The 72,089-nt window shown below is 41.1% G+C and overlaps 1 protein-coding gene across 1 annotated transcript; it reads left to right on the plus strand.

Moving 5' to 3' along the window:
• Positions 1 to 70,530: 70,530 nt before the first annotated feature.
• LOC149162832 (uncharacterized) lies at positions 70,531 to 72,049 on the plus strand. The gene has a single exon (XM_089435807.1). The coding sequence runs from the start codon at positions 71,040 to 71,042 to the stop codon at positions 71,856 to 71,858; it is 819 nt and encodes a 272-aa protein (XP_089291933.1). The 5' UTR covers positions 70,531 to 71,039; the 3' UTR covers positions 71,859 to 72,049.
• The last annotated feature ends 40 nt before the right edge of the window (positions 72,050 to 72,089 follow it).

The following is a 72,089-nucleotide window of genomic DNA, read 5'->3' on the forward strand; positions in this document are numbered from 1 at the left end:
GGTTTAGAAAATATTAGGAGACGAGAAAGAAATATGCACCAAACCTGTGTGGAAGGAAACAATCTAAGCATCAAATGTACTACTTTTTATCTTCAATGATTTTTTATATGTCACGATTCTTCTCAAATTTATGCCTTACTGCATTTCCTTTGCAACATATGATGCAATTGATAGTTAATTTACAATCAATCTTTCCATAATTAGAGCATTTATATTTTGTAATTAAAATTGTAATAGTGTAACTAATCTACAATCAATCTTATTGTAGTTAGAGCATTTAAATTTGGTCTGATATGAAGCAAAAATAAAAATGCAAATAATTAGAAGAAAAATACAAATAATTAGGAGAATAGTTGACCAATTGCACCTTACTCAAACCCCAAGTAGTTTTCTCAACATATAAAGAGATAATTTTTTTACATCAACTTGATAACACCATGTAAGATAAGTAAGCATAGATGTTTTAAGCAAGATAATAGTCTACATAATACACTATACAAATCTAGAAACTTTAAGAAAAATAAGAAAAATGAGAATAGTCCAGAATCATTTATAATTTGTAGTATAAGAGTACAGGTTAATAATGTATCTATTTAACATATAAATATAGCTTACATTGCTAAAAGGAAGCCTTTGCATGAGTGGAAATATTGTTTTTATGAAATTTACCAATAACCATTGCCATTGAAATTACTTGACTCTTAGCCTTCATAAATATGACTCTTGGCCTTCTTGACCATCTATCCTATATGGTTTCTATTCTTACATGATTTCATCTTCGTCTTAAAATGGATGTTGGGGATATCATTTTAAAACACTATATTCAATATTACAATTAGAAACAATGTGCTTATGCTTTATTCTTTTTGACAATGGCCTAGATTATCTTGCCTTATACATTACATTTTAATAAGTTGTAGGTTGATGTTAAGCATATAAAACCATTTATTAATCCTTCAATTTTGAGTTATTACATTTCTAATTTTTATATTAGATGAAAGAATCTTTCATTGTGCCCTTTGTGTCCCATATAAATGCCAAAGAGACTAAGTCTGAGGATCATCTCATCATGTATCTATAGTAGATTCATTATAGAAGAGGTTTCCTACTTGATTAGATTGTATTCATTCATTTTTTATAATTTTTAAGAAATCTCTCCTATTACATTTGGTATTAAAACCTATAATCATAGTGTTTTTCTACTATGGTCCTAGTGTTTTTTTCTTTCAATAAGATACTGTGGAATTTTTTCTATAGTTTCTTTTGGGAACCTTATAGAAATTTTTTGATGAGATTGAGGAGAAATAATGAAGTATACATGGTCAAAATTTCAAGATGTGGTTCACTATTAGAGAAATTCAATTTACACAAAGTTCAACCACCGAGATGCTCTCCTAATTAAGATTTTACAGGTACATAACTTACAATTTGGCATAATATTTCATTGGAAGATTGATTTCTAGGCTATTGAAAATTGAGATAAAGAGGAGTACTATTATTATTTTCTCATATGGTAAAAGTTTCTATAGGAAATACTAATTTTCTAATAAAAAAATCAAACATGATATATGAATAAAGTGAATACTTATAATATACGATTTTGTAATTAAGGAGAAAATTTGATGAAATGAGCCACAGTCAATTGAAACAAGTGGATTTGTTGTGTTCTCAATCAAAAGGAAATTGAAAACAAGTTTAATGAAAATAAATAACACATGCAAAATAAGAGGAACGAAATGTAAAAGAATATGGATAAACAGATGGATGAAATGGAAAAGAAGATGGAAAAATACAAATTCTTATATCATGGAGGCTTTTGAAAAGGGATATGGAAATCCATGGAAATCATTAAAATAATAAGAAATAATGTGTTGAGACTCAATTATAGATGGGGGGTATTTTATCACAATTGGACAACACAAACATTGAATCACAAAATCATGATCATTTACTACTCCATGATTCCCAACATCAAAGGATAAAATCAACAACAAAAAAATATCTCATTTTGAAGATTGATATGAAGAAGCTTGATGGAAAACATCCTATAACATGGATATTCTCGATGGAGGAATTCTTTGATTGCACCAAGTTTCATCGTTACAAAATATCACTATTGTGTCATTATATTTAGAGCAAGATCAAATTGTTTAGTCTTAATGGCTTTGTGAAAGGAAAAGGGACTCTATTGTATATTGGTCCACTTTTATGGAGCAATAGATAACACATCATGGGGATATTAAGAGAAATACATTCTTTAGTCAATTGTTAAATCTTTTGCAAACGGGTCAAACTACAAAGCACATTGAAAAATTCCAAAAGTTGAGTCTTAGGGTGAACAAAATTCCAAACGAAAATTTGTTAAACCTCTTCATGAGAGTTTTAAAGAAAATGGTCCAACATGAGGTGCATCTATTTCAACATAAACCCCAAGAGCGTGCTTATATTTTGGCAATGAAACTTGAAAGTGGAAATATGGCTATTAGAAGAGTGACCACAAACAACTATAGAGAACACCATGCTCCTCTCCTAACCTCTCCAATGGAAAAGGTTGACACCTCAACAAATGATGAAAGAAGATAAGTTGACTATGTTTCAATTATTATAGTAATTATAGTAAGGGATGATAAGAAAAAATTAGTATACATAGAACTTGAAGAGGAGAAACATCAAGAATTAGAACCATCATAAGATATAGAAGTAGAGAAGACTACAACAATATCTTATCGTGCATTTATCGAATATGGTACTCCACAAACCCTCAAGATAGAAGGATACAACAAAAAGAGAAAGGTAAAAATGTTGATTTCTTTAGGTAATACTCATAACTTCATCAATTACAATTTGAAAAAACTTCTTAATTGGTAGACGGAGGTACCATAAATTGTTCAAGGAAGTGAGATAGTATAATATAAGATCCCCATATTCCACCCCTAGTTATTGTAATATTGATTGTGATTGTAATGTTAGCGTGGAATGACATGACGAGTTTGACCTCTAATTAAACATATGATTATTATTATTAATTAATTAATTAACATAACTAAAGGTTGGATAGCCTTATGTATCCTTGGTCAGAGGGAAGCTAGTTGCATGCTTATTTTTCTTGAAGCCATGACCCCTAAGAGTTTAATTCAAACACAAACTTATTGGTGGCGTGTTGGTAGGTTACACCTGTTGCTGTTGCATGCTTGTTAGGTACCTATTATGTGTTTTGGATAGGCCCATACTCACCCAAGGAGGGAGAAAGTGGCAAGCCACCACCTGACACCTAATAATGACATGATTGGATAAAGGAAATCATGGACATTTCATATCAGGACATGAATGAAATGAAAGGGACACGCTCAAGGGAGGACATGAAGGGACTCAAGGAAAAAGAAAAGAAAGGTAGCTTAAAAAGGATAGCGAGAGGATTAGCAAAAGGGATATTTTCTTTGGGAGACAATTTTCAGACTTATTTTGAGTCTTAGCTTGCTGACTCATACTAGTTCTATTCTCTAACAAAATACATTCAAGGCAGGTGTTGACCGGCAAGCATAGTGGTGGTGCCTGATATAATTGACTAGGGTAGAGTTGGACTTGATTATCGAGTTGTAACCTATAATTGGTGCTTAGTGACCTTGATCTTTTTCTTTGTGACTCTGGGCATTAATTCCCCTTACCTTGTTTGACACCCTGTTGTTAAGCGCGTGTTGATGGTGTGAAGTTCAGTAAATGAGTGAACCACTGGTGTAAAATTCTCTAGTGTAAGCAATTCCTCAAACCTTGGATCCATATTTTGGGTGATCAACTGTAAGAATGGTTGAAGTGTCATTGGCCTAAGGTTGGGAGGTGAGTGGAAATCCATCCTTCATTTTCCAACTATCAAAAACCATTCAAATAAGTATCCTTGGATTATGCATGATAGCCTATAGATTGTAATACATCGTATTGGAATTTATGACCAATGATTAATCCTGTGTCATTTATATAAGGATGCATGATTCATTATTAAATCAAGATTGACCAACTAACTTGGGTATCTACAGATATTATGAGTTACTTGAGTTATTTGGATGCAATATTTATATTCTTATGTAGGATGCATGATATGATCCTAACTGGTGATCTGATATCAGTCACGACTGACCTGTGACCTCACGCATTTCTATGGTCTATATATGTTTATAAGTTTCGGTAGCTCACTATCATAATAATAATGGTGGGATACCTCATTAAGAGTGTAACTTGTATGTTGAGTGCATGGAATAACTTTTTCTCAAGAAGTTGTTGAGACCTTTGTATGATATTGGTGTATGTGTTGTTATAGATGCCTGCATAGTGATGCTTAAACTTATAGATATATGTGTTTTATGATATTCTCATGGATTACATAGCTACTTGCATGAATATGCATGGTGGCATAATATGCCACAACTAAATACTTATGGTATAAGGTTTCTTCAATCTACCATGTTCCCAATATCATGTCTCATTACCTTGTTGAACGTTGCAGACTATATTTCAGAGGAGGAGGTAGTTAGGTGCATGGATAGTTGAGGTTCCATTGATGGTGCTAGAATGTTCCACTAATAGTAGGGGGTCACCCAAGTGTGAATTCTCAATTGGACCTCACTTCGTTTTGGATAGGAGCCCCATCTAGTTTGTGGGCCCTACTACCACCATCTGAGTGTGTTACTCTTGGTTTTCAAATGTAGAAAAGTAAATGTGAGACCAAGTGTAAAATGCCTAAAGAATGAGGAATAGATCAAGTCTCCATTGATGGCTAGGAAAACATGATACAAGGAAGTAACAACAAAATAATAATAAAGGGCATGTCTTAAGAAATAATTAGATAGGTAAGAATGATTAAGACATACACAAGTAGGAAAATGCTAGAAACAAACTGCAAATTAGTTCACAATTAATTACTAACATTTACATGGAACAAAGAGAAGTGATCCAAAGTAAACATACAAGTCACATGAAACCAATATGTGAACACACACATGCATACATGATCCAGGTGGCTCCAGGAACACACATTGGACAAGGAGGGCTTATGGAAGCTCGAAAATCAAAGGGTTTGTATTATTCTTGAACTAGGTTCATGTTAAAGATATCTTCATCATGATCGTGGTGGTGTGAACGGTTCGTCAATCCGAGTTTGGATGAGGAAGATAGAGGCAGTCAAAGTTTTCTTGACTTTTGCTCACTGCGCAGGCTTAAGGAGGCAGGAATTTGGACAAAATCCGGCCACTGGATTCCGCCCAACCTGCGCCAAATTCCAGGAAAATTTGTGGCCTGTTTAATTTGTCACCTTTGGTCATTTTTCGAATTTTCAAAAATGACCAATTATTGTTTAATTAAAACAAAAAAAATATAATTTGGGGTGGTTGGCCACCAACCCTGCCACCCCCCTATCCAATACATTAAAAAATATTAATTATGGGCCGACGAGCCATGATCCCCGCCAGCCCTCCCTCAACCACCAAACAAAATAATATTTAATTAAGGTGTGGGTGGCCATGACCCCGCCACCCCTGGAGCCCTCATACACCAAACTCCATTAATGGTGGAGCATGGGTTGTCAACACTGCCGCCCCTCCACACACTTTACACACATGCTGTAGAGTTTTGCGGAGCAGGCCATGAGACTCGCGGACCCGCCCCCATTTCAAATATATAAAAAAAGAAACAGTTATGTCCTATAAAAAGGAGGGGCAGGATTTGATTCCCCGACCCCTCCTCAACGAAATTTTAAATTAACCATTGCGCCAACTAAACCCACATGGGAATATTTGCTCTGGAATTTATATAAACCTATCCTTTTGTCAGTGTGCCCGGGTAGCATGGAGGAACTAGGAGAGGGCATGGAAAACGAGGCAGATTTTTTTTTTTTTAATTAATTTATTGCAGGTGGAACCATGACTGAGCGAAATTTCCAGGAGGGTGAAATTTTTGCTGTGTCCAAATTGGACAAACTTTATGTCGATCTTACATCTCTCAGTGACACAAATTCGATGGCGCAGTCAATTCCCTGATCTGAGCAGCAGATTTGTAGAGGACCCGAAGGAGGGAATCTTTCAGGAATCTAGGGGAATCTAAAAGATTCCTTGAGCCCCAGATTCTCACTTTCTCAGAATTCAGAAATTTGACAGTCGATTTTGCACTATTCAACACCACAAATCTGATGGTGTGTTCATATTTTCTATTTTCTCATTTCATTTTTCGGCCACTTTTCTAAGTGGAGTGCATGTGTTAGCGTTCATGTGCAAGAAGCCATTTGCATGAGATTCGACGTAGCGAGATTGATGGCACGAACAACTTCGGCAGTTTAACATCCTCTTCTTCAGATGGCCTAGATGTGAGGTATATGCAGTGTGTTAATGTACTTCTTTTTGCGATGCATTGCCCTGCACATATCCCTGTTTGATGTTTGATGTGGCATCTTATTTTCTTACTTGTTTCATGATTCTTGCTTGATGTGACGTGGAATCATTTGTAGGATGTACTTGTTGTCATGATTCGTCATGGTGTGTTTTGAGATCCCTTTGTTGTATGTTGATGGGATACTCATGTGTCAACATGTATGTTTGCATTGAGACCCCTTTTATGCCATGTTGGCGGGATGCTCATGATCATCATGCATGAGTTAATGTCATACTGATAGGAGTCATTTTTTTACTGAGAGTTCCTGTAGCGGAACATCTCTTGGAGCCACTCCTACATGAGGGCATTTTCCTTGTATGATAGTGACATCACCTCTGATGTACATCATCATTATCGACAACACTTAATGCAGCAACCTACACCATCTTGACATCAGGGCCCGGAGACGTAGTCCCCAGGGAAATTTTTTAGAACCACCCTAAATTTATATGTATAATAAATGGGCGAATCCCCATGATACATAGGAAAAATGGGAGGTTATTTTATCAATAATATAATATGTATATATAATTTTTTTGGCGAATCTCTGATTGGATTATATTATCTTGTAAAGTCATGGCGAATCTATCACTGAATTATAAAATCTTGTAAGATCTTGGCAAAGCTTTCACTGAATAATAAAAAGTGAAGTCTTGGCGAATGTTTTGTTAAAGTATGAAACCATATATGATAATAGGAAAACATATTCATTAAATTGTAATATACTAACATACATGTTTGGAAAAAAGAAACATAATTTTCTCTTCCTATAAACAATGTTATAAGTTTCAGTGGCCTTGTTTGTCAAGGTTCTCACTGTACACTCTTTCATATCCTTCTATTAGTTTTGATAATATTCCACAACAAAGTTCTTGTAGGTATTGATCTTGACCACTAGTTCTGTCAAGGTAGGAGAGATTAATCTTTTCTCTACCACTTTTGTCAAGCTATCAAATTTCTTTCTTATTCCATAGAGTCCAACTACGAGATAAAAAAATATATATATTTTGTACCACTTTTTTCAAGCTATCAAATTTCTTTATTATTCCATATACTCCAACCGCGAGATAAAAAAAAAAAAACACATGTTGTTTACCCCAACATGCGAACAAGTAGCAAGCCCCAACTATATAATATAAGAAAGTAGTAGGTATCCCAAAGGCCTGAAGGAGATTTAATGGAAAGAAGTGACTGTTGTCAGAAGCCTTCCAATCAATATATTAATATATACATATAGATTTATTATTATTTTAATTGGAAATCTTCAATTAAATAATAAAATTTAATTACGTCTCTCCTAATCTAAATTGCTTATTAGCATAATTCACTATCTTCATACATCTTGCATTTTTTAACAACGTTGTAACATGTGGATTAATTTCCTTTTTGGTGCACAATCTCCACCTTTTAGGACAATATGGTGCATTGGCCCAACCCCATATGGTGCACTGGCCCAAGCCCTACAAATAATTACGACAAATTAAGAAAAACAGAGAAGATGAAAGGTTGTACAAACCAACAAATTTTTCAAGCACTGGCCCAACACCGACAGATCATTACGACAAATTAAGAATAACAGAGAAGATGAAAGGTTTTACAAACCAGCATATTTTTCAAAAAACTAATCCAACATCAGTACCTTAACTTTTTCATGAAGATATCATATTGAAAACGTTTGAAAAATGGTGGGAAATCTGGGCACTAACTATCTCTCTTCTATGAGGGTGATGCAAAAAGAGTGATAAGATTTCACTGTTTTGAATTTTTTTTTTTGTTAAATTAGAAAAACCAATATTAATGGAGATATTGATATTTTTTAATAAATTTTGTGAAGTGACTAAATGTAGCTTTAACCATTCACCTTAAGATGTTTTTTATAATATAATTTCCTAAGTCTATTTAATATCTTCATTATCATAAAAACCAACCTATATCCATCTTAACTCCACTTCTACCACTCTTGGAGGGATGAAATCTATTTATCCCTCTCAGCACTTGGTAGACCCAGAATTAAGATGGATCTAAGCTGATAGAATTTCCCCTTTAAATAGTCTATGCTCACATGAATACCATGATATTACCATGGGTCAATACCATGGGTTATCATAAACCTGGAGCTTAAAAACTACTATTAGTAATTTATAAAAATTAATAAAATTAATAATTGATTTTTATTTTATTTTTTTATTTTAACCAAATTAAAATGTTTAAGTGACATTAAATTACAAGATCCATTTTTACCCTTGATCTACCAAGCCTGAGGATCAAATATTTTTTCACTCTATGCTAGTTTGCATATCACGATATTTGATCCCTCCCGGGGCTTAGTAGATCCAGAGTAAAGATGGATCTATGCTGGTTTAATTCCCCCCTTTAAATAGCCTACATTCCATGTGAATACCATGGGTCAATACCATGTGCCATATTTTTTTTTATTAATACTAATATTAGGGTTAATAATGGGTTAATAATGTTTTTTTTGCATGGTATTAATAATAATTTGGCCCATGGTATTTAGCCCATAGGCTTCACCTAAATATAACCCAGTTTTTTAGTGTTCTTAAATATAACGTGACTTCTGGAGTAAATATAATAATTTTTTTTATTTATTTACCATACCTCTCGTTTATTTATATTTTTATTAATTTACCATACCTCTTTTATAAATATTGTATTTGCCCCATAGGATTCACTTAAATAAAACCTCTTTTTTGAGTCTTCTTAAATAGAAAGAGGGTTATGGACTAAATATAAAAAGAGGTTTTATTTATTTACCATACCTCTAGTTTATTTATATTTATATTTATTTACCATACCTTCGGAGTAAGTATAAAAAGAGGTTTTATTTATTTACCATACTCCACTTTATTTATATTTTTATTTATTTACACGTAAATATAAGGTGACTTATGGAGTAAATATAAAAAAATGTTTTCCATTATTCTTTATATGATTATGACTAAACAGATGCAAACTTGGAATATGGCAAGAACATTATTCAATCTTTAAATAAACATGAAAATAAGAGACTTGAATTTTTAAATAAAATGAATTATTCTTTTGTGACCATTTGTTCCAAAAAATAAGGTCATTTTCTCGAAATTAACCCCAATACCATGAAATACGGGAAAATGAAAGAAAAAAACCTTTTTTACACCGAATGTGGAGGGTGAAATAACTATCATAAATACCTATTCTTGAAAATTAGGGCGAATGGAAGGTTGTAACTCCTAATTTCAAGGGCTAAATTTACTTTTTTTACTCTCTCCCTTAAAATAAGGTGGGCTAACCTCCATACCTAATTTTTTTATAAAATAAATTTGAGGTGATTTGTAACAATGTACTATGATACAAAATATTCGCCCAATAAAAATATGAAACCCTTTAATTTCACCCAAGGGCAAAAATTCGCCCCTTAAATTTTCCATGGTAGTCCCTCCTAGACGAACTCCATTACCAACGGCTTATGTTTTCATGTGTTGATGATTGTCATGTTCCTTCTTCTTTACAACATGCACATGTATTCATTTATGTTCTTTTAAAAGATGCAATTTAATACATCATGAAAGTAAAAGGTCTTGGAAGGGTCCTTTGTCACACCCGGACCTGGATCAAGTGCTATCAGAGCGGTCTTTGCATGGATGTGAATTGCAAGTGTGAACAATGGAAAATCTAGCGACAGAGGATGAAAAACCGATGTACGAGACCATGCTCAAATTTCAAAAAGAGTGGAAATAATGTATGAAACTCTACAGAAAGAGACAAAGGAAAAGGAGCGATTGCAGCTTTAGTTGCAAGCCACATAAGAGGCCCTAGAAGAACTAAAGCACAACAACCAAAGTCTTCAAACAGAGAACATTGAATTGAAGATGAGTCTACATGACAAGGAAGAGGAGAAACAAAGTTTGCTACGATAGTTGCAAGCAAAGGACGAGGCCTTGGAAAAGTTGTAGCGTGACCCGTGTGAGGTAAAAAAGTAGTTCTTTGAATTCATGTATGTGTCCTGATGATGATTTCACTGTTTTTGAAAATCATACCACAGGAATTGGCTCCAAACTATTGAAGAGAATGGGGTATGAAGGAAAAGTCTTGGGCGTTAATGGCCAAGGCATTGTCAACCCCATCAAAGTATAAGAATTGCCCTGTTAGGCAGGACTTGGGTGTGTCAGAAAGGAAGTTGGGGAATGACCTGAGACAGCTAGCGAACCACCAACAACAGATGATGAACAACCCTCATCAGTTCTTTCCAAATCGATAGAGGAGGTAAAAAATGTTGATTTCCTTTCATTTTTGTCTTAACATAGTATGATTTTTGTGGGAGATTTGGAGATCCCAATTACAGGGACAAACATGAGGCTCCTTACCAAGATGAGGCATGTGGAGGAAACAGAACTTGGTGTTAAAAACCAAGGCATAATTCAACCATTGGAGGTTGTGCAGAGACCTTAATTTGTAGGCTTGAGATACACTGAGGGAGAATGCTTGAAGGTGTGAGGTTCTTCCAAGACATCGCCGAAATTGTCAAGGAAAGAGAATGATGGGAACACATCCCCATCATCCCATGGCAGTTCCCATTGTAGGGAGAGAGCTGAGGCAAGGTCTTATCACCATAATGACACCAGAGACAGAAAGGAAAGGTATAACCACTCTCGATATGCGAATGTTCATTTCAGTTATAATCATGTTTTTAATGATGGACATAAATCAAGACATCGAAAAACATGTACCTTTTGTGGATTACATAACCATACATTTTCTAAGTGTTGGAAAAGAATGGCAGCACACAAAAGAATGAGGCATGAAAGACCCTCTCAACAGCAGGTAGAGAAACATGTTAAGTAGGTCTGGATGAAGAAGATCTATTGCAGTCATTGCGACAGAAGTGGCCATCGAAGAGCCACATGTTGGAGGCTCCATCCAAAGCAATGCTTTAAAGACAAAGTGTCAGTGCATGAACCAGGTGAAACAATTGTTCGACAAGAAACACCACCACAGGGGGATGACCCATTCACAGTGATAAGTGAAAAATGGTTTCTAGATATGTTAGCATTTCATGGTCGTGCTTTTGTAAATCATTTGTTGCATTTTAAAATGTAAAAATGATGATGTGTTTTCCATCACTTGTTAAGCAACAATGATGTCTGGTCTTATGTTGAGTTGCATGATAAATTGTGAAAGTGATGTTGTGTTTCCATCGCTTGTCAAAGCAAAACAATAGTGTTTGGCCTTATCTTTGTAAATCATGTGTTGCAGTGATGATGTGTTTTCCATCACTTGTTGAAGCAACAATGATATGTTGGTCTTGTTTTCGTAGTCGGGGTATTGCGTCCATCTTGTTGTAAACTTGACCATCGAGTATGTGTTATAAACTCGTGGCAAGTGTGGGATGCTTGGGTCATTAGCTGGTCATGAAGGGAAGCATGTAATTTTCAAAATAATGTACTACAGGTTGCAGAGATTGCAAGTGTTGGCTTATCGCTTAAGGCTCCGAAGAACAAAGGTGAAGGAGATGGAAGCGAGACCTTTCAGGACACTTGTGGTGCAGACAAGGTACAAAGAAGTTGTAGATTATTTTTCATGCTTTTGGAGGACCAAAAGCTCCTTAGTGTGGAGGATTGATCTAGGTGGCTCCAGGAACACACACAGGACAAAGAGGGCTTATGGAAGCTCGAAAATTAAAGTTTTTGGATTATGCTCGAACTAGGTTCATGTTAAATATCTCATCTTCGTGATCATGATGGTGTGAACAGTTCATCAATCTGAGTCCGGATGAGGAAGATAGAGGCAGTCAAAGTTTGGCTGACTTTTTCTAACTAGGCAGGCTTAAGGAGGTAGCAATTTGGACAAAATCCGAACACTGGATTCCGGCCAACCTGAGCCAGATTCTGGGTGAATTTGTGGCCTACTTAATTTGTCTCTTTCCATCATTTTTTGAATTTTCAAAAATGACCAATTATTGTTTAATTAAAACAAAAAAAATATAATTTGGGGTGGCGGGCCACCAACCCCGCCACCCCCCTATCCAATACATTAAAAAATATTAATTATGGGTCGACAAGCAATGAACCCCACTGGCCCTCCCTAAACCACCAAAAAACATAATATTTAATTAAGGGGTGGGCGGCCATGGCCCCGCCACCCCTAGAGCCCTCATATACCAAACTCCATTAATGGTGGAGCGCACGCTGTTAATCCCACCACCCCTCCACACCCTTTGCACACATGTTGCGAAGTTTTGGGGAGCGGGCCACCAGACTGGAGGACCCACCCCCATTTCAAATTAAGAAAAAAAGCAGTTATGTCCTATAAAAAGGAGAGGTAGGATTTGATCCCCTGACCCCTCCTCAACGAAATTTTAAATTAACCACTGCGCCAACTAAACCCACGTGGGAATATCTTCCTGGGAATTTATATAAACCCATTCTTTTGTTAGTGTGTCCAGGAAGCATGGAGGAACCAGGAGCGGGGATGGAAAATGAGGCATAATTTTTTTTTAATTAATTTATTGCGGGTGGAACCATGATTGAGTGAAATTTCCAAGAGGGTGAAATTTTTGCAGTGTCCCAATTAGACAAAATTTATGTCGATCTTACACCTCTCGGCAACACGAATCCGATGGATCAGTCAGTTTCCTGATATGAGTAGCAGATTTGTAGAGGACCCAGAGGAGGGAATCTTTGAGGAATCTAGGGGGAATCTAAAAGATTCCTTGAGCCCCAGATTCTCACTTTCTCAGAATTCAGAAATTTGACAGTCGATTTTACACTATTAGATGCCATAAATCTAATGGTATGTTTGTATTTTCTATTTTCTTATTTCATTTTTCGACCACTTTTCTAAGTGGAGTATAGGTGTAAGCATTCATGTGCGAGTAGCCATTTCCATGAGATTCAACGCAACAAGATTGATGGCACGAACAACTTCAACAATTTGACATCCTCTTATTCAGATGGCTTGGATGTGAGGTATATGCAGTGTGTTCATGTACTTCTTTTTGCAATGCATTGTGCTGCACAGATCCCTGTTTGATGTTTGATGTGGGATCTTGTTTTCTTACTTGTTTCATGATTCTTGCTTGATGTGACACAGAATCATTTGTGGGATGTACCTATTGTCATGATTCGTCATGTTGTGTTTTGAGATCCCTTTTTTGTATGTTTTTTTGGGATACTCATGTGTTGCCATGTATGTTTGCATTGAGATCCCTTTTATGCTTTGTTGGTGAGATGCTCATGATCGTCATGCATGAGTTAATGTCATACTAATAGGAGTCCTTTTTTTACTGAGAGTTCCTGTAGTGGAACATCTCTTGGAGCCACTCCTATGTGAGGGAATTTTTCTTGTATGATAGCGACGTCACCTCTTGTGTACATCATCACTATTGAAAACACTTAATGTAGTAGCCTACACCATCTGGAGATCGGGGGCTGGAGATGTAGTCCCTCCTAGACGAACTCCGTTATCAATGGCGTATGTTTTCATGTGTTGATGATTGTCATGTTCCTTCTTCTTTACAACATGCACATGTATTCATTTATGTTCTTTTAAAAAATGCAATTTAACACATCATGAAAGTAAAAGGTCTTGGAAGGGTCCTTTGTCACACCTGGACCTGGATCAATACATGATTAGAATACCAGTTAGCTAATACAACCAACAGAGGAATGCATGGGAGTCATTGCATGAGCTGAATGGCTTCTCATTAAATCTTGATAAATTAATGCACATGTGCTACAAACCTTTAAAAATCCAATAGTGGAATGAGACTAGTTCATAATCACATCTAAAAAACAGAATCGTAACCTCACAATCACTACACCTATCATCTAGCAAGAGTAGAAGAGCTCAAAGCCTAATGCTATACTTATGATAAGTATTCAAGTTCTAAAAAGACCTCATGTGAATGAGGCATGAGGGTTCTATTGAAATATGTTGTCATTGATAGCAACATGGTGATGAAAAAAAGTGTTCATTGCAATCAATTGGTGGAACAAGTGTCAAACAAGGTCTCAGGGAGCATAATTAAGGAGCAACATGGCAGCAGAAAAGCGCAGAGGATTTGGAGCCAATTATGGAGTAGAAGATTATCTCATGAGAAGATGGAAAGAACTTAGATGGATAGAGGTCTGAAATATATTTCTAGTGATATGAAAAAGTTTGAAAATGGCCTCCTAGTTTGAAAGATAGAACCAATCAAAGCTCAATGAACACAAGTCAAAATTAGCAGAGTTAGAAGGAGTGACGAGGAGCTTTCGCACATAACCAAGTTTGGCACTTTACTAAAGTGTAGAGGAAAATGTTGGCGGTGTTAGGTTCCTATACCAATAGGAGTCATAATTTTGAATGACTAAGGTTAAGCCTTGTAATATTGTACATACCTTTGCTTTCTGCAAATGTTTTCCATGTTATAAAAATTAAAAAATTGTAAAGAGGGTATGTCCTAACCTCTGCAGCTAACAGTCTCCTCTGTTACACGATACCTCACCAAGCCCTCCTTCCAATGCCCCAAAACCAACCTCTGCAGTAACAGTCTCCTCTGTTACACGATACCTCACCAAGCCCTCCGCACTCGGTCTTTTGGCATCCTTCTGGTTCTCTTCTATGGAACCAATTGAGCACACCTTGCTCTAGGTTGCTGCAAATCTTCTCACCTTCCGTTGCCGCTCTCTGCACGACCGGAAGACCATAAACTCTCCAGTCTTCAACAACTGTACCTCTGCTCCTTCTATTTGCACTCTTCTCCCTTCTCGTAGGAAATCCTTTCCCCGCTCTGATACCACTTGATGAAAAGAAATCTTGGGGTAAGCCCAAAATCTCCTTTCATGTATAAATTTCGATCCTGGACCTGTGGGTTATGGCCACCAAGTCCCGTCGGAAGCGTTTTAAAACTGTAAACCTTTTCATTTTTTATTTACGTGGATCTACATTAAAACCAAGCTCTCCATATATAAAAAAAAATACATGGGAAACTATATAAAATTCCGATGCTCCTATCTGACTGATCCTTCACTATAATCACTTCGCAAATCGGAAGTCAGCAAAGGCGCTTTCAGTTTTCCGTGTGCATCGCAATTCCGATGCGATGTAAGTCTTCCATGCTCCAATCTGATTCAATTACAATCAATTCACTCTAAACAAACAAATATATAACAACTCACATCCGATCCTTTGTCATTGTAATGCAACTGGAATGGTTCTCCATTCTGATCAATTCCAATTTGCTTCAAAATCAATCTTCCTTTGCGCAGCACGCTGCCTTCAACAAACAATCGTATATCACAGATACGCGATAATTAGATCCTCATCGGTCCTGAAGTGACCGATGTCAATTAACAAATTCCCAACACAGAATTTAAATCGTAATTTTAAACTGCAAAAACCAGTAACACGACATACAGAAAATTGATAATATATGTATTTCTGATTATATACAAACACACAATATAACTAAGGCATTGCAGCCTTAGTCGCTCAATCCACACCGACTACATTGTATTCTCTCTCGAGCCCCCCTATACAAACGTGCTTATAAAGTATTTACAGAGGCGTGAATCTGTTACGATCCACAAAAATCTCTCCCGAAATCACTCAACAAACTCCATTAATAATATGAATTTTAACGAAAATATGGTTTTTGTGGCCACGTCAACTTCGCTCCTCTTCGGATTCTTCTTTGATTACGGAGGGGTTAGATGCTCCTGCATCAATTCTATTAAATAAACCTTGATATTAACCCTTTTCCTGTAAATAAACTAACTCCCTATATAAAATACCTTGACCCTTAGTTTTAATAAAAACTAATACAAACTACCCGTTATACTTATATAACATTACTTAGTTTACCTAATCCTTATAAACTTAAGTTAATCCCACATCGGCCTCACACGACTCCCTAATCCCTCATTAAGCTCAACCCGATCACTTTAAATCTGCGATTATTCCCTAAACTAATCCCAAACCGCCATGATTAAACCCCTGGGCCCCCTTCAAATCCTTGTTCATTTCCTCCGTGCAGCTTTTCTGCCCGACTACTGTCCGATCACAATCCCGCAGATCCAACAGCCCAAAGCTATATTGGCCACGCCCGATAGACTACCTTTACCCACTCGATAAGACTATTTTCTCCCGACCCACGATGGCTACATGTCAAGCCTTAAAGCACATTGGGTGACCCCTCCTAAAAACTGCCCACACCTCTAAAGTAGTGTGACAACCTTCAAAACCACCTCCCCATTGTTCCAATAAACCACTTATCCTCTGAAATATGAATTATCACGCCATTTTTGAAAATTTGCCTGTTAAAGTTTTAAACCCCGAAAACCCATGTTTTCTCGCCTTTCGCCAGTTTTACAGTGTAAACCCATAAAACCCTCATCGCCACCTTGAACCTTTGCGATGTGATTTCACCTACAATTATGTCCAAAAGGCTGCCCCGAGACCTTTTCCAGGCATCCCATTGCAAATAAGGCTATCAATCACCTTCCATAGCAGACCAGAGCTTTCTTAATTATTGTTGGATTTTACAGAGAATCAATCGAAAGCCAGAGCTTGGATAAATAGTTCTGATACTAGTCAAAGAACCTGTTTACTCCAAGACTCAGACCAGAAACCTGTTAAAAGCATAAATTCAGAAGAAGAAGACCAGTTACACAAGGAACAAAAGATGAAGACCAATACACACAGAGCCGAGAAGAGGACAACTAGACAGAGAAGTGACAGTTCAAAACAAAGTATCCAGACCAGAGATGCAGTGAGAAGACAAACAAACAAAACACACTGAGACTTGATTGATATCCACTTCCAATTGCTGAGACACATAAAAACAAAGTAATTTACTATTAAAACACATAGTAAAAGGTATATTGTAATAGTAAAAAGGAAGAAACACAGAAAGGATAAAGACAGGTCATCAGGGTGAAAGAGTATAAGTGACAAAGAGTATCAGATGAAAGACAGAAGTAACTAAAGCCTCCAACATAAATGATTCAAACAACAAGAGCATAGAGAGCTAAAACAAACCATAACAGCCAACAATACCATAATAAAAGGGACAGCATGAGAGCAGTTCATTAGTTGCCTCTATCTTCCCGCGAGAAGATATTTGTAACTCCTAGATTAAGTCTCAAGTCAGTTTGAGATATTTGTCATAACACCTTAGTATAAATACTTCACAAATTGAAGTATGTAGAGTGGATTCTTAGAGATTTCTATAGACTTCCAGATCAAAAGACTGTAAAAGCTATTGGAGCATTGACTGAGCCAGCAAGTTGGATTGGTGAATAAAGACAAGGTATTTCAAAGGATTCATGTGCAGAGTGAAGTGTAGACAAGTATTTTCTTACGTTGTTGTTATCTCTTAAATGTTTTCATATTGTTGATCTAAATCTGAATGCCATAACTGGAAGTGTTATATCATAATTTGTTTAATTACACTATGCTATAACAGTTAGGCAAATATATGTTTTCTACAGATAATCTAAGTTAAGGAATTATTAATTGCTTTTTACTTTAGGTTGTTTCTTTTAATCTATAGCAAAGGATTCTTAATTGCCCTTTTTTTCTGATTAGCCGCCTGTTCTTCGTTTCAATCTCGGTTTGACAATTCTTAATTGCTCTCTCACCCTGGTTAAAACCTTTTCCATCCCTCTAGCCTAAATACCTCCACTCTACTCTGTTATCTTGCCCTTTGAACATTCCCTTTAGTGAGTTGATCTAGTTCTGCTGCCCTTCTTTTGACTCCATATGCCCAATGGTCTAGAGACATCATTCTATCCATCTGTTTCAAGAACCCCACCACCCAATCTTTCAATACAAATTAAAAACCCCCTGAAACTTAAGAACTAGCCTAAAATCCCAGCAAAACAAAACTAAATCATATAGAGAGAGCCCTCTCTGGAGTTAGGTTGGCTAGAGCCTAAGCCTAAAAGTTGGTTTGTGGTTACCTCAGTCATTTTCTTTCTTCTAATAACTTCTAGAGAAAATTCTGAGTGATAATAGGTGGAGCCTCTACATAAAGCTCTGGGCTGACTTAGAGAGACAACAAAAAAATGCGAAGTAGTCCCATTCGTCACAGGTGGAGCCCACCCAGTGGTAATAATCCTAATGAGTTCACCCCGAATGTTGGAAAATATCCTGCAAAGGAAAGCGTCGAGATGCATTGAGTGGGTGGAACCCACCCGATAATGGTAGCCTAGAAGTTTGTTTAGGGCACACATGAATAAGCGACAAGAGGAAAGTGTCGAGCTACATGGCATCTTTCCGAAAACACCATAGACAGAGGTCTTGGTGGTCATGGGGAGTGGTTTCTCACATAGTTGATCACGTAGATCAATGGTGAAGACCCACCTTGGGATCACTCCACCCATAACCACAAACTGCATAGAAGTGGAGTCGAGGGAAAGAGTTATAGAACCCCGATGGTTTTTCACTTTAACAAAGGAATTCAATGCAAATCAAGGCCTTGTGGACCCTTTCTCTCTCCTTTCCAGAAGGAATAGGTGGTAGCGTATTATTGGCTTACAGGAGATGATGTGGGTTGATGACACATGGCGTTCATTTTTTGGCATTTTCAAGTACCTAAAGGGGTTGATTCTAAGTGACACATGTCACCTATCACATGTTGACGCATAGCACAAGTGAAATTATTGTGATGTCATCCTGGTGGATACAACCCAGAAGATTTAAAAAATAGCATAAGAGGTGTTTTCAGGCGAGGGGTGCCAAGACACGTTGGCAGTTGGCAGGTTGGCACTGATAGCAGCGACATCCAATTAAAAAGGTGTTGGGAGGACACACATGATAGATCATCTTGTAGGCTTTAGCCTGGCAAGATTTTTAAATGAACTTAGTGGAAGTGCCAATCAATAAGAACTAAGCCACATAGGCACACAATAGTAAAAAATTGAAGCACAAATGGGTGGCCCCCACTTGACATATTGGCCTGACAAAGAAATCTCGAAAGATTTGCAGAAGGCGCAAAGAGTATGCACAAGGAGATAGGGAGCTGTGGAGCACTGGAAAGGTATGTTTTTGACAAACAATTTAGTGACTTTTCAGTAACAATTGTAACCCTTTCTGCATAATGAACTTAAAGAGATAAATCATTTTAGTAGAATGTGTGAGAATTAGTATGAAAAGCTTAATCGCTGATAATTGTTATTTTTCCATGCAGAAAAGGGTGGAAACGAAGGGCTACTGTTTGAGAGGAAAAGGCAAAGGAAGAGAAACTGCTGTCCCTTTGGAAGGGAACCGGATGCGAACGAGATCAAGCGGATCGAAGCAGAACGACCTGGGAAAGAAAGAAGAATTATCAATTCGGCGGAGCAGGGAAAGGAAAATCAAGGATTAACGGCTTGGCGAATCCCTCAGGATCTTTGATCCTGAGGGATCGTTGTTTTGCTTATTTTTGCTACCTAGATACCTCCGCCATTACTCTTATAAAAAGGGACAGTAGTGTTAAGCAAGGACCACCTTTTCATATATGTAAATTTAAGTTTCAGATTGAACTTTGATCATCGAGTCTCTCTAAGACTTGTGTTGCTGTACTTTTGTTGATGCATTAATATCAAAGACTTGGTGCTTTATTTCATCTCTGCGTTTGGAGTAGTCTAAGGCGGTGTACCGTTGGAAGCTAAGGGCCCGGCTCCGAAGGACACTTGCTTTTGTATCATTATAATTTGGTTTTTGTGTGGTTTGTTTATCTTTATAGTTTGGCAATCTGACGTGTCTTTCATATGCTATTCCATGCGCTGTTACGATTAATTCATTAATGGTTTCTTTCGAGAAATTTATGTAGTGACTCTGTACTGTATGAGTGAATCTTTTCAGAGTTGATTGCATGTTCACTATTTAAGCCAACTGTTTCTGTTACAGAGCCTTCATATTGAATATTGCTGTATTGGATTCATTTGAAATCTCAATTATTGGGATCCGGAAGTAATATTATTCTATTTGGAAACATAGTCATATTTTCTTGAATCATCAGATTGCTATAATAAGTGTGTTGTGTATATACGTTTGATGAATGTTGTTCCATAATTCATTTGTGAATACTGTTCCATAAAGTAAAATTCATTAGAGTTGCTTTTGAAGATTGTTATTTGATTGCAGAATGTGAGTTTAGTTCAATAGAGCAAATTTAGTTCTCACTCGCGAGATCTAGTTTATTGAATTGCCATTTTATTTATTGCTGTTCCATTTACTGCTGTTCCATTTCAGATTTGCTGTTCCATTTTCCGTTTGCTGTTCCATTTTACTTTCTGCCGTTCGATTTCCTTGCATTTACTGTCTTGGTGTGAGAGAAGGTCTAAGGCTGTAGTGAGCCTCAGCAAGTCGCTGCCTAGCTCCCAGATCTATGTTCCATGCTCTACTTTTCTTTCCATCAGTTTCTAGAGGGATGGGTTATCGCTTCCGCACCCTTGACTGATAAACTGCCTGGTGTGATTCCTTTCTTTTAAAAGCAAATTAGTTGTAGTTTAGCATCCGTTTACTCTTGTATTTTCTAGACACTGTACTACTAAGCATTACTCTGACGAATAGCCTCAGATTGAGTTACTCTTTGCAATAACAAAGCATTCCCGGATTGACCTATTAATGTGGCATAACTAGAGGTGAAAGAGACCCTTGTTACAGCTCTACATTTTGGCGCCGTTGCCAGGGAAAGAGTACATCCATTTGTCTTTTACAGAGTAGTGTACGAGTCTGCTAGGGGAGAGTTGGATTTTAAAAACGGAAGGTAAGAACCTGCGTACGGAGCATGTAAAAGCCCTGCTCCACCGTCCGCTTTCCTGGCAGAATTGTGGGTTGAATAGAATTTGGTAGTTTATAGAGTGCATGACTAAGCAGAAAAAGCCAGAAAAAATTATCAAACCTCCATTCAAACCCGAAAAAGCCAAAGGGCCAGTAACCCTTGGCCGAACGACCTTCATAGACGAAATCTATAAGAAAACTAAATCTCAGCCGTCAGTAGGTCTCAGAAAAACCAATTCCAAACAGCCTACTGGTTCCCTTCAGGCCACAGGATCACCATCTGTAGCCTTCGCTGAGGTGCATAGTCAGACTGATGAACAGGAATTTCAAGAAATTGAAAATTCTATTCCAGAACGGCTGCAGGAAGGGAATCTAAGCAATATTTGTGAAGGAGAAGGAGAAACAGGAGAAGTTGAGGAGCCAAGATCTCCTAGGATAATTCATCCATTAGAAAGCCCAGATAAAGGAAGCTGTTACACAGTAATTTTTCACTGTCTCCCTGTCAGTCACCCTCCTGTGTCAGGAATTCACAATAATCAATTCATGCCTTCTGAACTGGCCAAAAACCCATTTTCCCAAAGTTTTCCTCATCAGCGCGTCTGTTTCTAAAATATCCGCGATGACTGGCAGCTCGTAGTGTATTCAGTGCGCTGCCAGCGCGGAAGCACATCACTTTTCCGCGCTGGTCACATTTCATGAGCCAGCGCACCTCTCCTTTGTATTGGGTCGCGCTGACATGACTTTCCTAGTTATTGAGGCGCGGCGTCAGCGCGGCAGTTACCTTATAATCCGTGCTGATCCTATTTGGGCGAATTTGTTCCAACAGCCAGCCTTCCAGATGACTCCAGGCTTGGTTGTTGGCTTTGTGAGTATCGACTCCCCTCTATGGCATGTCTGTTCGACCCTTTGCAACCACTTCCCTTGAAGATAAGCTCATCCTTCCACCCTTTTAGGAGGCTTCTTCTCCTATATAAACTTCCACCATTACCATGAGCAGCTAGTTTGGAATAGCTTGGATTGTATAGAGCTTATAGTGCTCAGATTGCTGCTACTATAGGTATTTGGTGTGCTAGGTGTGGAAGTGATTGATTGCTTAGGGAAGGTTGTTTTGTGTTGCTTGTGTGAGAGAGAGAGTTGCTTGTTTTGGGAGAATCATTTCCAAAGGTGAATGCTTGAGACACTTGCTGACCGGCCCCTCCAGAGAAGGTTACTGACGTCAGAACACTTGGTTGTACTCTTCTCTGTTTGATTAATAATAGATGACTGCTATTATTGTTCCATTCTCATTTGTCTATGCAATGGTTAAATGTGAATTACATCTTTTCTGACTGATGTATGGTTGCTTTTATTAGATTTCACGCTTGTGTTTGTTCCCTCTTCGTGTGTGCAGGTGTCTATTCGCGGAGATCGCGAAGGATCGTGACCAGCCAAAGCGAAGGAGCGAAGGTGGTATCTCTTCGTCAAACAACAGTGCTGGAATCCAAGTAGGTGCTCTTTACCTCTTGTTTAATCGTAATTAGGAACATGCATAGTAGCATTGACTGATTGTTGCTAGACCCTTGCTGGGCTAGTAGGGATCGCCTCTATCCGTAGAGGGGATTTACCTCCCCAACAATTTGGCGACTCCGCTGGGGATCAGCCTTTTTGTCTCTTGTGTCCGCTCTTTGTGCTTGAATTTGATTTTTCTCTCTTTTCGAGTTTTGGGGATTGTTTTTCTGCTTGTAGCCTTCCTGGGTCCATCTGGGAAGTGTCTTGACTGTTAAAAAGACTTTCTACCTTTGGTTTGAGAGTTTTCTGCCTTGATTCTACTTGTTTTCACCTTCGTCGCGGTTTAATTCAGAACAGACGCGCTGATGTCGCACCCCTGTTCCTTTGTTATCCTTGTCATCGCGCCTGCACGATTAATAGTCGCGCTGACCTCGATTTTAGAGACATCGCGCTTTATCCGTGTGCTTCCGCGCCGACGTCGCACACCTGCTTCTTTGTCCTCCCTGTCATCGCGTTTGTGTGATTAACAGTCGCGCTGACCTCATTTTTGTGAGACAACGCCCTTTATCCGTGTACTTCCGCGCTGACGTCGCAAAGTTGGTACAGGCCTCCTCCTGTCAGCGCCGAGTTGCTGAAGGCTACCCGCGCTGATCCTGTAGAATTCATTTTTGCCCAGATTAGCCTCCTGAACCTGTTGCTTTAGCTTTCCCCTCTTCTCTCCACTTGGTTTGTGACTTGTTTTTCACTATCTGAACTCTGAGCTGCTTGTTTGCGAAGTCTTGTCCCACAGGGTTTCGTTTTTGCTCATTTTTCGGTTTTGCAAATACTTTCCTCTTTGCTTTCGTTGCTTGGTTTGTATTTCCGCCATCACTTTTACAGTTGCTGGATGGTGTTGAGTCTCTAATTGACTGGTTGTAACTCTCATCCTTCGGGTGTTTGCCTTTTTCCTTTGATTTCGCATTCTAGCCCTAGGGCATCTAGTGGCTGTGCGCGTGTCAAGCCTTCCGTAAGGATCTTGTTTTCTTGTTTGACCAGCCAACTTCAGATTTGTTTTTGCACTCGTTCAGTGATTGTTGAAGTGTTTTTGGTTGTGTTTCCGAGTGGTTTTCGCTTCCTCCTTGTTTGAATCCTTGCTTGTCTTGCCGAGCTTAGATCACATAGCTCGTGCGGAATTTGGTTTTCCTTTTGATTTGGAAATCTTTGTTGGATGTTTTGGGAACTTTGTGTGCTTTCATTGAGTGATTTGCTTGGTGTTCCGGTTCCTCCAAATTCATTTAGATGCTTTGTGCCATTGAAAGAAAATCAAACTAGTAGCTTTGCTTTTGAGAATTGAAAAGGAAAAGAACATTTCGTTGATTTGCATCTTCAAAAGAAAAAGTTTCCTTTCCTTGCCTTTAGCTGCATTAGATTGTTTGATTGCTTGTATTCGTTTTGTTTGATCGAAATCTCTTTACCCTTTCATAGCTAGAATTCATCGAACAAAATGGTTTTCTTTGGCATGTAGTTTGCATCTAGGTAATTGTGAGAGAACATACGATAGGACCTGGAATCGAAACTTAATTTCAAGATCAACTATAAAATGAACCGAATGAATCTAAAAACGCATTGGAACTAAACGCAAACATCTAGAGGTCTAGGTTAGAGACGTGTTCCGGCGTCTTTAAACATAGTCACTGTTGTTTCACATTATGGTTGGGTGATTCCTCCTTCTGTGACTCGATAGTGGTCTAACACGGACTGCGCTCCCACGTATCGTCGCGTATATAGGGAGACCCCACTAGGCTTTTATCCTTTATCCATAGGAAGCCGAGTCTGCCGCCTTGTGAACCGTAACGCACCGAACACAGCATTCGGGAAGATTGACTGCAGTACGGAAAGTCCTTGGCTCTCATACGATTGCTGAGGTGTATAAGCAGTTTTACGGGTCGCTTGGTAAACCTTATACCTAGAGTCTCCAGAGCAGTCACTTTTAATCCTTTTCGGACTCCCTAAATGAAAAGGTGCCTGTGAGCGTCTTGTCACTTCGTGCTCATTAAATATTCGAAGGAGACTGGAGTCATCTTTTCGTCCTTTTCTCGACTCTCGAAACATGAAAAGGTCAAGTTTGGTTCTTGTGTCTTAAAATTAATTCGGCCACGATAACATCACCTGATTAGATCTTGTGTGCGTTAGTTTTGAGTAGGGTCTTTATCGTTATTTTGCCTTAGGTTTTCTAAGGGGTCTTGTCATCCTGGCTGACCCGTCAACTCCCGGTCCAAGTGATCAAGGTTCTCCATCTTCTGTTGCTCCAGAGGTACCAGTTGTAAGCGGTACTCTTCCCATTGTTCCGAGTATCCAGCCTATCAACGTACGTGCCCCAGGCGACGAAGATTACATAGAAGATTGGAATCCTATCTGGGAGCCTGACAGCGATTATACCCCTCGTACCCCTCGTACTCCTCTCGGTATGTCGTCTCCAATGTCTACTTCCCCCATGGATGAGACAACTTCCAGCACAGGTGAGACACCCGTGGTGACGGACATTGAAACTCCGATCCCGGCTTCCTCTCCACTCCCTCCACGATATCAATCAATGAGGGATAGGATAGCCGCTAGAACTACTTCCATGACTATATGGGATCCTAGTCTTATTGCCACCACCGGGCCCTTTGTTTCGCGACCTCTTAATACACCTCTTACTTCAGGGCTTAACACGCCCGTTACCTCAGTTCCCACCAATCCAACCGTTTGTGTAGCACGCTTGACTCCGGTCATCAGTGTTGTGCCAACATCCTCATCTGTAAACCCTGAAGCTGGGCCCTTTCCTGGTGGCATTCCAGGAGCAGGGCCGTATGATGCCCACAGGCAGCCCATTGTGGACCCAGATTACGATGGTCCACTCTTTTATTACGTTGCGAACGGCGAGTACCTCGAGAACGTTTCGTCCCTACCTCGTCGTCCCTTCGAGGAGAACCAGGAACCGTTGAACGTTACGTATGATCCCGTTACTCATGTTTTTCATGGGCGCCGGGATCCTCCCGGATAGCCTCAAGGACCACCCAATCAAGGCCAGCCGCCTTATGTGCAAACCCCTCAAGGGCAACCACTTTATGGCCCGCCTTACCCAGGACAATCTGGGGGCCCACAGGGACAACCCTACCAGGGACAACCCTCGGCCGTTGGAGGTCCGTCGTATTCATACCAAGGTCAACCTACTGGATATCCAGGGCAACCTGAGGTTACCCAACTAGACAACCAGGGCAGCCTTACATTCAACAAGGCCAACCCGCTTTCCAGCAAGGGTACCCGTCTGGACAAACTGGGTCAGTTTATAATCCTCAAAATCAACCAGCAGTCCAGCAGGGATATCCTCTTGGGCAGGGGGGGCAACCCTACTTACAGCAGGGCCAACCTACTGCCCAGTCTGGTCATCTTTCTGGGCAGGGTGGGCAACCCTACGTTCAGCAGGGTCAACCTACTGCTCAATCCATGAATCCTTCTGGGCAAGGGGGGCAGCCTGCTATGCAGCAAGGCCAACCCACTGCTCAGCCTATGCACCAAGGAGGGCAGCCCGCTATACAGCAGGCCCAGCCCTCTGCTCAGTCTGTTCACCCTGGGGGGCAAACGGGCCAACCTTCTATGCAGCAAGGTCAACCTGCTGTCCACCCTAATCGTCCATCTGGACAAGCTGGCCAACCTCAGCGTCAACCAGCTGCCCAGCCAGCTCAGTCATCCGTTCCGCAAGGACAACCCTTGGTGGTGCACAGACAACCTGGTACCCAGCAAGTCCATCCTGCTGGCCAACCAGGTCCATCTCAAATCCAACCAAGTCAACCTTCGGGACAGATGGTTCAACCCCAACCGGTTCAAGGACATTAATCTGGGCCTCAAACTCAAACGGGTTATCAACCTTCTTACCAGACGCGGCCTCCCTATCAGGCTCAGTATGGGGCCCAGCAACCATATGGCTACCAGCAACCCCAGGGGCAAAATTAGTTTGCTCCTTATCAAAATTATCAACAGCCACAGGTCACTCCTTACCAAAATTATCAATATGGTGCACCTGTGGGGCAAGCTGCTGATACATGGGGAGCTGGGGGGCAGACACAGGGACAGCCGTCCGCATATGGCCAGAATCCGTACGGACAGAATCCCTACGGACAAGCTCCCTATGCGCCAGGCCCTTTTGGGCCAGGTCCATCTGGACAAAGTTCTTACGCACCAGGCCCTTTTGGGCCAGGTCCGTCCGGACAAGTTCGTGGGGGCAACCACCATCTGGTTGGAACCCTAATGTCGCCTCGAATCCGCAGCCACAAATGTCCTTTAACCCGCAGTTACCATTCTTAGCAACGTTGGAACTGCCTGATGTGTCCAAGTTAACAAATGATCCTATTTTGCATAATCCGTATTGGCCACCAGTTCCAACCAAAATACCAGGTAACTGTCCAAAGTTTGATGGCAAAGCTGGTGAAGACCCTCAGGCCCATGTAATGACTTATCACCTTTGGTGTTCATCCAACTCATGGCTTGACGATTCTATCCGGCTTCGCCTCTTTCAGAGGAACCTCACTGGTTCAGCTGCTAAGTGGTACATCGAACTTAATCGCGGCATGTTTCAAGATTTCAACTCGTTGGCTATGGCCTTTCTGACTCATTTTCAGTTACCCATTCGGTACGAGATTGGGACACATCTTCTCACGTCTCTCAAACAGGATACGGCTACGCACATCTCTGATCATATACATGAATGGAGAAGGCGTCGTCGCTTGATTAAATTTTGGATTCCTGATCAACTCCTGACCGACTGGTTCACGACTTCCTTTGTCCCTAAGATTGCAAAAGACATCGCAATGGGAGCATGTGTAACTGAAGAGCAAGCAATCGCGCGAGCTCAGTACCTCGACTTAGTGTACTCTCAGTCGGGTACTTTGTATGAGTATTTTCCAGATGCCCCGAGGCCTGGACAGCCCAAAGCTCCACCAAAGCCTTCTGTTGATGGAGTCATTGGTTCTGTGAATTCGTCATCTAAGAAATCGGCCGCGAACCCTGGGAAGCAGAAACAGAACGCCTCTAACAAAAATGCTCCTCAGGGCCAATCTATTTCTGGGACTACCTTCGAGGTAAACGCCGTCCAGTCCACCGCGGCGGATAAATCCTCGAAAGGCAAAAATAAAGGGAAAGCTAAAGATAAATCTGGACAGCCCAAGCAGGGCCCTCCTAAACCTCCCTCCGAGGAAGGAGCTAAGCGGAAACCTAAGTATCCTTGTCCCATCTGCGATGAGGATCACTATACCAAGGATTGCCCCAGGCGGTCCAAGGTTAGTCGACTTTTGAAAGGTGCTCCGGGCCCTCCTGCGGTGCTAAAAGAGCCTTTCCCTTCCCAGCAGACGCATCAGGTGGCAGATCCCTCTCAATCCTCTTCCTCGTTCGGTTCTCAAGTGTTCATGGCTGGAACGATTCCCATCCATGTTTCAACTCGAGTGAAAGATTATCCATCTCCAGCCGGGAAAGAGCCGGAGGTTCCCTCCAGCGCTCCTCCGTCCAGTTCTAGTCCCCTTCACATCGAACGGCCCAGCACTGAGACGATCCCCCGACCCCCTCCCAAAGGTGTACTCAGGAAGTCATCTTATAACCCCAATGCTCGTGCTGCCCAGTACTATAACATTGTCGAGGACTTAGCTCAGGCTCCATCTGCTATGTCCGCTTTAGAAGTCCTCCAGAGCTGCCCCTCCCAGAGGAAGTCCCTGCTATCAGCGATTGGTGGCATAGACCCAGCAGATTCGGATTTAATTTCTTTTGATCTCGAGGGTTTCACACAGAGATTACCTCATCAGGTGGCCTTCCTTATACAGGTCCTCATCAACGGCAAAACGATCCATCGTACAGTCATTGATGAAGGTGCCTCAACCTGCATCATGTCAGTTGCTTGCTGGAAGGCTATTGGTTCTCCTACTCTGAGCCAGTCTCCTACAACCCTGGAAGCTTTCAATGGAAGAGAATCTCGTCCATATGGTATCCTCCCATGATTTCCTATCTCTTTAGAAGGGAAAACCATAGAAGTAGAGGTTGAAGTTGTTGACGCTAATCTCACTTACAACCTCCTCCTTGGATGAAGCTGGACATATGCCATGCAAGCCGTGGCTTCTTCCTTGTTCCGTGTCGTTCGCTTTCCCCATCAAGGAAGAATCGTCACGGTGGACCAGCTGTCCTTTTTTGCTTCCTCTTCTGAAGGAAATGTGCCATTCGTGGAGCATACCTCAAAGTCGTTAGTGAGTGTGGGTGCCGGACTGTTCAAAGATCCCTCATTGATGGGAGTCTTTCCCCTCCCACCTCCAAATCTCGCCCCTGTCAACATGATTTCAGTACGTTCTGATCCATGGGTTCTTCCTCCCTTGAATCAGGAAGACTCTTGGGGTGATATGATGCCGTTGAGTCCTGCCGAGCTCAACTACATCGAGATTGTCGCTGCATCGGCTCCCCCTCCTGAACCTGCTTTTCTAAGCAGTGTTCCCGATTCATATGATCACTTCCCTTGGTTGGGAGATGAGGCCACTTCGGATCCCTTGAAGGAATCATTTCCCTCCGATGAGGCCATCATTGAGACTATGTCTCTCGAAGAGCTCCCTTGGTTAGATCACCACCATCGCTCTTCGTTTCTCCCTTCGCATTCGGAAATGGTCGCATGTCTCGAGCGGTTTGCTTCATGTGTCCCATCTCCGCCTCTCCAAACACCTGTTCAGCTATATCAAGTGTCTTCGGAAGGCAATATGGGTAATATCACGCAGACCCAGCCTATTGACATCTCTGTCAAACCAGGGATTGTCGAGAATATTTTTATTGGAGTCACATGCACTCCTGAGGAAGTTCAACATTATACCGCTTTATTTCGTGAATTCCGTGATGTCTTCGCATGGTCTTACGAGGAAATGCCCGGCATCGACCCTAGTATTGTGGTGCACGAGATACCTACTTATCCAGGCGCTAAGCCTGTTCGTCAGCGCTTACGTCCAGTGCACCCTCGAAAGGCTGCAGCCATCAAGGCCGAAGTTGAAAAGCTTCTTCGAGCTGGTTTCATCTATGCCATTCCCCTCACAGAATGGGTATCCAATATAGTCCCTGTGAATAAACAGCAGGGCACTATCCGGGTCTGTGTTGATTACCGCGATATCAATCGTGCCTGTCCAAAAGATAACTTTCCTACGCCTTTTATTGATCAGCTTATCGATGACTGCGCAGGAAGTGAGATTTATTCGTTTATGGACGGCTTCTCTGGTTACAACCAGATCAACATAGCCCTCGCAGACCAGCATAAGACAGCGTTCATTTGTCCTTGGGGCACCTTCGCTTATAAGAAGCTACCTTTCGGTCTCAAAAATGCTGGTGCCACTTTCCAGCGTGCGATGTTGTATGCTTTTCATGATATCCGACACATCGTACAGCCTTACTTGGATGACCTCCCAGCTCATTCAGCTAAACGTCAAGACCATCCATCTCATCTACGCGAAATTTTTCTCCGCTGTCGACACTCCCGTATTCGATTCAATCCGCATAAGTGTGTCTTCTGCGTAGAATCTGGCCGACTACTCGGGTTCATCGTCTCCCGGGAAGGCATCCGCCTAGACCCCCTCAAAGTCGAGGCCATTCTGAATCTTCCTCCCCCTGCCTCTTTGCAGCAATTGCAGAGCTTGCAGGGCAAAGCTAATTTTCTCAGACGATTCATTCCGAATTATGCCGAGGTAGCTAAGGGTTTCACACGGTTATTAAAGTGAGACACACCCTTTCGTTGGGATGCTATCGCCCAGGAATGTTTCGAGCGCCTTAAAGACCTTCTTGTCTCAGCTCCGCTCTTAAGACCTCCGAACTATCACCGCGATTACACTCTCTATCTAGCTGCCGCTGACACCACCATCGGCATGGTTCTAGTGCAGGATGATGATGCCGTCACCGAGCACGTTATCTATTATCTTAGCCGCAACCTTCTGGATACGGAAACTCGCTACGCATATGTCGAGAAGTTGGCATTGGCAGCTGTCTGCGCCGTCCAACGATTCCGGCATTATATCCTGTTGCGCACAACGACCGTGATCTCTGATTGCAACCCCATGACCTACATTTTGTCGCGTCAGCTACTGGGGGGAAAATACTCGAAGTGGATTGTAATCCTCCAAGAGTTCGACTTGGAATTCACTGCGGCCAAGTCTAAGAAATCTCTGGTCTTTGCTGAACTGCTCTGTTCCTTACCATCTCACTCTGCACCATCTCGCTCAGAGGAGCATATCCCGGATGAAACATTGTTTCTCATCAGCACCCTCGACCCGTGGTATGGGGACATTATCGTATATTTACAGACGTCTTCTTTCCGTCCAAATGTATCGAAAGATGCTCGACGGCGAATTCGTCACCAATCTCAACCCTATCGCATTTTGGGCGATACCCTGTACCGCCTCGGCGTTGATTCTGTTTTCCGCCGATGCTTGACTCTCGAGGAGGCTGAGCGGGTGTTGAATGACTGCCACTCTGGCGCTTGTGGCGGCCATATGTCCGGATATGCTACTGCCCAGAAGATCCTCCGTGCTGGTTATTTCTGGCCTTCCATCTTCAAGGATTGCATCCTTGCTGTACGTGCATGTCATGAATGCCAGGTTTACCACCGGAAGATGCGTGCACCTGTTGCACCACTGCACCCTGTTGTCACCGTCGGTCCATTTGCCAAATGGGGCATCGATTACACGTCCTGTAACCCTCGTTCGGCCGGGGGGCATGGGTACATCATCGTTGCTGTGGATTATTTCACCAAGTGGGCCGAAGCGATGCCTACATTGAACGAAGACGGTTACACAGCGGCGCAGTTTTTATTCAATCATGTCATTACTCGTTTCGGAGTCCCTCAGGCTATTGTCACAGATCACGGAAAGCATTTCCGAAATCACATGATGACGGAACTAACGACCCAACTAGGCTTGCGTCAAGATAGTTCGACACCGTACTATCCACAATCTAACGGTCAAGTCGAAGCCGTGAACAAAGTTTTGATCACTATGCTTCAACGCACCGTCAATACGCACAAGTCTAATTGGCATCTGATGTTGTTCCTAGCCTTGTGGGCCCACCGGACTTCTGTGAAGGACGCCACTGGTTTCACTCCGTTTCAGTTGGTTTATGGACTGGAGGCTACCCTTCCCGTCGAATGTGAGATTCCTTTGTTGAAATTAGCTGTCGAGTTGCTTCCCAACACCACTCCGGTGGAGGAACAGCTTCTTTACCTAGAACGGTTAGACGAGACTCGTCGTTTAGCTTCTCTGGCTATCGAAGCGCAAAAGAAGAGAGTCAAGGCTCACTTTGACCAGAACATTCATCCTCGTTCCTTCGTTGAGGGAGCTCTAGTACTGCTCTACGATCAAGCTAAAGATAAGTTGGGGGCAGGAAAACTCGAATCCATGTGGCTAGGTCCCTATATCGTGAAAAGAGTTTTACAAAAGGGCGCATATGAGTTGATTGATTACGAAGGAAATCCTCTTGACAAGCCCCGCAACGGGCTGTATCTGAAGAAATATTATGCATGACTTCGTGCACTCACTTTGTACATACGCGTGTTTAGTGTGTTTTTGTGCATGATTTCATGTTTTGCTTTGGTGTGAAGGTGTGTTTGCCTCTTATTGTGTTTTCTCCTTCTTGCGCAGATGTCTAGTGCACCTTATGTTGGTTTCGCTGATGGCGCCTGCCGTAGTACCTGCAATTTGTCCTCTGCGGCGTGGGCGATCTATGATCCTCACGGAGAGTTGCTAGATCTTCAAGGAGTCTGCCTCGGTCGTACCACTAATAATGTTGCCGAATACAGTGCCGTAATTGAGCTACTAGCCGAAGCAGTTGATCTCGGCATTCGTGCAATGATGGTAAACCTGGACTCCCAGCTTGTCGTTCATCAACTCAACGGGCGATATTCCGTCAGAGACCAACGTATCCTAAGGTTGTATCTACGTGTCAGATTGTTAGAAAGGAATTTTGACTATATCACATATCAACATATTCCGAGACGATTAAACACGTTGACTGATGCATTGGAAAATCATGTGTTAGACAGACATTTGCGAAATAGATAACATCATACAAGAAGACATAGAAAGCATAGTAGAGTAAAACATATGTAAATAAGATATTTTCTCAAGCATAGTTTGCATGCGTGCTGTGTGTGCTTTTAAGCTTGCATTAAAAACATTAAAATATATGGGTCATATGTTGTGCAATTCATACATAAGATCACATTTGTATTGAACACTTGCATAACATAAACGAAACATCATCACATGTGACAAGATCCATCCAAAAATCAGTATGTATATATATATATATCGTGTGGCGCACTAAGGCGCTCAAAAATAAGTGTATGTGTCAAAAATAAGAGTCACTGTTCTCCATACATTCGAGACATATGTTTCTCAAAACATCAAAAGGAAACCTAGGCGACTACTGTGCTGGGTTGTGCTCTCTGTAGCACACAGCTGCTCGTGCCACCCGCCTCAACAAGCGGTGCACCCTAGGTGCCACCCCCACTGTGTGGATCTGGTGCTCTATGGGAACCTCCTCGACTCCCTGGTAGTCTGGCACACCCTCCAGTAAACCCTCAAGGTTGCGAGCTATCGCCTCTGAAGTATCAACCCCTGGAGGGACTAAGGCCAGGGCTCTAGCTCCTTGCCCCTCTCTCCGTGCCTCTGGGGCCAGGCCGATGGGTCTAACAGGTCCCACATCTGCGCACCGTGACATTTATCAAGACATGTACATTAAAAAATCAAAAAACATTAAAAAACTCAAAAATCAAGTGTCATACCTCCATCATCCCAACGATCTCCCGCGGGCAGTACCATGTTAGGTTCATTGTGGAAGTCCATACCAGCGTATGGCCAGTCCTCCACGAAAATGATCTGCTGGTCCAACCACTCTCGAAAGAACACTCCCCAAGCAGCTGGACGCCCACCACCTCCGCACGGCATGATGCGAGCCCATCGAGTGGCCCTCATCTCCCGCGGACCTCTAGGTGGGTCTACGGCCATAGTCTGCAGCCGCATGGCTGGCACCCGCTCCAGAATGAGTGGGAGTAAGAGCGACCCGTAGCCAAACTGTTTCGTCTCCCCGCGACGACAATTGCTGAGTTGCCTCTTCATGCTGTTGGTCACCGTTGTGGCCCAGTCAAACACAGTAGGCTGTAAGCACTCGAGAGCTAACAATAGGTGGGTCTTCGAGGCCTCATGGTTGGCCAAGCTTCCCGCTGCCCGGGTTACCATAAAAAGGATGGTGCGAAGGACTATATCCGTCACCGTGGGAATTGATACCTTCCCACTCCGCGATTTTACAGCCTCTGGACATACCCGAGCCATGAGCTGGTCAAGAGTCTCGCCGCTGGGCCGTTGCCCTTCTATGATAGGCCTCTCGCCCCGACGTGACAATCCAGTCAAAAAATAAATGTCCATATGATCGAACTCAATATCTTTGCCTCGGATGGTAAACTTGCCATCTATCAGGTTCCATGCCCTGATCAGGAACTCAAGTAGGTCATGCTGAGCTCTCAGGCGTGGAGTAAGGAAGAATTTCATGAATCCGCACGCCCGCATGGCATTTCGGCAATCCGCACTTGCAAAAGCGGCTATATCCTCAACATCATGGGCCCTCTCTTGCCACTGGAAGGCCATTGCGTCCTGCATGAGCATTAAAAATAATTAGAGTGTTGGCTGATAATATTTTTACGTTCAAAACTTAAAAAACAAAATTTCACGGCGCCAGCACGGCTGTTTTTAAAACAGCCGCGCTGACCATGGCAGCGCTTTGTATTTTCTTCAGGTCAGCGCGGAAGAACACGGGTTTTCCGCGCTGACCGCAAAGTTGGTACGTTTAATATTAAATCGGTCAGCGCGGTCCCGAGCGGGAAACCCGCGCTGACCGAGAGCGCACCCATGACTCAAAAAAATTGCCCAATTGGGCCCATCCCACCGTCAAAATGCTCAAAAAAGGACTCAAAAGAGAGCGCATGGCAAGAAGAACCTACCTGGAGCAAGCCGTTTGATGAATGGTGTCCGTACGAGCAAGAATTCTCTCCGTCAACTTCACAGCTTCACAACGTTCTCAAAGGCTCAATATGGTAACAATGGTAAAAATGACTATTTACCCTCCTATTTATAGTAAAAATGGCTCAATTAGCTATGGATTTTACAAATGTGGGTTTTATCATGCTTTTACCATGGATTTAGCACTTCTGTCAGTGACTTATACATGTTTCAATATGTTTTTTGACATGTCGAATGGATTTATGCGGGTATTTTTATTGTGCAGGTCCTCGGAATCGGTGAAGTTATAATGGTCCTAAAATCACTTGGTTACAAAAAATGTCGTCTTTGAGCTCTTTTCCGACATGAAACAAGAAAAGATGGCCGAGTTTCCTTTCATCTCGTTAAAGGGAACGAGAGGCGGTCGTTTTAAGCTCTTTTCCCGACCGTGTAACTTAAAAAGATTGTCGGGTGTTTGTCGTTTCGCACTCGTTATTGGCTCTGAAACGACGTGTTTCCGACCGCTTTTTTACTTTTTCGGGTCGAAGGCACTATCTACGAAAAGTACTCCTCGATCGTAATGGTTGGGAGGTTCTTTCGAGCATAGTTTTATACTTTTTCGGGCTCGAGAGACACAACTGTACGAAAAAGGACCCCCCTGGAGTCTCCTTTTCCGCTGTCTTTTCAGACTCTCTAAACAAGAAAAGACGTCGAGTTTTTCCTTTGTCAGGCTCGTTAAACACTTGATGGCATCGGGCATTGTCGAAATGACACTCTTCAAGCATATGCTATCCCCGTCAAGCTTGTCATCCAAAAATAACCGGGGTACCTGCCAGAAATGGTGGGGAAAATGGAACTGCAATTGTCGCGTCGGCAGTATGTCGCTCTTGAACATGGCACTGGTCTGCATTCGTGTCGGGTGGGAATCTCTCATTTTGTTTCACAACTGACCTCCGTGGGTTTGGGTTATCCCATTTGGCCTCTCATCTGCTCATTGCCATCATCACTATACCCTCTGCTCATTTGATGTCAAATACTGCCAAACCCGCTATAGTGCCGCCGATATGTTCAAGAGAAGTTGACCTCTGCAATAATACAACCTCATCTGCTATCTCACACAAATTATTTTTCCTCTGTCTCACGTCGATGATGTGGGAAACATTATGGCCCACCTTCGATCAAGGTCACTTCCTGTCGAATTCAGCTCATTATCCGGGAAGGTGACTTAGAGACTCCCTTCAGGTGCCTTAGGGCCTGCATGCCTCAATGGCAGGTTCTTCGTGTTCGACGCGAGGTTTTCATCATTGGCCTCCGATCGGATGATTCTGCGGGTGTTTGACACCAGCTCATTGATTCACACGCCGCGGATTGTACCTATAGTACCTTGAGGGCCATTGTCATTATTGGTGGTACCTCTCGCGTCTGTTAACAGTTTTCATCATTGACTGGTAATCAGATGATGTTCATGCATGTTCGACTTCAGCCCATGTATTCACGTGCTTGAACTTGTACTTTGTTCGGGTCGGGACAGAGCGCAAGACCCTGGATCCCTGTCTATTATGGTCCAGGTTGCGATTTTTGGATGATCATTACATGACTCATTGATGGATGGCTGCACCCATACCTGAGTCTTCATGGATGGCTGCGACCATACCTTATCATTATTTTGGTCTCTTTAGTTGGGTGGCTGCGTCCATTCCACAGACCTTTTCGCATGTCTTTCGGATGGCTGCGCCCATGCCTAGACTGCATGTACTTGATTATCAGAGATATTCGGTCCTTCCTGGTGGTGTTCCAGTTCGGCGAGTGTTGTAAAGCATTTCACCCCTCCCACTCTCTCAGTCTTCATGCTTTAGCGGGCATCTGTTACACAGTAATTTGTCACTGTCTCCCTGTCAGTCACCCTCCTGTGTCAGGAATTCACAATAATCAAGTTCATGCCTTCTGAACTGGCCAAAAACCCATTTTCCCAAAGTTTTCCTCATCAGCGCGTCTGTTTCTAAAATATCCGCCATGACTGGTGGCTCGTAGTGTATTCAGTGCGCTGCCAGCGCGGAAGCACATCACTTTTCCGCGCTGGTTGCATTTCATGAGCCAGCGCACCTCTCCTTTGTATTGGGTCGCGCTGACATGACTTTCCTAGTTATTGAGGCGCGGCGTCAGCGCGTGAGTTACCTTATAATCCGCGCTGATCCTGTTTGGGCGAATTTGTTCCAACAGCCAGCCTTCCAGATGACTCCAGGCTTGGTTGTTGGCTTTGTGAGTATCGACTCCCCTCTATGGCATGTCTGTTCGACCCTTTGCAACCACTTCCCTTGAAGATAAGCTCATCCTTCCACCCTTTTAGGAGGCTTCTTCTCCTATATAAACTTCCACCATTACCATGAGCAGCTAGTTTGGAATAGCTTGGATTGTATAGAGCTTATAGTGCTCAGATTGCTGCTACTATAGGTATTTGGTGTGCTAGGTGTGGAAGTGATTGATTGCTTAGGGAAGGTTGTTTTGTGTTTCTTGTGTGAGAGAGAGAGTTGCTTGTTTTGGGAGAATCATTTCCAAAGGTGAATGCTTGAGACACTTGCTGACCGGCCCCTCCAGAGAAGGTTACCGACGTCAGAACACTTGGTTGTACTCTTCTCTGTTTGATTAATAATAGATGACTGCTATTATTGTTCCATTCTCATTTGTCTATGCAATGGTTAAATGTGAATTACATCTTTTCTGACTGATGTATGGTTGCTTTTATTAGATTTCACGCTTGTGTTTGTTTCCTCTTCATGTGTGCAGGTGTCTATTCGCGGAGATCGCGAAGGATCGTGACCAGCCAAAGTGAAGGAGCGAAGGCGGCATCTCTTCGTCAAACAACAGCGCTGGAATCCAAGTAGGTGCTCTTTACCTCTTGTTTAATCGTAATTAGGAACATGCATAGTAGCATTGACTGATTGTTGCTAGACCCTTGCTGGGCTAGTAGGGATCGCCTCTATCCGTAGAGGGGATTTACCCCTCCAACAGAAGCGCTGTAAAAATCATTGTTGAAGGGACTCAATCTCCTCAAGTAACATGGGCTTTCATTATTCCAGACAAAGGAAGTGCTATTAAAACATTCCCTGTCAAAGCTGTTCCTTCTCAGCCTAAGAATACCCTCTTAGAAATCCCGGAAGGTTACTGGCACATATTCGATCCCATGGCGCAGAATCAGCCCAATACTCAAACTTCTACATTACAATATCCTATAGTGGATTCCGCAGCAAATGCTCCTATGAAAGCAATTCCCCTTCAACACATTCCTACATTTCATGGACTTACATCAGAGGACCCTGATGCATTCTTATTTGAATTTGATGTATTATGCAGGGGATATGATTACACCACTGACTCCCAGAAATTAAAGTTGTTCCCCTCCACTTTGAAAGGGGTAGCTTTAAGATGGTTTATGGGTTTAGGTGGTGGGTTATAAATAACTGGGAGCAAATGAAAGAATCTTTCCTAAAGAAATATGAAGATTACTGTAGGTCTAGAGAACTGAAAGATGAAATATTCCAAATGATAGCTAGACCAAATGAAACATTAGAAGAATATGTAGAACGTTTTCAGTATAATTTACAAAGGTCACCCTATGCATCATTACCTCTACCTGATAATGTGTTAAAAATTGCATTGATCAGAGGCATGAAAGAACAGTGGATTGAAACATTAAACATCATGGGAAAAGGGGATATTTATCAAGAAAATTTTGCTGACATCATTGATTTATGTATCAGGAGTTCGAGAGGCAGCACAAGGATAAAACCAGCAGAATATGATCGGTTTGTCAGAGATAACAAAATATCAACAGAAGGAGTAACACGTGTAGAACTTGGCAATTTATTAGAAAATTTTAAAACTGATATTCTAGGGACATTAACTACACAACTTGATATTGTGCAGGCTAAACAGAAGCAGATTGAGGTAGAACAGAATTTGACGATCTTCTACCCCCGATGTAGAAGAAAGCATAGCCACAAGGAATGTCCGCTGGATGCAGTTCAAACATGTGCCATCTGTACAAACGATCACCTTACTGAAAGTTGCCCCTCACTTCTTGGATTGAAAGCAGTATATAAGGAAGCAAAAGAAGAACCAGAATCAGCATACTTTGTTAACCAGCGTCGCCAATGGCAACCAAGGCAATCAGGTATGTTTTCAGACCCAACTTCTTCTTTTCAGCCTCCACAGTATAACGCTTAGTAATATAGTATGTGGCAAAACCAATCTCAACCCCCATTTCCGAACTGGCCATCACAACCATTTCCTTCTCCAAATCCATGGATGAATCAGCCAAGCCAATTTGGTTGGCCGAATTTTCCTTACACCCCAGCATATTGGCAGAATAACTCATACCCTCCTCAATGGACCCCCCCTACTTCACAAAGTTCACCCTGGCAGACAAATTGGCCAAGATCGACATATCAGCCAACAGGAACTATTCCGCTCCCTCAACCGACTCTGCCAGCTTTGCAACAAAATCCCCAGTCTAATCTGAGACCGCAACTTCTAGCCCAACCCAATCCTAATCCTAATAATAGGCCGGTCCAATCCCTCCAAATTATAGAATCAGCAGAAATCAGACCTGAACTGAGGGAGTGCAATGATCTTCAGTTAAGATCTGGGCGAATAATAGAAACAGAGGGAGATAAAACAATTCACATTGAAGATCAGTTACCAATAGAACAGTCGTTACAACCAGAGAGTGCAAATAAGGAGCAGACTCATCATCAAGCGAATACGCCTGCTCCTCCCTTCCCAGAACGATTAGTCATACCACGACCTATACAGCATCCAGACTTTGACATTCTGGGGGAGTTACAAAATCTGTACATAAGAATTCCATTCCTCCAAGCCATTCAAGACATCCATATATATGCAAAAACTATAAAAGAATTGTGCATAAAGAAATCATGGAGGAATCCAACCACTAACCCAAGAGTCCAAGTAGTCGGTACTTTATCTGACCTGTTATTAGGAATACCCATTAAATATGAAGATTCGGGAAACCCAATCGTAACTGTTCAAATCTATGGACAGACTCTGACTAATGCTTTAGTTGATTTAGGAGCTGCAATTAATATTTTGACAACTTCTACGTGCCAAAAGCTCGGGATTACATCGGTAGAACACACTTCTATTTTGTTAGAATTGGCTGACCGATCTGTAGTTCGACCAGAAGGAACTCTATACGATGTCATGGTCTCTGTAGATTCTTGGGAATACCCAATTGATTTCCTGGTAATTAATCCAAAAACCCGACTGGATGGACACCCTCTAATTTTAGGTAGACCTTGGCTGGCTACTGCCGATGCTTACATTGGTTGTCGGCAGGGAAATATGACAATAACCAGAGGACCAGATATTAAAAATCTAGTTCTATACCCTCCAGCACAGCCAGGTCTTACAATGATAAAAACCAACCAGCACCCTGTATCATACCTTACTGACAATATCAGATCACCATTGACTATACAGAAGGCCCTAGACTTTAAAGATCAAACAGAAGATGATGCCATCAATAACTTCGTTAGTCAAACTGAATCTAGACCTCATGCACAGTGTTTTATGATAGAAGCTGCATTCGAGAACGAACTAGAAGAAGATCCCTTGAAAGATACACGACCAAACGATACCTGTGACTTCTGTTGCCAATAGTAAAGCAGTGGAAATTGAACCGGGAAAAACACTAAACATCAATGCCAACCTTACATCGGACCAAGAAATCAAACTCATCCACTTGTTACGAAAATATCAAGAAGCATTTGCATGGGATTACCCTGATATGAAAGGGATTGATCCCCAATTGTGCACCCACCATATTTATATAGAAAAAGATGCAAGACCTGTTCGTCAACCGCAAAGAAGACTCAACCCCCATCTAGAAGATGTTGTGAAAGCAGAACTTCAGAAGCTTTTAGATGTTAATTTTATTTATCCTATTTCTAATAGTAAGTGGGTCTCTCCACTTGTGGTTGTACCCAAGAAGAATGGGAAATGGAGGATTTGCGTGGATTATAGAGAGTTAAACAAAGCCACACAAAAAGACCATTTTCCCCTCCCATTCATAGACCAAGTACTGGACACGTTAGCAGGAAAGAAATTCTTTTCTTTCCTAGATGGCTTCAGTGGATACAATCAGATTTAGATTGCCCCTGAAGACCAGGATAAAACTACCTTCACTTGTCCTTGGGGAACGTTCGCCTATAGAGTTCTACCCTTTGGCCTATGTAATGCCCCTGCCACATTCCAAAGGGCCATTCTTAGCATCTTTGTAGATTTAATAAATGATGGACTTGAAGTTTACATGGATGATTTTACACCATATGGAGATGATTTTGATCCAGCTTTAGACACTCTAGAAAAAGTCCTACAGCGCTGCATTGCTACCAGGCTTTGCTTAAGCCACGAAAAGTGTTATATGATGATGACTGAAGGGCTTATTCTAGGGCACTATGTCTCAGCAGCCGGCATTTAGGTAGATCCGGCTAAAATTCAAATTCTTTTGCTTATTCCCACCCCCACTACTCAGACGGAGGTACGCAGCTTTCTTGGATTTTCTGGGTATTACAGACGATTTATAGAACATTATTCACACATTGATGCACCTTTATATGCATTAACTGGTAATGTTGATTTCATGTGGACAGAAAAATGTGACCGCGCTTTCCAGGATTTAAAGAAGCTTGTATCAACAGCTCCAGTCCTTCGAGGACCAAACTGGAATTTACCATTCCAAATCTCATCTGATGCCTCAGACACAGCAATCGGTGCAGTCCTTGGGCAGGAGGAGGATAAAAAACCTTATGCTATTTATTATATCAGCAAAAATTTATCCCCTGCTGAATTAAATTACACTGTCACCGAAAAAGAATTCCTCGCTGTAATACATGCTGTCAATAAATTTAGACATTATATCACAGGCTATCCCGTTGTTTTATATACAGATCATTCTGCTATTTTATATTTAGCAAATAAACCTGTTACAAATGCCAGAGTAACAAGATGGTTGATCTTATTGCAGGAATTCGATATCACAATCAAAGATAGACCCAACAAGGAAAACCCTGTAGCTGATTTTCTCTCACGAATACCAAAATCAATTGAAGCAGCAGCGGTAGAGGACCAATTTCCGGATGAGCACCTATTTGCTGTTGCTGTTCAAACACCCTGGTATGCTGATGTTGCCAACTACCTTGCAGCAGGTAAGCTACCAAAACACTTAACCCCTAATGAACGTAAGCAGATTGTTTAGAAGAGTACTCGATTTTCGTGGATTGGGGGCTATTTGTTCCACACAGGGGCAGACATGCAAATCAGGAGATGTATTCGAGAAGATGAAATTTTTGACATCTTAAAAGCCTGTCAAGGACCATGCGGGGGACACTTTGCTGAAAAAAGAACAGCACATAAAGTACTGCAGACAGGATACTACTGGCCTACAATTTTTAAGGATGCGAAGAAATTCGTTCAAGCCTGTGACAGCTGCCAGCGAGCAGGACGACCTGGTCAAGCCGACGAGATGCCACTGAGGCCACAATTAGTCATTGAACCATTTGAACGGTGGGCTCTTGAATTCGTTGAACCCATCAACCCATCATCAAATCAGAGAACATATATCTTGGTAGCCACAGAATATGTTACCAAACGGGTTGAAGCCGAAGCGTTACCTAGAGCTACAGAAGATTCGGTAATTCAGTTCCTGTTCCATTTGTTTGTACGATATGGCCTTCCGAGAGAAATAATTACAGATGGAGGACCACAATTTGCTGGAAACAAATTAGCTGCAACACTTAACAACTATCACGTTCAGCATAAAATTACTACCCCATATCACCCGCAGGCGAATGGGCAAGTAGAAAGCAGCAATAAGATAATAGAATCAATTTTAACAAAAGCCATTGCTTCACATAGGCGTGATTGGGCCGCCCGACTACCTGAAGCACTCTGGGCCTATAGAACCACCTGGAGAAGTACCACTGGTTATTCACCCTATCAATTAGTGTTTGGGAAACAACCCATTTTCCCCATAGAATTCGAAATCCAAACCCTACCAACTGCACAAGAAGTTGGCCTAGATTTAAGTGAGGCACAAATCAATCGACTACATCAGATTAATGAATTGGACAAAATAAGGCTCTCTGCATTACAAAATACAGCACTTATTCAACAGCAGCGAGCTAAATGGCATGATGCACTTATCAAGAACAAAGTCTTTCACGAAGGAGACTGGGCTCTGTTATATGACTCTCGGTTTCAGGATTTCCCGGGGAAACTGCAGACTCGATGGTTGGGGCCATATGAAATCCAGAAAGTACATGATAATGGGACTCTTACTCTCATTACAATCGATGGTTCTGGATATGCATTCAAGGTAAATGGCCACCGAGTTTGTCTCTATCGCAGGCCACTCACTCGGGAATCCTTCTGTGAGCAGCTACGTCAAGATACTGACATGGAAATTTTAGGAGAGGAAGTAAAATCTTCCTCACCTGCAATTCAGTAAGGAACTCATTCTTTTGACTTGTACATAAGTTCTTGTATATACGTTTTCTTAATATTTCTTTGATCTTTCTTTCTTAAGATTGCTTTTTACAGTCAGTGTGTTTTTGCTGTTCCTTTTTTTCAAAAGGAACAACACTTTTGGGTTTTTGCTGTTCCTTTTCCAGAAGGAACAACAGTTGTTGTTTTCGTGTTTTTGCTGTTCCTTTTCCAAAAGGAACAGCAGGTGTGAGTTTTTGCTGTTCCTTTTCAAAAGGAACAACATTTTTGGGGTTTTGCTGTTCCTTTTCAAAAGGAACAACAGTTGCGAGTTTTGCCGTTCCTTTTCCAATAGGAACAGCAGTTGCTTGTTTTTGTGTTTTTGCTGTTCCTTTTTCAAAAGGAACAGCATTTCGTGTTTTCGCTGTTCCTCTTTCAAAAGGAACAACATTTTGTGTTTTCGCTGTTCCTTTTTCAAAAGGAACAGCATTTCGTGTTTTTGCTGTTCCTTTTTCAAAAGGAACAGCATTTCGAGTTTTTGCTGTTCCTTTTCAAAAGGAACAACAGTTGTGAGTTTTTGTTGTTCCTTTTCAAAAGGGACAGCATTTGCGAGTTTTTGCTGTTCCTTTTCAAAAGGAACAGCAGTTGAGAGTTTTTTGCAGACAGCACTCATGATCTTAGGCTATTTCTTCTCAAAGAACGACATCCCAACTATTTGTTTGCATGGATTCTTCTCTTTCAAAAGGAACACCATAGCCATATCTTTGCTCTCAGTAATGATTCATATTGAGGATCTCCCCAGTCTTTAAGATACAGCTATACACTTATGCAATGAACATCAATTACAACATGCCGAAGTCAGCATATCATAAAATCGCTATCTTTATAGAGCCTAGTATTGATAAGAGGACAAGAGGGGGGACATACTTACTTCTCATCTCCGTTGTCATTGACTTATTCCCATTGTCCAGGTTGGTTATCTTTATCATGGCGATTTCCTTAAAATTTTTCTCTGATTATTACACAGGAATAAGAACAGAGGATTTATATCTTCCTGTTGGGATGATAAGACTTCTTCCACCATTCCCACTCTTAAGGAGTGTTGAACCACCCTTATGTGTAAGTATATAAGAAAAAGTACTGTGAAAAAACAAGAAAAAAGAAGAGAAAAAATGATGATGAATATGGATTATTAATTGTCAAATGCAGGATAGGGGGTCTCATCAAGAGCCAGCCTACCATGATCATCAGGTTGGAAGCGAAGTGGCATTCCCAGCATGGCCACCACACCAGGGATATGGTCCAAAAGATACACTAAATAAACAGACCTTGGAACAGGGGGTCTCATCACGAGCCGGCCTGCCCACGTTTCGCACCTTCCTTGTGAATGGCATTATGGCTACCTGGTTACCAAGCCAGCATAATGGCCTGCATTTTGACAAAATATTTTTATACACATACAGGATCATGGTTCCAGGGGTGAAATAAACAACTCTGCCAAGGTTATGGACACCTGTTGGCAGCAGAGCTCTGTTAATGGTATCGAAGTCATAATGGTTACACCAACAGGGATAATATTAATACCTCTTTGTTTCTTCTATCTTATGAATAATTCATATTTTATTCCCCGATTAACATATCGCATGAATACTCATTACTACCAATCATGGCAAAGGAACTGACAATGACCTCTGGGGACTTCGTACGATTGACAGACGTCCCATCCCCCGGCCTCGCATCATATTATGCAGGCTCTTATGTAAAACGAGATCCACCTTTTTGCCTCGATTTCGGTATTTCGTTGTCTATCCAAAACATGGCGTAATTTTATAGGCTGTTCTTTATGACTGGTTACACGATGGCTGCTGCTCCTCTATTTGACGGCTGGGGCAGCCTATCACATCGCGGGGGGGGAAGGTAATCTCATTACTCCACGAGTTACCTGTCAGCACACCATTCGGGGTAGATAGTGTACGAAGGAATGGCATGGTTTAATGGTATGATAATTCTATTTTACACAAAGTTGCCATCTGCAATCCATTTTTGCTGCATACTCTGTTTTTTTTCACGACGATCACCTTCTCTGCATCCCAAAACAGCTCAGGCAGTTGCTGTTCCATTAAAAATCCTTAGCAGATCCATGGGAGGAAAGGCAGTCCGAAGCGAACCCCAGGAATTGATAGTCTCTGCTGCTGCTCGGGAGATCCTGGAAAAGGCTGGATGGCTGAATTATTTCAGTCGCCTACAAGAATCAAACGAGACAGTGGCGTTGGAATTTCTGCAAAACTTGCAGGAAGACTACTCCATAGTAAGAGAAAGACGGATACCGGTCACTGACAATGTAATTGCAGAAGTCTCAGGCCTACCAGCCACCGGAATCGTATGGACGCTGAGGAAAGAAAGACTGCAGAAGATTATGGAGATTTTTCAGGATGAAGGCCAAAGCTTGACAGTGAAGGGGAAGGGAGTTCTGCTAGCCACATTAGGAGAACCCTGGACCGAACTAGCAAGGATAGTACAGAGCTACATTACTTGCGAAGGAAGGAAGGACGTGGTAAGACCTCACCATCTTAAACTCTTAGCTGTTTTAAAAATAAAATGTTTTGTAAATATGCCTGCACTTTTAAATTCACTATTGCATGATGCGGCCCGAAGCCTGAAAACGGCACAGCACGTAGACGCAGTTGTTAGCCACCATGGATTGATTCGATTGATAGTGAGCCATACTCTCACTCAACAACAGAGCAGCTGGGAGGAGCTCATTGCATTGATTGAGGGGGGATTGACTGCACCACCCCCAAAACCTAAAACTTCCTCCAGCACGCCAGAACAATCAGAGAAACGCAGAGAAGCGGCAGCAGGAAAACGTGTTGCTCCGAAACGAAAGCATTCTTCAAGTACACCGGAGCGACCAGAAAAACGCAGAGAAGTGATAGCAGAAAATCCTGTTGCCAGTACACCTGAATAGCCAGAGAAACCAAGGAAATCAGTCTGGCTAGCTCGAATACGAGGGAGGCTGGAAAAGATTCGAAGCACCAGCCAACCAATTGAGATTATAGACGAACCTCCAGAACCAGAAGAAATACCTTCCGATGAAAATGCTGGACAATCTAGGGGCGAGGCTGAGTAAGCCGGAGAAGGAGGTGAGGAGGGAGAAATGCACTTCGAAGCTGAACACTCCAAGGCAGTCACTGAACAGGACAATCAGGAGGAGGAAGTAATACAGCCAGAAAGCAGCCCGCTGCGAGACCCTGTGGGCGAAGAAGAATTGGCCGCAATCCTGGCCAGTTTGGGGGAATATGGCCAACCCTCCAGCCCAGCAGGTCCTCCCGATGGACCTCCAAAGGAAGAGATACCTGAGAATTCACATGCAGAAAACCAAGGAGAAGAAAATCCACCCGTTCATGAGGAAGAAATAAGGGACACCAACCAGGAACAATCTGTTCCCGAAGCACCAGAAGAAATGCTAGACAGAATAGGGGCAGATTTAAGGGCCAGGCGCAAACCCTCTGCTGAGGCAAGGGAAATCAAGAAATTAAGGACTAAACAGCAGAGGCTGCTGAGCACTATAGCCCGGCTCCGACAGCAAATTCGGATTTTGAAAGCCAGTTTGAGGATACAAAGGACTACAGGGAAAAGAAAGAGGACCACTACAGCAAAATCCCGTCGAACAAGAAGACGAGGGACTTACAGTCACACTGTTGGTCGAAACCCGATTGGAAGACCTGCAGCTGTTCCAAATGACATTGAGGAACAAACTGCTGTTCTAATTTTCACTGAGGGACAGACTGCTGTTCCAATTGATAATGAAGAGCAGACTGCCGTTCCATTTGGGGCAGAGGAATAGGATGATGTTCCATTAGCAGAGGAACCACAACAACCTTTCATTCGTGTTAAGAAAGAAAAGGAGAATAAGGAGATCCAAACAGAGGCACCGCCCTCAGGGGTGATCCGGGTTCTGAACTCCAAACAGTATAACAAAAAGGTTCAGGTAAAACTCCCGGCCTCTACGGCCCTATGGAAAAAGGATCCAAAAACAAGAACCTTGCACAAAATGATGAAGGAAGCTCAGCAGGAAGCTGAACAGTTGAAGGAACAAACAGTCCCCCGGGAGAAATATGAAGAGTTGCAACAACAACTTCGGGATATTAGTCAGTCTGAGAGCCAGGCCTTCGAAGGCTGGCAAAAGGAGCAGGAAAAGGTTGCAAAGGTAACTCGTCGATTAGATATTGTTGTTAGGCAAATGGACACTCTGTGTTCTTTGTATAATGACGTTCTGGCCTGTAGGGCCCCTGCTAGAAACTATGCTTTATTTTTGCTTGAACGATATTTACGATTAAAGATAAAAGTTGTCAGGGTAGGTGCCCCTATACAAATCAATACTCTTAATGATTTCATAGATTATTGCAAGCATTATGGAATTAAGGTCCAAAGATTATTATGTGAATTTTACTTGCATAACCTCGTGCTAGACCAGGAAACTGATTTAAATCCTGGCCCTTTTGTTGGGGACATACAATTGCAAGCCTTTGTTTCCTTCGGGGTTAATCAGCTAAAATGGCTCAGGGCTTATAACACTTTTCAGAGACAGGAAAATAGCCTAGACTTGTGGGTAAGAGCCGAGCTTAGAGACCCAGTACTATTATGGAGAGCACATAGGAACCTTATGAGAACCCCGGGTGTTATGGAGACATTAGGACCCATGCATGAGGACTTAATCAGACAAAATCTGGAATATTTTCTGACTATTAAAGACCTTTCCATCGATGCTGCAAAATTCCGATATCAGACTTCGAACCCAAACATCCAGCTCAGGGAACCATTCAGATATGAAAATTTTGAGCTGGCGGCCAGCCGATTGAACCTTTATGGCGAGCGTATTTTGCAAGCAGGGCCATCCTGGTTAGGGTATCGATTTCGTAGTCCAATCATTTGGCACCCTCCACCCGGATACCAGGCCTTGTATGAAATGCCTGAAGGTCAAATAAATCAGTTTTTTGATGATTTGGTTGCTCATCACGGTTGTAGGCCTCCACACGAGATTCCCTCTCCGGCCTACTCTCTTACTGCTTTGCATGTCAACTATAATGTTTTCATGAGGGCATGAAACAGGGTAAGCAGGGGGGTGTGTGGAGCACTGGAAAGGTATGTATTTGACAAACAATTTAGTGACTTTTCAGTAACAATTGTAACCCTTTTTGCATAATGAACTTAAAGAGATAAAGCATTTTAGTAGAATGTGTGAGAATTAGTATGAAAAGCTTAATCGCTGATAATTGTTATTTTTCCATGCAGAAAAGGGTGGAAACGAAGGGCTACTATTTGAGAGGAAAAGACAAAGGAAGAGTAACTGTTGTCCCTTTGGAAGGGAACTGGATGCGAACGAGATCAAGCGGATCGAAGCAGAACGACCCGGGAAAGAAAGAAGAATTATCAATTCGGCGGAGCAGGGAAAGGAAAATCAAGGATTAACGGCTTGGCGAATCCCTTAGGATCTTTGATCCTGAGGGATCGTTGTTTTGCTTATTTTTGCTACCTAGATACCTCCGCCATTACTCTTATAAAAAGGGACAGCAGTGTTAAGCAAGGACCACCTTTTCATATATGTAAATTTAAGTTTCAGATTGAACTTTGATCATCGAGTCTCTCTAAGACTTGTGTTGCTGTACTTTTGTTGATGCATTAATATCAAAGACTTGGTGCTTTATTTCATCTCTGCGTCTGGAGTAGTCTAAGGCGGTGTACCATTGGAAGCTAAGGGCCTGGCTCCGAAGGACACTTGCTTTTGTATCATTATAATTTGGTTTCTGTGTGGTTTGTTTATCTTTATAGTTTGGCAATCTGACGTGTCTTTCATATGCTGTTCCATGCTCTGTTACAATTAATTCATTAATGGTTTCTTTCGAGAAATTTATGTAGTGACTCTGTACTGTATGAGTGAATCTTTTCAGAGTTGATTGCATGTTCACTATTTAAGCCAACTGTTTCTGTTACAGAGCCTTCATATTGAATATTGCTATATTGGATTCATTTGAAATCTCAATTATTGGGATCCGGAAGTAATATTATTCTATTTGGAAACATAGTCATATTTTCTTGAATCATCAGATTGCTATAATAAGTGTGTTGTGTATATACGTTTGATGAATGTTGTTCCATAATTCATTTGTGAATACTGTTCCATAAAGTAAAATTCATTGGAGTTGCTTTTGAAGATTGTTATTTGATTGCAGAATGTGAGTTTAGTTCAATAGAGCAAATTTAGTTCTGACTCGCGAGATCTAGTTTATTGAATTGTCATTTTATTTATTGCTGTTCCATTTACTGCTGTTCCATTTCAGATTTGCTATTCCATTTTCCATTTGTTGTTCCATTTTACTTTCTACCGTTCCATTTCCTTGCATTTATTGTCTTGGTGTGAGAGAAGGTCTAAGGCTGTAGTGAGCCTCAGCAAGTCGCTGCCTAGCTCCCAGATCTATGGTCCATGCTTTGCTTTTCTTTCCATCAGTTTCTAGAGGGATGGGTTATCGCTTCCGCACCCTTGACTGATAAACTGCCCGGTGTGATTCCTTTCTTTTAAAAGCAAATTAGTTGTAGTTTAGCATCCGTTTACTCTTGTATTTTCTAGACACTGTACTACTAAGCATTACTCTGACGAATAGCCTCGGATTGAGTTACTCTTTGCAATAACAAAGCGTTCCCGGATTGACCTATTAATGTGGCATAACTAGAGGTGAAAGAGACCCTTGTTACAGCTCTACAGGAGCTACAAGATAAGCGCTCATGCAAGGCCATATGCCACAGGAAGGACTAGGGGTGTAGTGTATAAAGAGATATAGAGGCTCTTGGAACAACTAAGCACTAGCTCCTAGTCGCTTCGTGTAGAAGTGGGACCAACGACGTGAAGTCATTAACATAGGGAATCATCCCGCGTAGGGCTTAACGGGGCTAATTACCTGATGGCTTCGTTAATGGTCACATAGACCGGTTCCGTGATGGAAAAATAGATAAAGGATCCATGTAAAAGAATCTTAAAGGAAAAAAGGCGGACCAGTCGATTTTGGTAGCGGATTTTGAAGGTAAGCCAAAGTTAACTGTAAATTAAAATAGCAAACCACAACTAAAACTTGTTAAGTACCAAAATTGCTAAAATAAGCAGAAAAACATCATTTTGACTTAAAGATCAAGCCCATAACAATATATTAATATTAAAAAAGGTCAGAAAAATTGTAGAAGACAGTCATAGGACTTAAATAAACATGAAAAAATAAAAAAATAAGATTACATGCAACAATACAAGAAAAGGAAAGGAGGCAAAAATATTAAGCAAAATTTCTATATAAGCATACCTGAGAAAGCTAAATAGATACAATGTATTTACAGATAGAGATTCTGGTGAAGCAAGGTGTTAGTATGGTGTGCACAGTAATCAAATATTACTGAAGGTGATTCTTGAGTGGTGACTAAGATTTAATTATTTTTGAAAGAAGAGAAGGCGGTTAGTGATCCTAGTGTGAAAATAGATGAAAGATGGAGCAGTGAGTGTCTAAAGCAAGTTGTAGCTTACTAATTAGGAGTTGGTGCTCCTTCTAGTGGGTGTTGGAGAATAGTTGGGATTGTAGCTCCGTTCAGTTGTAGTTGAAAAACCAGGGAGTTGTAGCTTCCTGTTGGTTGTAGCTAGAACATTGTATTTTCAAGTTGTAGTATTCCCTATGAATAAATTGAAGAGAAATTTTGAAATTTACTTTTTCTTGTATGTTCTAGTGTGATTGTTGATATTAATCTATGTTATGGTTATTTAATTTATTGTTGAAGTATTTAATGATGTACACAAAGTAAAACAAAGTTTAATTTGCTAAAATTCCTACATTTTTTATTCATCCCCCCAGTAGTGTCTTCGTTTCCAATAATTGGTTTCAGATTCATGTTATTTCAGAGCAATTTAACATCTAGAATAAAGATCAAGGACCATGGTAGACTAGGAAGGAGGTTATACCAATAAGGTACCTATGTTCAATAGAATAAACTATTTGTTTTCGAAAGTTAAGATGAAGACCTACATTCAATCACTTGGACTTGATGTGTGGGATGTTGTGGAAGAAGAATATCAAAGACCTCTAATAGTGGTTACCGAAGATCAGAAGTTGGAGTTCACATGCAATTCTAAATTAATGGATGCCCTGCTTCCTGACCTACCTGAGTTAGAACTTGTCAAGGTGATGGACTGCACATCTGTCAAAGCAATCTAGGACAAGATGAACAACTACTATGAAGGAGACAATAAGGTAAATAATCCAAAATCCAATGTTTTAGGATCCAATTTAAATCATTGAGCATGCATGATGGTGAAGATATTGCAAAGTATTTTTTAAGAGTTGATGAAGTTGTGAACACCATAAGAGGGCTTGATGAGAAGTTAGATGAATATGTGGTAGTTCAAAAAGTACTAATATCTCTTCTTGAGTTGTTTAATCGCATGGTGTTAGCCATTGAAAAATGGAAAACCTAAGCACTCTCACTTTAGATCAACTCCTGGGAATACTCACTGCCTATGAGATGAGGATTTCGAAGGACAAGTTTGTAGCTAAAGAAGTAGCCTTCAAAGCATAAAATAAGTGTAATGTTGGGATGGGGTCCCTAGGGGAATAATGGAATTAAATAGTCAATTTTTGTAACAAATTTTGTAAAAGATGTAAAGTCTCTGCGATTTGTGGATGCGGAGCGCATAGTTGAATAAGAGTCAAAAGGGCTTAGCCCCTTGTTTTAAGAAAAGTTTTGAGTCGGTTTTGAGATACACCCATGGTCCACGGACCATGGCATTGTATGGAAAAGTCTATAAATAGTTGAGTCTTAGCGAAAGGAAGAAGTAACTTAGATAGAGAATTGAGTTCATTGGAGAGTCTTGGGCAGGAGCTAAGGCAGGAAGGCTCTGCTTCCTATGCTTAGGTAGAGAAAGGAAGGCTTCACAACTGAGTACATGGAGGCCTAGGTAGAGTCTGTAGCTGAGTGTGCGGACCCTTGTAGCTGAGTGCGCAGGGTAGTTTGAGTCTATAATCGGTGAATTGAAGATCAACAAAAAATTTTTCCGAAGAATTACTGATTATTTCTATTTATCTCTGTTAATATTATATGATGATGATGAATGACATGTTTTATGAAATACAGATTAAATTTTATGTGATTGTCTTGGATTTATATTAATAATGTATAAAATGAATGTTTAGCCACTTTTGCGAAGATTCTGGTGATCTTCATTATGTTTTCTAACGAATAAAGTAGATCTGCATGAACTCCTAGTTAGGATTTCTTTCTGATGTGCATAAGTAGGTAAATCAATTGTTAAAGGTCTACAAGGACTAATAGTGGACCTTCGCAAAGGTCTTAAGGCTGCATTAAATGAGTTGTAGTGTCATTCCATAGAAGTATTTTGATTTACATGGAGGCAGATCCAAGGCGCTGAAAGACGTCACACTAGTCTCTAGATGCAAAAACTTGGTTCTTACATCCACCCATACTACCTCGGGTGAGACTGCAGCCTGCACTACGCGGGTTGTTTCTGAAAGGGCCAGTAGTGTAGGGATTTGTTGGTTGACGCAACTAACTTTGAACTTGGGTTAGGACCCCCAAAGCCAAAAATGGTTATGTTATTGGGACTGAAATCTGCTTGAAAGAGATATGTGATGTCACCTCGTTGGAACCCGACCAAGAAATAAATTGAAAAGTGGTTGGATCGGAAAATTCATGAGTTCGCGGCACAAGAAAACAGGAATCCGCGCCTATCAAAGGAAGACTAGTTGAATAGATATCTATATATAGATATACAAGAGATATTTTTCTGCAACTTCCCCATTGAATTGTACGAGTGGTTAGCTAAATTGACAGACATTTAACGAAGATGGAAGCTCGATATTCCTATAGTGTGGACTCCAGAATTAGTGCGATAACTAGAAGCGTCTGAAAACAAGATCGCGCGGGTTGTCTATCATTGGCTCGACAAATTCTAGGAGTATTTGTTACAGAATTTGCAGTTGATACCTCACTCAACTATAGTGAAGCGGAGCACAGATTCTTCAAGGGACAGCGAGGTAAGTATTAAGATCATTGAATACTTGGATTAAATGATATTATGTGAAAAACAGGTGATCCCATTACCTTGATGTTTGGAGCTACGTGAAGTGGAACATTCTTTAGAAATCAAGAAGGATCAAGACCAGAGTATAGTCCATTGATTGGACCTCCTTCAAGCAATGACGAAGGGGTGGGGCAGACAACAATGTGAAGCATTGTTCAGCTAATAACTCATGGAATTCCTACAACAAATCACCCATCCACTCCACCTCCACCGCATACACCTTCACCCATGCCTCCACCTCCACCTTCACTGCATACACCTTCATGCACACCTCAACCTCCACCTTTCAACATGGCAAATGCAATGAAGATGCCCATCTTCAAGGGCATAGGAAGTGAAGATCTAGAGTGGTTCTGTTTTGTTGCGAATGTTGTATGGACAACACAAAATATCACCAATGATAACATAAAGAAGGCACAATTGGTTACCGCTTTGCAGGCTTGTGTGCTAAACTGGTACATTAAATATTGCATTGATAATCCTCTTGCGACGCTAGCAGAGACTAGGATGACTTTGAACAAAGAGTTTAGTAAGCCTAAATTTGACTCACAGCCTGTGATTTAATTTAAAGAGATCATGATGAAGGTTGAGGAGATGCCTTGGGACTTTGATCAGAGGTTGAAGTGCCAGATCAGACAAGCTAACATGCATATCATAGACTGCCAGCATCGCAACTAGTTTATAGCATCACTTCTACCCCATTTGAGAATTTCTCTGTCACAACAGAAGATAGATACACAGGCCGAAGCCTTGGATATCGCGATGAGGCTACATGCATCACCTATTCAAGACACGAACCTGGGGGTGCAGCAGATCCACTCACAATTAGCAAGCCTACACCTAGAATTACAGAGTTTGAAGAAAGACAAGGAGACTAAGCCTAACATGTGCGCATAAGTGTGGTGTTTGAAGTGCAAGGGCTATGGGAATGATAAAGATCATTGTCTTGTATACGTGAATTATATTATAGGACATGGTCCAATTCCCCTGAAGCCATAAGCCCCAACAGGGCCGAGGATGGGGGATGCACTATGGTGTTCCATTTTTCAAGTTACTGGGCAACATGAGACGGATAATTTCCATTTACTTCAAAAGTTTGTTCATACACCCCAACAGTTGTTTTGTAATCTCTACAAATTTGTTGGCCACGATGAGCGCCACCGCCGAAGCTATGAGCTAATGATGGAAAGAAACCCTACGTACCGTATTCAGGCAAAAAGTCGGCCTCCAGATCAAGGCATCAGAGGAGTGCACAGAGGTTATCTGTTAGGCCCCTATACTACTAGTGTAACCCGTTACTTTTATTAGTACAACCCCCTTATTATATTGTTGTACCCATGTAGTCCCCATATTGTTACTATTGTGCCCCATAGAAGCCCACTATTGTTATTATTGTGCCCTTACATTATTATTGTTATGTCGGCTCTGATTATATTATGACCTCTTAGACTCCTATATATAGAAAGGAGGTCTTGTCATTTGTATCATCTAAGAATTGTTCATTTGTGTAATGTAAAGGAGGTTGCCCCTCGAAGAGGCTTACTTCTAAGGCGTTGATCTATCTTTTCTATCTTTTTGTGAGCTGGTTCCATAACATTTAGTATCAGAGCTTTGGATTATAGGGTTTTTCGTTGCTCCAAACAGGTCATTGTGGCATTTTCGCTATAACTTTATTTTTACGATGTTTCAGAAGCTAAAAATAAAACCCATTTGAGACGAAATCTCTCTGAACCTTGGGTCGAAATTTCAGAGCTTGTCTCGCTAAATGTTAGGAGATATGATCTGAGGAAGTTATAGTTTTTGCAAGCTCTAGAATTTCATCTAAAACAGGTCATCGTGGAATGTTCACTATAGCATTTTCGCTACGAAGTTTCAGAGGCTAAAACAAAAATGCACTTGAGAAGAAATTGGTTTGAATCTCGGGTTCGAATTTCAGATATTTTCTCACTATATTTTTGGATATATGATATGAGGAAGTTAGGGTTTGTGCAGACTCCCGAATTACATCTTAAACAGGTGACCTCAGAAAAATCGTCATAACTTTCTCTCTGAGCATCGGATTGAAATTTAGTTAGAAGTTATAGAAAGAGGATGGACTGTAGTCTTTTGTGTGTATTTTTCAGATCCAAAGGTCAAAATAGTGACACGTGGCACGTCATACAAGTTCGCTATTCTGAAAAGGTGTATAATCAGGTCATCTTGGGAGATTGTGAATAACTCTTTCTTGGAGAATCCAATTTCGATCAGACTAGTGGCATTGGAAAGAGGATGCAGAGGAATATTGTAGGTCGTGATTTCAGAACTGGAAGATCCAAAATTACAGAGTTACAATCATTTCAAGATCGAGCTCCTAAAATCAAGAAAAATCGAGATGAGGAAGTTTGATGGCAAGGATCTGGTAAATTGGATACTATAGATGGAGAAATATTTTGATCTACATGGTGTACCACTGTTACAAAAGGTATGTATTGCATCTAATTATTTAGAACTGAATCAATTTTTATGGTATAAATGGCTTTGTTCTCATAAACCACTTGTCACGTGGTCAATTTTCACTGAGGAAATCATAGCACATTATGAGGATACAAAGAGAAACACCTTCTTTAGCCAATTGATAAATCTCAAACAAAAGTTTTCAATGGCAGAGCACATTGAGGACTTTCAAAAATTGAATATAAGGGAAAATGATATTCCATAGAAGCAGAGGATTGATGTCTCCATAGCGACTTTAAAGGATAACATTCAACATGAGGTTCGTCTTTGGGAACTTGATTCATTGGAGAAGGCATTCAGGTTGGCAGGAAAAGTGGAAAGCAAAATTATGGAAACAAGGAATTCTACCTCTCACAACTATAAACATGGAAGTGTTGTTTCTCCTAGCCTTCCACAACCTACAAGGGTGACACCACAGAAATTGGAAGAAAAAAGAGAAAAAGGGCTTTGTTACAATTGTGATAGCAAATGCACTGAAGGTCATAAGTGTGTTGAGAAGAAATTATTTTACATAGATTATGAAGAGGAGGAAGAAAAGGATCAAGAAACATCAAAAGAAGAGGATATATACCAGGAACCAACCCCAAAGAAAGAAGAAATGAATCCGACCATATCTTGTAAATCATTGGAAAGAATTACAACTCCTCAAACTCTTGAGATAGAACGACATATCAAGAAGAAAAAGGTTTAAGAAGTGAAATATCGCATTGAGAAAGAAGAAATGAATCCAACCATATCTTGTAATGCATTGGCCGGAATTACCACTCCTCAAACTATCAAGATAGAAGGACATATCAAGAAGAAAAATGTTCAAGAAGTGAAAGATCACATCGAGCATCAAGAAATGAATCCAACCATATCTTGTAAAGCATTGGAAGAAATTACCACTCCTCAAACTCTAAATATAGAAGGACATATCAAGAAGAAAAAGGTTCAAGCAGTGAAAGATCACATCGAACATCAACAACAAGTTCTTCAACTTTTAAAGGATAATGCCACTTTGGTGCAGAATCGAATGAAACAACATGTACATCAACATCGCAGTGAAAAATGTTTTGATGTAGGTGATTGGGTATTTTTACGGCTACATCTAAAGCAAGCTATTTATGAGAAGGAAATGTTGGCAATACTACATGCACTTAAGAAATGGAAACCTTACCCAATGGGAAGACACTTCAAGGTAAAAATGGATCATGATAGTCTTAAATACTTTTTAGAACAAATATTATCTTTAGAAGAACAGAAAAAATGGGTCACAAATATCTTGGGTTATGACTTTGACATCATCTATAGAAAAGGGAAGCAAAATTTTGTTGCAAATGCACTCTCGAGAAAGGATGAGGATGTGGAAGCATTGTTTTGTGCTATTTCTATTATCCAACTAGATTGGACAAATGAAGCAAGGGATGAATGGAAGAAGGATGAAGAAGTGTGGCCACTCATTCAAAAGTTGCAAGAGATCCCAATTCAAACAATATTGCGAGAACTTGAAGAGGAAGGAAAAATCATATTGGAACCTAGAGCAGTCACAGAAACAAGAACTCAACAGTGACGAAATCGATCAATTTCAGAGTATCTCATCAAGTGGAAGAACTTACTCGTTGAAGATTCCACATGGGAGGACAAGAATTTTATACAGAAGCATCAAGAACTACTCAAGCATTGAGGACAACACTTTTTGAAGGAGAGGGGCATGTTAGGCCCCTATACTACTAGTGTAACCCCTTATTGTTATTAGTACAACCCCCTTATTATATTGTTGTACCCATGTAGTCCCCATATTGTTACTATTGTGCCCCATATAATCCCACTATTGTTATTATTGTGCCCTTACATTATTATTGTTATGTCGGCTCTGATTATATTATGACCCCTTAGACTCCTACATATAGAAAGGAGGTCTTGTCATTTGTATCATCTAAGAATTGTTCATTTGTGTAATGTAAAGGAGGCTGCCCCCTCGAAGAGGCTTATTTCTAAAGCGTTGATCTATCTTTTCTATCCTTTTGTAAGCTGGTTTCATAACATTATCAGGGTCAAGGATGGGGCTAAGGAGGAGGAGGACCTGGTAGAGGTCGCGGTCAGATTATCTTCTACAACTGCGCATAGACGGGGTACCATGTGCTAGAGTGCCAGAACCCTACACACCAGTCATGTCAATACTACATACATTTCAACCATACTACAGAAGAATGCCGAGTGTTAATAGCTAAAATGCAAGAGAAGAAAATGCAACCTCAGCAGCCGACGCAAAATTTACAAATGATGAGGGCTAAGCCCCGTGAAGAAGATCAGAGCATTAATATTGTGTTGAGAAGTGGAATGATGACTGGTGCTGATAGAGGTAAACAACTTGAAGAAGAGGGATGGGTCTGCAAAGCTCCAAAGAAGGAAGACTTCAGCTTTGATCTGGATCGTGCTAAGGAAAATTTTATGGAAGCCAAGAAGAGATTCACGGAGACCTCCACCTAAGAAAGCCAAGGAAAGATCCAAGAAATCAATGCACCTGCAGACGTTGATCCTTCTGTACTCACTACGTTTTTGGAGGCCTGCATGAAGTTGTTGCACGATAGATAGGCAGTGGAGGGATTGCAGGAATTAATAAATAAATGTGCCAATAAAGAAAAGGCCCCTGATGGACATTGCGTGGTTAGAAAGATTGACAAGCATAAGGCATGAAGAGGGTGAGAGATGAGGCTAACAACACAGATAGGTGATTATGAGATGGACCAAGTCATCTTGGATCTAGGGTCTGATGCGAATGTTTTACCGAAACAGACATGGGAAAGGATGGGGAGACCTGTGCTGTAGTGGTCTCCGATTCAGCTCAATATGGTGAACCAACATAAAATCATCCCCATGGGACGATTATATGGAGTAACAGTGGATATTGAGGGTGCAAGTGGAATGGAAGACTTTGAAGTTATAGAAATTGTCGATGACAGTAATCCTTACTTTGTTCTCCTAGGCATCGACTGAGCTATTGACATGAACGGGGTCATCAATTTGAAGAAAAGGAAAATGTCATTTGAAAGAAAGTTGCTTAGGGTTATAGTGCCACTTGACCCTGTAGAAGAGGCACGCTATACTGAACTAGTCCACGATTATGAAGAAGGTGATGATGAAGTAGATCAAATTTACAAGATAACAACGCGAGATCAGGATTGGATCAATCCGATGACAGATGGGTAGATTGCATGGGATCGAGAGAGTTCCTGCACCTCTGATTCAGATGAGGAATCAGAGCATTGGTAGAATCGCTTACATGAAGTCTCTACATTGTGATGCAATATGATGATGAATTCGTTGCATTGTGTTTCGTCGGAGGGAAGAAAATTACCTTATTATGATGGTTCAACTGACATAGACCTGTTTTTGGATGAATTTGAGTGTGAAGTCCTTAAGGACCACCGCTTCCAAGAATTAGAGTTGGCGATGCGTGCTACACCTGCATGATGGTGGGGTATGCATAAGGATATTTTTAATAGATGGCGAGATTACAGATGAATGATGAAGCTACAGTTTGGATGTACCTATACCAAAATGACTGAGAAGTATAATGGAAAGGATGATCTGCATGATCTCGTGGCAAAGTGGACTAAGGCTTGGGGGATAGAACACATATTTTTTCATACCTTGGATACAATCCCCATGAACTGGTATCTTGAAACAGATCTCTGCCATGGCACTACAGAATGGGATGTACTGAAGGAAGGTTTCTTGTTGAATTTCAGTTTTGAAGATGGATTTGCAAGCATCAATGAAGCGCTACGAGAGATTAAAGTAGTTATCTTCTGAACACCGAAGGAACCTATGAAATGGACCCAACCAGACTGGAGCACCCAATTGTGCCACACATTGGAATGCTATAATGTGACTGCTGAAGAGGAAGAAGAAGACCCAAGGAACATTAATATTCTAGAGGTAGAAGGGCATCGCGAAGTTGAAGGCCCACAAATAGAAAACCCGGACATCTCCGCACCTTTGAAAACAAAGCAAGTAAACATTGGCATTGAAGAAGAACGAAGTTCACAAAAATCGAAGATTATTAGGATGATGCTACAGTAGATAAAGTTGTTGAATTACTTTGCAAATACTAGGATCTCTTCCCCACTAAGTTTTCGGATTTAAAGGGCATAATCAGTGATTTGGGTGTTATGAAGATCACATTGAAGCTGGACGTGAAGCCTATTAAATAGAGGCCTTATCACCTTAATCCTAAGTATAAGGAAAAGGTTTGCAAAGAGTTGGATAAGATGCTAAAGGAAGGCATCATAGAACCTATTGAATAATCCGATTTGGTGAGCACGATGGTGGTCCAAGAGAAGAAATAAAAAGGTGAAATACAGATCTATGTAGACATGCAGAAGCTTAACGATGTTCATGATCCATTTACAACATCATTTACAGACGAAGTGTTAGACAATGTTGGAGGGTAGGAGGCCTATTCCTTTACTGACAGGTTTTCGAGGTATCATCAAATCAAGATCGCGCAAGAGGATAGAAGAAAAATGACCTTCGCGATAGAGTGGGGTTGTTTTCAGTACATGGTGATGCCATTTGGACTAAAGAATGCGTTTGTGATATTTTCCGTGTAGTCATAGCAGCATTCAAGGAGTTCATTCATAAGTTCCTAGAAGTATACTTTGACAATTGGATGGTGTTTGGGTTAGTTAAGCACCATGTAGCGAGTCTGCGCCTGATGCTGAATACATCTTAGAGATACCAGATAACACTGAATTTAAAAAATGCATTTGTGTCCCTTTCGGGATCTTGCTGAGTCATGTTGTGTGTAAGCAAGGATTGATGGTTAACCTTGCAAAGATTGTGGTAATTTGGAGACCCCTAGGAATGTCAAGCAGCTGCGCACGAAGTTGGGACATACGAGATAATATAGAAAATTTATCAAAGCTTATGCTCAAATTACCGCGCCCATGGAGAAACTGCTAAAGAAGGATGCAACATTCTGTTGGGACGAAGAGTGTCAGCGCAACTTAGATGTGTTGAAAGAAAATATGGTAATTGTGCCAATCTTGGTATTTCCCAATTGGAAAAAGGAGTTTCATGTACACGTGGATGCTTCTTGCATTGCATTGGGTGCAGTGCTAACACAGGCTGGTGAATGAGAAATAGACCATCCTATCGCCTTCGCAAGTAGGAAGTTATCGAAGGCCGAGAAAAATTATTCAACGATTGAGCGCGAAGGGCTGTCCATGGTCTATACACTGCAAAAATTCAAGAACTATCTGTTCAAAGGGAATTTCAAGATGTATACTGATCATTCTGCCTTAAAATACCTGGTTAACAAGCCTGTATTGGGGGGGGGGGGAATTTGCAAATGGTTGTTATTATTTCAGGAGTATGACTTTGAATTCGTTGTGAATCCGGGGAGGTTAAATGCTGAACCTCACCATCTATTGCAAATTGAAATAGGTGAAGAACCTAGTAATTTGGAGGAAGGATTACCAGATGCGCAGCTATTTACAGTGCGTGTAGAGAATGACCATTTTTCATACATTATTCACTTCTTAACTACGTGGATGGTGTCAGAAGGATACACAAGTCAGCACAGGAAGGAATTAGTAGTGTACGCAGCCGACTTTTCAGTCATTGCGGGACATCTGTATAAAATGGGTGTAGATGAAATATTGCGAAGGTATGTGCCAGAGTTCGAGCATGATAGCATCCTCACTGAAGCTCATGGGGGAGCTGCGGGATTCCATTATCCAGGCAAATCAACTACACAAAAGATTTAGTGTGCAGGCCTATGGTGGCTAACATTGCACAAGGATTCCAAGGCATACAATAAGGCATGTGATGCATGTCAAAGAAATGGCAAATTGTCGCGAAGGGATGAGCTACCACTACATCCTCAGGTATCTTTGCAAGCATTTGAAAAGTGGGCAATTAACTTTCTTGGTCCAATTTAACCCCCTGGAAAGAAAACAGGTGCATGCTATATTATCACTACGATGAAATATCTAAGTAGATGGGTGGAAGCACATCCTGTGTGTACACGGGCTATGACATCAAAATTCTTCTTTGATTATGTCTTAATAAGATTTGGATGCCCGAAAGTGTTGATGAGTGACAGGGGTATACACTTTCTGAATGAAACGATCAGTGTGTTGACTGAGGAATTCTAGGTCTACCATCAGAAGAGTACACCATATCACCCACAAGCAAACGAAACTATTGAAGCCTTTAATAAGATTTTGGAGAACACATTGACAAAGATTTGCAATGCACAACGAAATGACCGAGATGTACACATACCTGCAGTGCTATGGGCTTATAGGACTACTTGTAAGAAGCTAACAAGACAAACGTTGTTCAGATTGGTCTATGGGGTCGAAGTCATAATGCCGATGGAATACATTGTGCCTAGTCTATGCATAGTAGCTTTGATGGATATGGCGGATCACGAGGCCTTGGAAGAATGGTTCGCGCATCTCATGGAGCTTGAGGAAGATATATTTTTGGCAGGATTCCATCAACAAGTACCGAAGGAATGTGAAAAAGTGTGGCATGATCACCATATCAAGCTTCACACATTCAAGGTAAACGATCTTGTCCTGTTATATGATAGTAAGTTCAATAAATTTCTGGGTAAATTCCAGATGCATTAGTTAGGGCCATATATTGTCAAAGAAATTACAAATGGCAGTGCAGTTCAGCTCGCAAAGCTGAATGGGGAACCCTTCCTGGGGAAAGTGAATGGCAGCAAGTTGAAGTTGAATACAAGGGATCTTGTGCAATGACTATATGGTAGCAAGATAGTCTTAGTGCTCCAGGCAGTTGCAAGGGAGTGAGAGACTATAAACTACACTGCCCGGATTGAAGGACAAGGCAGTGAGTAGTCTGCATGGAGAGTGATGACGATATAACAAATGAAGTTGCCTTTAGGAAGTTGCGCCATTGAGGAAGGTACCGCGCAGCCTGACAGGAAAATGACCATTGGAGTTACTATTCATGATGGGATGGCCAGAGAGCGGTTAGGAGGAGTGGGATGGTGGCAATTAAGGAAAAAAATTTGAAGATCTATCACCAAAAAAACATTTATTATCAGAAATTAGGGGGAATGGTGGGATTTGAATTCAAAACCCCCTATAAATTATGCATGTCGGTCCAACAGAGAACACTTTGCACTTTAAGAATTGTTGGTGAATTTTGTTATCTATCGCATATGAGCTAAGCATTCTGGGAAGAATTTATATCACTACCAAACTGTTCTCTCATAGCCCGAGAGTTATTTATGGAGAGAATGACTACCACTAGCCCTGCTGAAGCCCTAAGTGCGGGAGCAGCTGTATCCGATGCACTAGTACCGAAAGTGTCTAGTGTAGAGGTTACACCTGTGGTGCCCATGGCACCAAGGTCACCTAGGCCCAAACAAACTATGGCGAAAGAAAAAAATCTGCCATGAAAGAAAAGAAACCAGCCGCAAAGGAAAAATCGATGAAGCTAGTGTCGGTGCACGCGTCACCAAGGAAGCATACTGAAACACAGGCGAAGTAGAAAAAGGATAAGCAAACAAAAAAAGTAGTGGACCTAGAGGAGGAAGAATTCTAGGGAATTGAGGATATTGATGCTGAAGGAGTGAAGTCTATGACTAGACTACCTGGGTATATCCCTCTATGGAAGGGAAAATCTAAGATCACAAAGGATCCTGATACAGGGAAATTTTCAGTGTCATCACCCTTGCTTTTTGAGAAAGTTGTGTTCAAGGGTCCTAGGCTAGCGTACATTCCATTGCTTAAAATGGAAGATTGGGACCTTGCAGACCACACCAAGTTTCTGTACTTAGCGACTCACAAATACATGTAGAAAACTTAATTTGATGACATGGGGGTTACAATTTTGGAAGCCATGAAGTGGGTGCGTGGTGTTGAGCAGTCAGGGTTGCTCAATCTAATATGGTCTGTGTGCACCAGCGCCTCGTGTTGGTGCAAGATGGGTGCCTACAGCTAGGAGAGCTTATCCCTATCACCGACATGTTGATCCACAGGATCACTAAGTTACCTTACAAAGGTGCGAACCCTGCTAATGAGTTTGGAGGAAAAACCAAAGAGAAAGAGTTGGCAGATAAGATGAAGAAGGAGTTTGGCTTGATAAAAAAGTCATGAGGGTACTCTATCACCTCCATATTAGACCTGACAGTATAGTTTGTTGCCTAGATTCTAGCAGTAAAAGTAATGAGAAAATTCTGTGATGAAGTCCTAACACCAGTCATATCATTCATGTCTTAATGCACGAAGGGGGTTCAGTACAACTTGGCCAAGTATCTATGTCAACAATTCCTCGTGAACTGTAGTGAGGCCTAGGATGCACGTAGGTCATTTCATTACACTTGACTATTGTTGTCGATTGTTTTGGTTGCTTGGAGTTTACTAGAGGATAGCCAATTTCCTCCTCACAAAGAGGAATTTCCTGAGGCAATGTGGTTTGCCTCATGATGGGCCTCAAAAGACCTAGAGCATGTTAAAGAGACAAAGATCTTTTAGGTTCTAATGGAGATGGACATGCATATGGTGGTTAACCAGTGGTTGAGGTTATCTCCCACCTTGTACGCACAGCTATCGGCTTATGCAGAATTCAAAGCCAATTTTCATAAGGTCTTGATCAAAGTGCGCAAAGACCCTGAATATAAATTGCACTCATTGCCTTATATGGTGACAGATATAGATATCCAAGAAGTTATGGGGATTTGGCCACAGGAATGGTGCACGCCTATGGAGTTAGATGCAGGCACAAGCACAGGCACAGAAAGCTCTACTATGGAGAAGCGGAAGGATGCCGCCCAGCAAGTTGTGTGAACATTAGCTGCGCAAAATAAGAAGGGGGCTACTACGACAACTACAGAGAAGGCCCATATGGAGACGAAGCTCACTGACAAAGCGTAGGAAGAGCATGAACAGAAGGATGTAGGGGAAAGTGAGAAGTATGCTTACCACCACACTGATGACCAAGAGCTGTTAGGGCAAGGAGGAGGTGGCAGTGAGGAGAAAACCACTCCTTTCATCCTAAATAAGCATGCGCAGGAGCAGAAAGGTGGGCAGTGAAAGAAGTAGAAGTCTGATAAGAAGATGCGTGTTGATCTCATGGTGCTCATAGAGGGTGATCGTGATGATATCGATGACAAAATTTAGGACACCACGACAAAGGTGATGCAACAATTCGAGCAACAATACATGCAGAAGCATGGGAGTGTCTAGAAGGATCTGCGTGAGCTGCAGATCTAGGAAAACAAAATTCAGGTAGATGTAGGGAAGATGAGTGGCGTGCAAACAACCCTGACACACGGAAGGAGTGCAATATCAGAGATTGACTAGCCTCAGGACATCAAAGTCTTTCCTTTACTTGAAGGGTTAGTCCACATGGAGTCGGATGAGCATCGAGCGCTTCTTCACAAAGTGAAAGACATGGGACTGAACCTTTCCACGTTACCTCTTACATCCCTTCATGCGCTACATCAGGAGGTCGCTGATGAACTGCAAATCAGAGGAAAACGTGCTCTCACTGTCGTTAGAGAGTTAAAAGTCAACAATAAAAAATAGTTCGTCGAAAGGACTCAAGCCTTGAAGGACTAGGAGGACTTGTGCGCACAATGTTAGAACCTAGTTAAAACAATCAAGCAGGCCTACAAATCTGTACCTAAGTTGGGTATACTTGATTATGCAAAGGCTTCACCCAATGTCAGGAAATTGGCTGTTGCAGTGCGCGCTTCAAAAAAGAAGGTCGACAAGGTGACTTTCGACCTCAGGATGCAAATAGTTGAGCTGCAGTTGAAGTTGCAACCGACCACAGCACTTGAGGTTCGGGAACAAAGGAACGCGACAATTAAAGAATCCATGGCTCAGCTAGAGGTCATCGTTCAGGGGTGCGACAAGCTCTTTACTCAGGCACTAGGCATATGGGATACACTATAGGAGGATCCTACGCTGCAACATTTAAGCACGAAACTTAGGGAAGCACAGTAACAATATGATGAAATTAGCACAACAGCGCAGACATTGGCACCAGTCCAACTTTTCGTACGCTTATAGGAAGGTAAAGAAAAATTGCTGCACATTTAGGAATTGCAGAACAAGTCTATGCTCAGTGCACGACTTGAGCCCTGGACAGGGGAAGCTAGCCAGTTCTCACAAACCATTCTTGAGAAGTTGAAGGCTATGCAGTAGACACAAAGGACTACACAACTGGCAATAGAGGGGCCAATCATAGAGAAACTGGTCCACGAGGTGCAATAAGTAGCATAACAGAGCGCTGCGGAGCTACACACATTGACTAAGGCATTCAACAAAATTCGCAAGAAAGTAGAGAAACCAGATGAGTGACTCAAGGGTGAGTCACAATCTTTGTGTTGGGGGCCTATTGGGATGGGGTCCCTAGGGGCAAAATGGAATTAAATAGTCAAATTTTGTAACAAATTTTGTAAAAGATGTAAAGTCTCCGTGATTTGTGGATGCAGAGCGCGTAGTTGAATAAGAGTCAAAAGGGCTTAGCCCCTTGTTTTAAGTAAAGTTTTGAGTCAGTTTTGAGATTAACCCATGGTTTGCGGACCATGGCATTGTATGGAAAAGTCTATAAATAGTTGAGTCTTAGCAAAAGGAAGAAGTAACTTAGATAGAGAATTGAGTTCATTGGAGAGTCTTGGTCAAGAGTTAAGGTAGGAAGGCTATGCTTCCTACGCTTAGGTAGAGAAAGGAAGGCTTCACAGCTAAGTGCACGGAGGCCTAGGTAGAGTCCGCAGCTTAGTGCGCAGACCCCTGTAGTTGAGTGCACAACGTAGCTTGAGTCTGTAATCGGTGAATTGAAGATCACTAAGACAGTTTTCCGAAGAATTACTGAGTATTTCTATTTATCTCTGTTAATGTTATATGCTGCTGATGAATGACATGTTTTATGAAATACTGATTAAAGGCTACGCGACTGTCTTGAATTTATCTTAATAATGTATGAAATGAATGTTTAGCCACTTCCGTGAAGATTTTGGTGATCTTCATTATGTTTTCTAACAAATAAAGTAGATATGCATGAACTCCTATTTAAGATTTCTTCCTTATGTGCATAAGTAGGTAAATCAATTGTTAAAGGTCTGCAAGGATTGATCATGGACCTTCGCAAAGGTTTGAAGGTCACTTTAACTGAGTTGCAGTGACGTGCCCTAGAAGTTTTTCGATCTGTGCAGAGGAAAATCCAAGCGCTGAAAGACATCACACTAGTCTTTGGATGTAGAAACTTGGTTCTTGCATCCCCCCATACTACTTCAGGTGAGACTGCAGCCTGCACTACACGAGTTGTTGCCAAAAGGGCCAGTAGTGTAGGGTTTTGTTGGTTTGTGCAACTAACTCTGAACCTGGGTCAGGACCCCCAAAGCCAACATGCAAGGATGAACATGATAACTCATGCTGTGAATTATTTGAAGAAGAAGCTAACTTTGTGAGGAAGCTCAAGTGAAGATCAAGAAAGTATAAAGGTAAGTTTCCCTTTCAATGTTTTAATTGTAGCAAAGTTGGTCATTATGCATCAAAGTGTCACGAAAAGAAGAAAAAGGAGTATGATCCTAAATAAATATTAAAGAAGGTTCAAAAGGAAAAAATGAAGGCTAAGAAAAGAGGCTTCTATGCTCAATATGAGAGTTCTTCAGAAACTAAAGCTAGCCAATTACCAAGTGAGGACAAAGATGATGAGATCCCTAAAGAATTCATGATGATGACCATTTAAAATATACAACTCGAGGTTATTAACTCTGATAATGAAGAAGGAGAAGTCGACATTGAAGGAGAATTGGTATGTGCTCTTGAAGAAATAGAAAGGTTGAGGAAGAAAAACAGAACCTAGAAAGACTATTTAATAAAAGAAAAGGTTGAGGTTGTTGAGCCATTTCTTCTGCAATTAGAAGAATGTAAGAAATTGCAAGCTTCCTTGAACCAAACTTTGAATGAAAAGGCTCAAATATGTGAGACGATGGCAAGAAAAATTATATTGTTGAAGAAGGAATTAGAGAAGGCTAAAGCACAACTCAATTTCAGTAAGAAATTTGGAAAAGGGATTGAATATTTGAATGAAATATTGGAAGCATGACGAGCCTCCTCAAATCAAACTGGTCTAGGCTATGAAGCAGAGTCCAACACAATAATTGAATTAAAAGGTAAAAAGGTGATTACCTTTGTTCTAGCAAAGAAGGGACTACAAAGAAGCAAGAGACAATTTCTCAACAAACAAAAAAATCAACAGTGGAAAAAGATTAACACTGGCCAAGTAAATCGAGCTGCCCAAAAATCAACTCAGTGCAGAGGGGAACCTTCTAGGAACAATGATATCTTTCGAGGGAATTATTTCACATTTACCAATTATGGCCACGATGTAGTAAACTACACAATTAGTCTCTCTTACAGATATCTCAGATCCAAGAGAATATTTCAGTAGAGAAGAGGTAGACCTAGGTACAATAACTCTTTTTCTCCTTTAAACTATTTGGTATTTTTCAATCGTCAAAATTTCGGGCATATAGCAGTTAATTGCAGGATTAAACAAAATAAGACAGAGCCATTGATTGAGAAAATTAGATAGAAGCCCAAAATCTAGAAAGAAAAATAAAAATAAGAGCATTGTGATATTGCTTTACATGCTCACAATGGTGGGTGTCATTGGTATGTGGACAATGGTTGTTCCAAGCACATGACAGGAGATAAAAGCAAGTTTCTAATTTGGAAGCTACTTTACAAAGGTAATGTGACTTTTGGCAAGAATGCTCTAGGAAAAATAATTGAAAAAGGAGTGACAAGTCTATTAAATGGAAAAGACAAGGCCAAGAACATTTGATATGTTGATGGGCTGAAACATAATATGCTGAGTGTGTCTTAGATGTGTGATCAAGGATATGATGTGATCTTCAAAGATAAAAATTTCCAAATCAAGTCCACAGGTACAAGAGAAATAGTTGTTGAAGTTGTAAGAACAAATAAGAATGTCTATGTGCTCAGAGAAAATGCAAAAAAGTGTTGTTTGACAAAGATTGATGAGAGTTGGCTATGGCTCAAAAGCCTTGGACATCTGAACTTTGACCAGATTATCAAGTTTAGCAAGAAAAACACAGTCAAGGACTTTCCTAGGCTTTCAAAACCAGATAACATAATCTACAAATCTTTCCAATTGGGAAAGCAAGCTCGAGTTCCTTTCAAGGAAAAGGAGAACTCAACAAAGCCACTATAGATGGTACACATGGATCTGTGTGGACTATCCAGATGCAATTAGCCACAGGTAAACTGTATTTTATGCTAATAATTGATGATTTCAATAGGATGATGTGGGTTTCCTTTCTTAGAGAGAAATATGAGGCTTTTGAGAAGTTCAAAGAGTTCAAAGCCATGGTTCAAAATGAAACTGATTGCAAAATAAAAAACATAAGGTCAGATAATGGAGGTGAGTTCACTTCAAAGGAATTTAATGAATTATGTAAGAAGATTGTCATCAAAAGAAAATTTATAATAGCAGAGACTCCCCAACAAAATGTTGTAGTAGAAAGAGAAAATAGGTCAGAGGAGTAAGTAGCCAGAGCTATGATGACAGAAAAGAATTTTTAGCAAAGGTTTTGGGCAGAGGCAATTCATATAGCAGTGGTTGTTTTCAATAAAGCCCATAGCGGACCAAACAATGACAAAACTTCTTATGAGTTTTCGTGTGGCAGACGTGCAACAGTTAAACACTTCATAATTTTTGGGTCAAGAAAAATGATGAAAAACTTGGAAAATTGGATGCCAAAGCAGATGAAGGTATTTTTGTGGGATTATTGAAATAATAACAAAGGTTATAGAAAAAAATTTGTGCCTTTTATTATTTTTCTTATTAAAATTATAAAAATTCATTAATTTATTTTTAAATTTCAACATTAAAATCACATTACTTATAAATTACTTTTCATTACTTTTCTTTCTAATTAATTTAAAATATATATAATTACATTTTAATAAATTATAATTGTTATTTTTATTAAAAATATTAAAATAAATAATTACATTAAAAATGTCTCTAGTTTAGGGTTTCCAAAATTTTAATGTAATTATTAGGTAGATAGTAGAGATTTAATCTCCCTAGAACATTATGGGATATTTTTAGTAGCATATACAAATCAAAGGTTCACATTTATCTTCAAAGTAGTTATGTCATTTTTTCCTTTTAATTAAATTGTTTAACTAAAAAAACAATGATATGAACAAGTGTCATATAAAGTGAGTACTGAACTTTTTTCAACCTAAAATGAATTGTGATTTTGAATACATGTTGTACTAATAAGTTGTGGTATTGGTCCATGATATTGTGACTACTTATTTATAGATTGAAAATCTCCATAATAAAATGGAAAACAAAATTTCATAATAAAAACTTTTCATATATATATATATATATATAAAATAAATTAAAATAAAATTATAAATTAATTAATATTTATGATTGAGATGTACTATACAAAATTTTTATTCTTAATTGATGTCTATCAATATTACAGTAATTTAAATTATATAATATACAATCCCAACACTGATTTAAATTAGGTAAAATATACCATGCAAACAAAATACATTAACAATCTCGCCAAAATTATATTGGAGAGAAGGCGGAAGAATTGCTCAGACAGTGAAAGTGGCTGGAATCTGGGCAAAAAACATTTCAAAAAATCTTGTAGAGGCAGTGTTTGAATCGTGTTTTTGATAGTGGAAATGGATTCAGCACCATCAAAAACGTGTGGAACACCTAAAATTTTGAAAATTAACAATATAACTTGGATTTACAAAAATCCTTGTCGGATTTTGTGAATTTCCATAAAGGCAACTCCTTTGTTAGACTACCCGAATTATGTTTACCCATTCAAACTGAAAGAGTCAAAACCCACGAATGGAAATAAAAAATAAGACACTAACGCTCTGACAACCACGTTTTTAAATACATAGAATGAGAAACGCCTATTTCATAGACTATAGAAAAATAAATGCTCGCTGACATGCCAGACATTTACCTTTTGCCATCTCTCTCACAGAATGCCTTCTAGATGATGTGCCTGAAACGACGTACACCAACCAATTGTGTCATTCAGACGTAGTCATCTGACTATGAAGTCAATGGTACGAGCGCGCGCACCGCCATAAAATGGTGCTGCCTGTCTGCCGGCTGTAGCTGTGTGACGAGCCAGTTCTAATTCGGAGCCGACGAAGGTTGGACACGGTTCGATTCCCCGGGAATATCTTATGCAATTGGAAGATAAAGCAAAGGCATATAAGTTGAGAATGACCGAACGGCTTAGCGTGAGCAAAGGCTCATCCAAGATAGCCAAGAAGTCCACGCCTCGCCCGGCTCCCGAGGTTTACCACATTCACCGATCGTGCTTTCGAGAGCTGGTACAGGAGCTCACAGGGAACGGTTTCGAACCCGCGACCAGAGCACCTCACGCAGTTTCCAACTGCCTCTTCAAGAAATTCGCTCCGCCTCCACTCGACCCTACCTCCGCCCAACGTTTAAATGCCGATATGTTCCCACTGTCCCCAGTCCCGATCCTGTTCTCGCCCTCCAAAGGTTCTCGGCTTAGCGTGAGCAAAGGCTCATCCAAGATAGCCAAGAAGTCCACGCCTCGCCCGGCTCCCAAGGTTTACCACATTCACCGATCGTGCTTTCGAGAGCTGGTACAGGAGCTCACAGGGAACGGTTTCGAACCCGCGACCAGAGCACCTCACGCAGTTTCCAACTGCCGCTTCAAGAAATTCGCTCCGCCTCCGCTCGGCCCTACCTCCGCCCAACGTTTAAATGCCGATATGTTCCCACTGTCCCCAGTCCCGATCCTGTTCTCGCCCTTGACGAACTTCACTCCGATGGATTGGACATGGGCGGACGATACGTCTGCGTCTCCCATTAGCCTGGCGTACAGGCACCTGGCGGAGAGCTTCGCTGAGCAGGCGGAAAGGAGTTCTCAGGTGGAGAAGCCCGCTGCTTCGCCCCTCTCGCCAACGTTCTTTTGGCAGTCGAAGAAGAATTCGCGGGACTCGACATCGAGTTCTCCCACAGCTATATAGTCTGTACTGCCTACAACGCTGTCCCACGTGTCGGAAGCTGTCGCCCGCGACGTTTGGCCTCGGCAGCCCCGGAAGCTTTGCTTGTTTGGACGTCGGGACCATCTAGTAGCCTCAGGCAAGCTTTCACGTGGATACATGTGAACTGATAACCCAACTGTCTATGTATTCGTTTGTATATTTATCGCTGGACCTGATCGAAGTCCCTGATCAGTTGGTCACCTCAAAATAAGC

This window comes from Pinus tabuliformis, chromosome 5_2, assembly GCF_031772625.1.
Source record: "Pinus tabuliformis cultivar Carrire ecotype Pingquan chromosome 5_2, CPIR1, whole genome shotgun sequence".
NCBI classification, from domain to species: domain Eukaryota; kingdom Viridiplantae; phylum Streptophyta; class Pinopsida; order Pinales; family Pinaceae; genus Pinus; species Pinus tabuliformis.

Bases quoted from the DNA above. Each gene is read 5' to 3' on its own strand.
- LOC149162832 (XM_089435807.1), top strand. From the start codon at position 71,040: ATGCAATTGGAAGATAAAGCAAAGGCATATAAGTTGAGAATGACCGAA.